At 42.5% G+C, this 71,633-nt stretch overlaps 5 protein-coding genes across 6 annotated transcripts; 4 read left to right on the top strand and 1 right to left on the bottom strand.

Annotated features, from left to right (window-relative positions):
• The first annotated feature begins 6,489 nt into the window (after window positions 1–6,489).
• Window positions 6,490–12,836, top strand: LOC127595760 (msx2-interacting protein). The gene is made up of 2 exons (XM_052057513.1): window positions 6,490–6,795; window positions 7,083–12,836. The coding sequence occupies exons 1-2, from the start codon at window positions 6,490–6,492 to the stop codon at window positions 10,257–10,259; spliced, it is 3,483 nt and encodes a 1,160-aa protein (XP_051913473.1). The 3' UTR covers window positions 10,260–12,836.
• A 9,325-nt stretch (window positions 12,837–22,161) lies between these two features.
• Window positions 22,162–25,435, bottom strand: LOC127596239 (non-histone chromosomal protein HMG-14A-like). 2 transcript variants are annotated; one of them, XM_052058497.1, is made up of 6 exons: window positions 25,335–25,435; window positions 24,355–24,381; window positions 24,183–24,212; window positions 23,321–23,368; window positions 23,118–23,237; window positions 22,162–23,039 (listed from the first exon to the last, which is right to left on the bottom strand). In XM_052058497.1, exons 1-6 carry the CDS (start codon window positions 25,347–25,349, stop codon window positions 22,992–22,994), a joined length of 288 nt encoding a protein of 95 aa, XP_051914457.1. In that variant the 5' UTR covers window positions 25,350–25,435; the 3' UTR covers window positions 22,162–22,991. The 2 variants fall into 2 exon arrangements, with proteins under 2 accessions (XP_051914457.1, XP_051914466.1); XM_052058506.1 differs by having other exon boundaries at window positions 23,321–23,365; window positions 25,335–25,429.
• Window positions 25,436–26,271: 836 nt separating this feature from the next.
• Window positions 26,272–37,031, top strand: sh3bgrl (SH3 domain binding glutamate-rich protein like). The gene is made up of 4 exons (XM_052058461.1): window positions 26,272–26,545; window positions 35,567–35,752; window positions 35,897–35,977; window positions 36,281–37,031. Exons 1-4 carry the CDS (start codon window positions 26,501–26,503, stop codon window positions 36,314–36,316), a joined length of 348 nt encoding a protein of 115 aa, XP_051914421.1. The 5' UTR covers window positions 26,272–26,500; the 3' UTR covers window positions 36,317–37,031.
• Window positions 37,032–41,249: 4,218 nt separating this feature from the next.
• Window positions 41,250–42,651, top strand: si:dkey-237j10.2 (uncharacterized protein LOC568721 homolog). The gene is made up of 2 exons (XM_052058275.1): window positions 41,250–41,504; window positions 41,636–42,651. Exons 1-2 carry the CDS (start codon window positions 41,378–41,380, stop codon window positions 42,328–42,330), a joined length of 822 nt encoding a protein of 273 aa, XP_051914235.1. The 5' UTR covers window positions 41,250–41,377; the 3' UTR covers window positions 42,331–42,651.
• A 3,569-nt stretch (window positions 42,652–46,220) lies between these two features.
• Window positions 46,221–52,958, top strand: LOC127596133 (transmembrane protein 182-like). Its single transcript, XM_052058312.1, has 5 exons — window positions 46,221–46,764; window positions 50,493–50,616; window positions 51,536–51,634; window positions 51,798–51,935; window positions 52,483–52,958. Exons 1-5 carry the CDS (start codon window positions 46,594–46,596, stop codon window positions 52,701–52,703), a joined length of 753 nt encoding a protein of 250 aa, XP_051914272.1. The 5' UTR covers window positions 46,221–46,593; the 3' UTR covers window positions 52,704–52,958.
• The last annotated feature ends 18,675 nt before the right edge of the window (window positions 52,959–71,633 follow it).

Below are 71,633 nucleotides of genomic sequence, written 5' to 3' on the forward strand. Positions count from 1 at the left end.
GTCCACTGGGTGTCACTTTTTACCTTGACTTGCTTGGATTGCTTTACTTTTCGAAAATATTTGAACATTACTGAGGTTCTCGAAGGTCAAGTTAACTTCGAGCTCGAATCTACACAGTATTGATCTTACTTTTGCATCAGCATACTGAACGATCGTTATCTGACAAAAGCTACGAGTGAGGCTCACGATACGGTTACTCACTAGTACCATGCTGATTTCTTTATGACTGTTTAAGCAAATGTACCTTGAGTAACAATGATTAAATATGATGATTGTAATGCCGATTTAAAATCTGGATTTAATTTTATTTTTCATCTTCAGTCCTTGAAAATCAGGGAAAAAACCCTCTCAAACATACATACATACATACATACATACATACATACATACATACATACATACATACATACATACATACATACATACATACATACATACATACATACATACATACATACATACATACATACATACATACATACATGTTTAATCTACCCAATAAATGCAAGGTAACAATTTGCATCAGCTTCAATTGTGTTCATTTAGATAATTTATTTTGGTAAATATTTCTAATTAGATTCTATTATTAATTACTCAACGAAAGGGAATAAGTAAGTTTATTCTCTTCAAACTACTACGGCTACAAAAAAAAGGATGTTTGTAATTAACTTTTACGTTTTTGGGGAAAGTAATACTGTAGTTCATCCAAATCCAAAAACACAACTTGAAACAAGCAGTTCAGGATGTTAGTTGTTTTATTCAATCAAATTTTCCAACACAAATCAAAGAGAACCCCCTTCATGCAGTAAACAGAAAATATACACAGATTTTAGACCGAAACCACTGATGGACAGATTTGCTCACATGTGCATTTTTTAAAACAAATCTCTTTGACAATGCAATGTTCAGAGCACAACAAACATGAAAAGTAGTTTTGGAGATGGGAAGTTTCTTCACAGCGCCAGTGAAATGCAACATTTTGCATGAGGTTTACAGGGTACTCCCAATAATCATTAAGAGTGGTAATGCCATCATTAGTTTCAAATTTGCTTTCGTTTTCTTTTTTGTGTTTTTGTTTAAGGACCACAGGAATGATGCAAACATGGGCACATATTTTATAGTCCTGTAATCAAAATTGATGTCAGAAATAAGAATGACATTGTGGTGATTTTAGGCTTGTCTTGTGACATAATGTGCATCTGATGACAGCGAGCAGGGACATGGCGAGCCTAATGCTATTGTTGACTTATTTGCTAGGTGTAATTTTCTCAAGAAACTCGAACAATTAAGCAAAACAATACAATACATGCTGATTTATATATAGCACTTTCACAACAGCGGCAACTGTAACAGCGCGCTTAACAAAACAGTTAACATAAAGTAAAATAATAAACACAACACATAACATAAAACAAAAGAAATGGGAAGGACCACACAAAGGAGTTTACTGGTTATTTCCAATGATCACTTCAATGATTGACTTAGAAAATGAAGAGATCTTCCGGCCGAGATGCTCAATTGTCCACTATTTAGTTCAATGTATGCTTTTTTTTTTATTCGAAGTTTGAAATTAGCTTTCATTTTCAATTTTATCTAATTGTTTTGGTGAAATCAATCAAATAACTAGCTACTCTCAAAACGCTCCTTCCTCTAGTCAGCAACCCAGCCATGCCTCCCTCCCTCTTCACATGTTTTGGCAGGAGGTACAGGAGGAACCAGACAATATTTGTCCATTCAAAATCATTGTGCATTCCAAACAATTTCCAAAAACTACACTAAAATTCATGTGGACATCTCAATTTATGCCCACTTCAACCTCTGAGAATATCACAAGCATGAGAGTGTTCATGGCTAAACTATAAGCAAATAAGTAAATGAACATCTTACAAACATTTTCTCAAATGACATACATGGCTTCTTTGATAAATCCCAAGGATATGAACACAATATGTTCTATCTCTGGAATGACCTCCCACTGAATCTTCGTCAAGCCCCCTCGCTGCCCATCTATTAAACCCGCCTCAAAACTCACTTGTATTGTTTGGCATTTGACTCAGCATGACTTATACATGATCTTAGTTCTACTGTTTGGTGCTTTCTACTGATTTTGTTACTGATTTAAGGCTTTATTGTTGTGTATATGGTAGTTGCTCCATGTACAGCACTTTGTATGCAGTGATGGCTGTTTGAAAGTGCTCTATAAATACAGCGGGGTTGAGTTGAGTGTCCGTAAACTTAATATGTATGAAATATTTATGTAAAGTGTACATAAATATTTGATTTGATTTGATTTACATTGTAAACCATCAATTTTAACTAAATGAATCTGTGCCTTACATTTGAACAGTTTCACTTTAATTAGTTTTGAAACTCACAGATTTATGTTGATTTTAAAAAATCTAAACACCTAAATTCGCAGCTAAATATTGTCATACAGTATCTGTTCATTGTTCTTTGTGCGTGTGAGGGCGGGGCCTCTTGAGAGGGGATGAGCCAGGAGGGGGAGATTGGCTCGGAAAGGCAGTCTGAGTATGGACCGTAAACGGGAGTTGTGGCCATCAGCAGCCGTTTTGCTCATGAAAAAGTGCCAACCGATTGCATCAGTGACTGTGTGCATCCTTTGCGACACTGAAGGGCATTACAGACTGATTTAAGCGTGATGAAAATACGGAATGAATTATTCCATGATTTATTTTCTTCTTTTTTTTTGCGAGGTGGGGGGGGGGGGGGGGGTTTCGCTCAATTTTGTTTCGGGGCGTAATCCACCTCTGTGGGAGCCAAGAGCGTGCTGTATGCAAGTCCAAATCGAGGAAAGGCGTTGTATTTCCTCTTGGAATTAGTCAGTCAGTGTACGCTCTTATAACGTGCCACGGCAAAGAACTAACAGTTCCGTGGCGGACATAATGATGATTTATTTAAAATCGAGACTGTTTATAATCCCTATTCAAGGTACCTTGCAAAACGTAAATTCGCCTTGCGACGAGGGAGGAACTATCCTAAGACGGCTTCATCCTTTGAAGACAAGCTGCTCGATGCCTCTGGCTTCTTCTCCTCCCCACCAGAACGGTCACGATTTTGCATCGCGTGACCGCGCCTCCTACGTCACGACTGTTCCCCTCATAGACAGGGGCGTGTGTCCGTAGCAAACAAGTTCAGTCCAGATTAAAAATAGTTTGTACGCGGAATCGCTAGGTTGCGGGGAACGTCTAGTGACGTAATTCACGCGCTCTGCTCTTGTGAAGGAGTAATTTGACATTTTCCACAAAGGTCCGCGCCATTTATCTCAATGTTTTTCCCTTGTGTGTTTTGTCACTTGTTTGTGACGCAACCCCGTGTACAACATCTTCCCCACTGTTTGCCGACACGCTAATTGTTTTTCTATGTACATTTAGACACAAGAAAACGCCGAGATCACACTGCGTCATAAAGCTAACGATTTTAAAAAAGTAAAACAATTTGTGGTTGAGAAAGATCCGTATGCCTTCGTGCTGTGGCCGATTTGGGTGGGATTAACGGATGGGTCAAGGAAGGGAGCAGCACGGATGACTCATAGCTGTGTACTCAGCGTGGACACCGGATATCAATTCTGTCTGTAGGCGAGGGGGTAAATGTTTTCAACTGTTTTAATCACTAGCTCAGCTGCCCTCGCGGTAGCGAAATGGTGAGCCACCTGCTAGGCACGAACTCCCTGACCTTGTACGGTAACGAGTGCTTTTACCATGCAGAAACAATCATATTCTTCTACACTTAATTGCATTTTGAGTCCACCTTTCCGTTCGTTCGAAATAGAATTCCTTTCCGACATGTTTGGTGACGCCTGTCGTGACCTGTGTTCGATACACGAAACTCTTGTCAGCTTCATCGCGCACACACACTCACACACGCACGCAGCGACACACACGCGCAGCCATAAGTGAATGACGGCAGGTCGCCATGGAAACTGCGTTACGCTCCGGGCACCCGGAGAAGAAAACAAGAGTGCGGGGACTGAGTGGAGTATTCATTTCAGCACCCAGCATCTCGTGGACAGCGCCCGGGTGAAGTGGAGCACCCTCCCATGTCTGGTCAGGGACAGAGCCGCATACAGAAGCAGCAGCAGTAGTGAGCCTCACCAACGTGGTTCCAGACTTCCAAATAAAGAAAAACAAGACTCTCAGACCAACTCGACGTGAATCGCGGTGGTTCCACGAGGTTTGATCCCGGTTGCGGGAAGAGGAGCCAGTCGCTCTACCTCAGCAACAGGTAAGACCATGTCAGCGCTTTCAGATCGGTCCATTCACTTCTGCTACATGAATCATTGATGTGAAGTTAATCCGAACCCCCCAGAGCGCCATTTCTCCTTATCCCGACAAGTCTTTAATTACCTTTCCCGAGCATCTCACTTTATAAAGCTGACATGATTGAATCAAAACAAAGAAACCTCTGGCTCATTTGGAGTGTTCGCTCATGACATACTCTGAAACTATCTTATACAATATGGTACAATACATCTTTTTTTAGGTAGCGCTTTTATAACAGCTGTAGGTGCAACAAAGCGCGTTACAGAATATTTCACATAAAATAAGAACACAGTAGACCACATAACATGAAACGTCAAGAATACGACAATCGTAACAAGTATTCCCACGTACTTCTTGTTTAGTGGTGTTAATTCATGAGTTAAGTCAAGTCAAGCACAATAAACAGTAAGACAAATCGGTAATAAAGGCGGTAGAAAACACCAAACAGTTAAACACAATGTACTTTCGCTACAAAAAAAGACAGGGAAAAAAAGAAAAGTAAAAAGAATATTCAACAAAATTGGTCAAGTTTGAGAGAGTAATTATTGTAATCATGTCCTGTTCAGTGCTTTGCACTGACCACGTGAGTTTCAGAAAAGCAGAGTGGAGAGGACACACTTTTATTGTACATCGAGTTCTATGTGGACCAAATCCAAGCATTATATGTGAGCTGAGCTGATACGCCTGGATGAGTCACTCGGGCTGTAAGTTTGCAGAAGAGTGTGACGGAGAGAAAGAGAGAGAGAGAGAGAGAGAGAGAGAAAGAGAGAGAGAGAGAGAGAGAGAGAGAGAGAGAGAGAGAGAGAGAGAGAGAGAGAGAGAGAGAGAGGCCAACTGTATAGGGCTCCTGCAGTGGCTCTTTGATTGTTTTTATGGTCAGTGTCTACATCAAGGGTTGTGAGTGTTGCCTTTGTGCGCATGTGTTTTCCGGACTGAATGTCTTCTTGGTAACCTAATTTTCACTTCCATTGTATTTTGTTTTTGTCACTTTCCAGTAGGAGTACAATGAAGGACTTCTTGTGTACAAAAAAAAATTGGTGGTTCACATTTACTCAAACTACTGTACAAGATGGATTGCAAGCTCGATCAAGTCTGTGAACTGTTGATCGTGGTTGTTACAGACTCTGAAGTCTGACAAATGACGGTCAGAGTCCAACCTATTATTGTTCATTAGTATCCTGTTGTTTGCCTTCGAATATTGACAAATCACAGCAATCAGCCGCAGTGAGCTGGAGCAATGACTGACAACTATTGGTGAAAGCAATCAGTAGATCCCAGTAGGCTGCGATGTATCACTCGTTCCCTGAACATTTTCCCACAGGCACACGCTGCGTCTTGTGACACAGCCGTTGACAAAAGTATTTTTTAATGCTTGATTTAAATATGAGGCAAATTTCCCATGACTGAGTGTTAAGTCCATATGTGCTGCTATCTGTATCACCAAACCAAAATGATCAATCTGATCTCAAACTCTGAACTGATTTGCTCCGTTTCCAAACAGAGAATGGAAAAGCTTGTTGTGGCTCACACGCGTGCAGGAATTATTGTGAGTAAAATATGCAAATGAGCATGCTGTGTGGCGTGCACACAGACATGAAAACAGATGTGTGTGTCCTTAATTTGTGACGTTGGTGTGATTAATGAAGTCTGCCGGCAGTGACTCATCCATCTTAACCCTTACACTGCCTGTGGAAACAACCAAATGATAAATACTTTGGCTGTCACAACTGATGCCCGTTATTAGTTTTAGTGTTGGCTTTCATTATCATGTGTGCCAAGTACAGATATCAAATAAACGTGGCTTGTAGCTTTATTCATATAACGTTTCAGACTGAAAGGGAGTGTTAATAAAGTCCCCGTTTTATAGGATACGGGCGCAGTGCATTATGCATTTCAGATTCAATTATCCCAGTGAAACACTTATTCTTCATTTGCTGCGATCAGGTTGCAGCCGAGGATGTTTCTGCAAGGAAAAGCTTCATGAATGACCACGTGTCAGTTTGTCAACGCCGCAGTTGTATTAGCATTGTGGAAAAGCTGTCAGCCAAGCTGTGACTAGCAGGCATCAGACTGCCAGTGGCAGAGATGCTCTCCCACTCTATCTCTCACCGTGTATGTGCATGTGGGGGGAGAGAGTTTGACATTTGATGGTTTAAATAGAATAAAGTCTAATGCCAATTATTTGTTTTCCCTCTTTTAAGGCATCAGCATGTCTGAAATTAAATCCAGTCAGCGGTTCCACAGCCTGAAGCCTGAGCAAGTGGCAGTTCTCCATCAGGTTTTGTCAGACATTGTTCCCATCCACGGCCGCGGGAACTTTCCAACCCTGGAACTCCGCCCTCGAGACATCATCATCGCTGTACGGGCTAGTCTGCGGAAGCAAGGCATCACTGTAAGAGACGTGCGCCTCAATGGCTCCACAGCAAGCCATGTTCTGGTCCAAGACAACAAAATGAGCTATAAAGACCTGGATATTATTTTTGGAGTGGAGCTGCCCAGTCAGGAGGAGTTCCAGGTAAGTTTTAACAGAAAAGAAACAGACAGTTCAATAACGTGTAATAAGTTATATCCGTTTAGTCCAGCGACTCTCGCTACGAATACTGCAGCATCGATTTTTGTGCTTTTCATTCTGACAGAAATAATTTGGATCTAAACTAATTCCGTTACAATTTATTCCAAAGGCAGACTGAATTGGTTTTAAGATTGATAACTGGATTACACCTGAAGCCAAAGTCTAATATTGCGAGCAATATTGCAGCCATTATTTATAGTCCTTGTCACATTTGTTCCCTTCTCCCACAGGTGATCAAAGAGTCAGTACTTGGTTGCTTGCTGGACTGCCTGCCAGCAGGGGTCAACAGAGAGAGGATCAGCAGTGCAACAATGAAAGAGGCCTATGTCCAAAAGATGGTCAAAGTCTTTAATGAGCAGGACCGCTGGAGCCTCATCTCCTTGTCCAACAACAGTGGCAAAAACCTGGAGCTCAAATTTGTAAGCATGCTGAGGAGGCAGTTTGAGTTCAGCGTTGATTCCTTCCAAATCATTTTGGATCGTCTTCTTGAATCCTATCTCCAGGAGTCACTGCACAAGCATAATGTTACACAGAAGGAAGAGAATAAAAATGCTTCTTCTGTGCTTAAGCAGTGTAGCGCTGCAGGAACTGAAAAATCGAAATGTAAAAATGCATCTCTTTCAGAAGAAGGGCCTCATATTACCAACACTGAACAGAAGGATGACACGCATGGAAAAGAAGACACAATAAAATCAACAAAACACTCCACACAGGAGGAAAATAACAAAGAAAAAAACCCCACAGAGCTAAATGACCACCAAGAAAACTTGAATGAACCCAAACTCCCTGGGCATGCGTCTTTAAAAATGATCGGAGGAGAGAAACCAACCACTGAGACCGATGTGGCGGAATATCAACTCGACGATGCACTGCAGCCCTCAGACTCACCTGAATGCTCAGAGCACTTGGAACCAGTATTTTCAAATCACGATGCACCTTGTGATAAACATGAAGTACTCACAGAGAAAACAACTGGACTGACAAAGACCACACAGCCAACGCCGACAGAGTCCGTAAGACTGACAAATAACTGCGACAGCAGAGAAGCATCCGAGAACACCGAGACCTCAAAAAGTTTAGATGAGCGTGAGAAAGATGAAACACGATGGTTGTGTAACCCAAATGTTGACACATCTTCTCAACTAAGGGCAGACAACACTTTAGAGAGCGGAAAAAAAGATCAAATGAATGTACTGATGAATGCAGAGCTTCAAGGGGACATAGAAAATAGTCAGCCATCAAAAAAGAAATTCACACCGGAAGAAAAGACGGAGTGCACGCAGGCTGATGGGTGTGTTTCTTCCATCTCCGCCACGCCGCTCTCACCCAACAGCGCTGTAGAAACACACAGCGCACAGATTGAAAAATCACATGACAGACTTGACAGCATGGCAGACACTCAGGACACACTTGCACCACCCAGCCTTGTTACTGACGAAAAGGCATTCTGTCCACCTTCTTGTAAAGTCTCAGAAAGACTCTCTCATATGGTGGTGCTTAAGCATTCATCTCCTAAACCGCCGCGTAGGATGTGCAGGAAGGTTGCTCCCATGCCTGACCCTGGGTCAGCCTTTGAGAGTGACTCCATGTCAGATTCCAGTTTAGATCCAAACTGTTCCTCAAGCCCTGAACCCGATCTTCATGGTAAACTAAGACTCGGGCCCAGTCTTGTTACCGCTCCTGGTTCAGACCCCACAAGAGTAACACTCTCGATAATGACAGTCCCTGGGCTCGAAAACAGTCCAAACAGCAACCTTTCATCAAATCTGGACTTCCGTTTCACTCCTGATCCTGCCCCAGATTCCATTTCCGTTGAACCTCTGGATCCAAAACCTTCCGAGTTAATCACAGAGTGTTTGTGCGGAACGGACATTCAAACCCGTGAGGACAGACTAGCTGATCAGAGGCAGTCTTCCACTGAAAATACTACTTTGCAACTGAAACAAAGTGAATCTCCCGATAGCCTGAACTCGCTCGTTTCACTTAGTGATAAATGTCAGTCAAATACCAAAGAATCTGAAACCAATGAGGATGAGGAGAACAAATTGGATAAGCCAAGTGGCAGCAGCGAAAAATCCTCACCACGACAAGAGACCCCTCCGCCCCAATCACCTTCCTCTTCGCACAGTGTCACCCCGCTAGTTTCATGCCTGCCGCCTCCTGTACTCAGTCTCTCACCTCCCTGCCTCACCCCTTCACTCCCAAGCCTCAGCCCACCCCCATGCTTGACACCCCCCTCTCACTGCCTCTCGTCTTCGACGCTGCACACTGCCGGCTCCGCCACCAGTTACAGCTCTCCGTCCCTCGGCTTCAGCCCGACATCGTCCTGCATCAGCTCCCCTCCTTATCTCACCCCTCCTATGCTTAGCCTCAGCCCTCCCCCTGTCTGTCTAACTCCTCCTTCTCCGTGCCTCAGCCCTCCGCTCCTCTGCTTCACTCCTCCAGTGGAATCAGAGGATCCCGCATTTCGGATATCCTCAGATGCTGGGTCTCTGATTGACAACTCAGACAGTGAAGAACAGATTCTCGAGCCTTCTACCCTGCACCCAGTTCCTGTCTTGCAACTGGAGGATAAAAGAGAGCAGACTTATGGTTCTTTGTTGACTCAGGTTCCAGAGCCTGTCTCTTTTCCGATCACACTACCAAGTGCGACCTCACATGCGCTGCCCCAGTGTGCAGACCCAAGCGGAGCTGCCCCTCCAAACACAAATGATGCATTTAGCTCAGCGGCTGAGAGCAAAGAGGCCCCAAAAACAAATGCTGATGTGTCTGAGCAGATGGCAGCTCCTCAAGCAGCGGGCTGTGTCCCTGCGGTAGAGGTCCTGGCCGAGAGCATGTATGGTGACTTTGAGGCCGCCATGGATCACCTGCGCTACCGCTTAATCGCTACAAGGAATCCTGAAGAGATTCGAGGTGGCGGCTTGTTGAAATACAGCAACCTACTGGTCAGGGACTATCGACCGGCCAGTGAAACTCAAATAAAGACACTGGAACGTTACATGTGCTCACGCTTTTTCATTGATTTCCCCGACGTGCAAGAGCAGCAGAGGAAGATCCTGTCCTACTTGAAGAATCACTTCATTGGAGAGGAGAGAAGCAAGTATCAGTACCTAATGACACTACGCCGCGTGGTGGACGACAGCACGGTGTGTCTGATGGGCCACGAGAGGCGCCAGACTCTCAACATGATCACGGTACTGGCACTGAAAGTTCTCGGGGAGCAGAACATTATCCCCAACACAGATCATGTCACATGCTTCTATCAGCCTGCTCCATACCTTGCTGAGCACAACAGCCCCTACCTGACGGAACCCAGTTACTGCAGCTACTACATCCCCCAAGGGGCATCAACTCTCCTTTACCAACCATACCCTTTGCACATGCACACACAAACGGGACTGGTTTAACTGTGAAAAAAATGTGCCTGAATAGGTACACAATACTGTGTACCTATTCAGGCACATTTGGAATGGCAAAACACGCAGCAAAGGAAAAAAACCCTACCTGTTATCAGCTAAGAGCTGGAGAATGGAAATAGCTTTGGCCTCTCACAGACTTTCCAGTGAGTACCTCGGGGCTGTAATTCCATTGGTCCTCTAAAGCAAGGGTCCCCAACCTTTTTTTCCCCACGGACCGGTTTATTTCAGACAATATTTCCAGGGACCGGCATTCAAGATGTGGCGGATTAATACAACAAAGTAATACAGTATGAGCTGCATGAAAACTGTGGTGTTTTCAAAATATAATAGTAAACACAAGGAGCGTCTAATCTGGCCGCAACACCGATCGCTCTGGTAATGTTTAATGCCTTCAAAATACGATACAACGCAAATTCAAAGTGCATGAAAATGATGATTCACCACGGCCCCGAGCTTGATTTTCTGCAACTAGATGGTCCCATCTCGGGGTAAAAGGGGGCAATGACACCTCAGGCGTGTGGTTTATGTCCAGTATAGTTCGTAATTTTGTTTTAGTCGCTGTTGCTGCAGAAACGCCCCACCTCACACAGGTAGGATGTCGGAAATAGCAATAGTGCTATTGTGGCGATCTCAGAGTATTCAGCCATAACTTTAATCCAGTTGTCTCTACTTTTAAAGCTGCCGTCATTTGCGATCTCCAGCAGTTCTTTAACTCATTTTGCGACCTCCAACGTTTTGTTTTTAGCGTAATCGGTCACGTGACAGAGAAGCGTGGTTTGACGTGAGTGGTTTGACGTGACACAGACGGATGTAACGGAGAATCTGGTAATTTTTCAAAATAAAACATCTTTCGTTTTCCGAAATAAATGAAACGGATTTAAGGCAAAATTTTTCTGAGGGGCCAAATGCCCTGCGGACCAGTACCGGTCCGCGGACCGGCGGTTGGGGACCCCTGCTTTAAAGTTAAAACAAGATTATTAGTCATGACTTTGGGTGAGGGAGGAGGGGATATATTTGGTATAATTCCTAAAAATACTGTGCGCCCTTGAGTGATAACCGTTTGGGATACCTGGGACCAAAGATGAGTTTCTGACCTTCTCAGACATGCAAACGTACTTCCAGATTCTATTATTCCGACATGTCCTTTTCCTGTTCCTACTGTGTTGTTCTGATTGGGTTTGTTTAGAATTTGGACCTTGCCTGTGATATATACAGTATTGTGCATGGACTACATCGGACTGTTCTCTCACTGCCAAATGCTGTGTGACTATGTTCCCAAGACGGTTTAATGTAAATGTTGTTTTCATGTACTGAAGAGTTAATTTTGAAGACGTGTACAATGATGGGTTTTTCAATTTGTGAAGTGATAGGTCCTTTCATGCATGCATACATATGAACACCACACTTATTGTAAAATTGATGGGAAACCGGATAATGCATGAGCAACTCGACATCCCATACATATATGACACAATGCAAAGGCGTTTAAGTCAATTGAAATTTCTCTATTTTTGCAAGACTTTCCAAGATTACACTCAACGGTCATCCTGCTGTTTGTTCACAATGCCTTTGTAACAGACTTTACAGCATACAAGTTAGGTTGTGTGTGAATTAACAATCCGCCATTTTCAGGTAAACTGTGAGAAAATGTGCCGGATTCCTTTTCTTTTTTTCCTTTTTGTGGAGTGCTTTGTGTAGACATGTGACGTACTTGACGATTTAGTTTACATGACACAGGTGGTCAAATTATAACCATCTTTGGGCCATATCCAAGAATGGATGAGGTAGAAGCAATTGCCTTCGAATGACTGACTCGTCTCACAATGAATCAGCATTCACCATCTACATCAACGGTGTCAAACTCATTTCACATTGTGGGCCACATACGGACTCGGTAGAGGTCAAGTGGGCCGAACCATTAACATTATACCATACTGTGGCTATGAATCACCAAAATATCATCTCTTTCCTTTGTTTTGGTCTCAAAAAGCATTGATTGGCGCTTTCATATCATTTGCTGCGTTGGATCTCGGTGACAGACCGAGACTGCTGTTTTGTTCCCAGATCAAAACAATGATGTCTTCAACTGTGATCAAAACAGTGTGCCCCCTAGTTTACAATCCACAAACTGTATTTTATTTAAAATATTCATTCTGTGTCTTTAATGCATTTCTTTCACTTTTAAATGATCCCGCGGGCCGGATCGAACCTCCTTGGGGGCCGGTTCCGGCCCGCGGGCCGTATGTTTGATACTGGTGATCCACATGAAGTACTGTAATTCCATAAAAATTTCAAAGCAGTTTGGATCTAATTTAAAGTGACAGGAACCATGACCAAAGATGGTTGGGCAGGGAAATCAAGTGCCTAATTGAAAGAAATAAGAGTCTTTATCTTACCGCAGCACTGGGGGTGTTAACGGGGTGGGTCTGGACCTGGGTTGTACTTTTTGTGTTTCAATGTTGACCCCGTCACTCCTGCCTGTTTTGAAGTCTTCTTTAATGTACTTGTTTGTTGTAGTTTATTCATGTACCTTTTAATAAATAAAGGGGAACTTTAAAAAAATAACAGTCAAATCTGGTGAGAAATTATTTTATATGTAGCTCAGCCAAATTGAAAAAAGTCACTTTTCTATTCTTGTACTTTTGACACTGACCCTTTTTTCCATAACAAGGCATTGCGTAACTCATTGTTAGCCATGATTTGATGCTACAATGTTCCATTTCACCACAACAGTCACATCAAGATGGTGCAATGGAGAACAAACTAAAAGTGGGAAACTGTGCCTGTTTGAGGCCTTTAAAAAATACATCATAAATCAACTGTTCCTCAGAATTGATGGGATCTGCTCACTCACATTAATGCAATAGAGCCGAGTCAACAATGTGTATATGCTAGGAAGAGGCAATGGTTTCAGATCAGGATGTGCTCTTTTACAGCTTGTACTCAAAGAGACTTAACAGTGTGATGGAACAAGTCAACTCCCTCCCAGTGGAATGGCTCCCTTCGATGTCACGCCACTTATTACATTGTGGACACATGGCGAGAATGCCTTCGGGGTCCTCGAGTGTGATCGCAGGTTTCACACGCCAACTATTTACTCCCAACGTAGGCTTGCACAAGGCTGTGTGGCTTTCTGGGAGAGAGGAAACGTGTGTGATCTTTGAGGCTCTATACCAACATCTCACAGACCCCTGAGCCGCTCTTGTCCACTCGGGGTTTCCATAGAGACAGGGACAGACAGCCTGTTGGGTGTAGGAGAGCATGACGTAGGACAGGGAGGGCGGTGGCTGATGCGGATGTTTAAAGAAACAAAAGAAAAAGGCTGGTGAAATAAATAGTTCAAGATAGTGGACGGGTGGCCACAAGAGAAAATAGAGTTGAGGAGGGAACAATAAAACAAGGAAAGTGAGTGGGGAAGGGGAGATAAAGCAAGAGGTGGGCGTAACAGAGGAGTTGATGAGGCAAGCGTGGGAGGCTGTCAGGCCTTCAGTCACAAGGGAGTCACCGTGAAGTGGCTGCGGTGACGTCAGCATTGATGTCAGAGCAGTACACGCACACACACACAGACACACACACACACACACACAAACACACACACACAGACACACAGACACACAAATGCAGGTGCATCAATTTTCCTAATGGACAGTACTATTGTTTGCAATAAACAGACATTTTCTAAAATTACAGAGACACCTCATCCGCACATCTCCATAACTCATTATGGCTTGGTGGCAGGGTGTGTTACTCAGACGTCAAAGTCCCTTTACATCTCAGACTTCAATTTGGCATCGTAGGGTGTGAACATGCAAGTTTGACAGTATAAATGGTTATCTCCATCCATTAAAAGTACAAGTACTTATTTCATCTGCTTGCCCTCTATAGTTTCATGTTAGTGCAATATTTTTAAATTTCATTCTAAAATTAACTTGCCATTCACAATCACCTCAAATTTTTTGAGGCGATGGATTATGGTCATAGAGCCCAATAAAGGGTTGATTTTCTTTTGAGGGCACAATTCATATTTAATATTCACCATTTATGTATACAACATTTTTTGGTTATTTACAAAAATGACTACAGCCTCACCCTGCTTAACCTGTGCCACTCACACCCTCTACATTTTGCCTCCCACTCCACTCCCCCACTGTGTGCCTCCCACACATTATTCTCCTGGACTGCGATGATTCAGGGCTCAGTCAGCATGAATAGAAGAAGGTAAAAATATTGAATAACAGCAAGGGGAAGCATTCTTCTGATTGAGATGGAGAAATTGGTCAGGCAAGTGTTCGCAGAATAATTTGTTTTCACACAAGCCATATCACACATCCAGGAGATACGCATACACTGAAAAAAAGTGGTGTGTTGACTTCGCTCAATTTTATTTCATCAACTTGTTGCATGAAATCAAATCACTAAATCTATACATGTCTAAATACTGTATGTTTACTTTAAAAATGTATCTGTTGTGGGTGCAGCCACTTGACACAATCAAATGAAACTAATTCCACATATCATTTGTTCAGTGTAGGCCAAGGTACATTCCTCGTACAGAAATTTACATTCATTCATTCATTCATCTTCCGAACTGCTGTATCCTCACAAGGGTCGCAGGGGGTGCTGGAGCCCATCCCAGCTGTCTTCGGGCAGTAGGCAGGGGACAACGCGAATCAGTTGCCAGCCAATCGCAGGGCACAGAAAGACGAACAACCATGGACACCGACACTCACACCCAGGGACAATTTAGAGTGTTCAATTAGCCTGCCATGCATGTTTTTGGAATGTGGGAGCAAACCGGAGTAGCCGGAGAAAACCCACACATGCGAACTCCAACTAGGGAGGCCAGAGCTGGAATTGAAACCGGTACCACTGCAGTGTGAAGTCGACATGCTAACCACTCAACTACCGGGCCGCCAGAAATTGACATAATACTGAAAATTCATCTCACAAACTGCCAAGAGAACGTAAAGTATTGAGTATCGCAACACAGCTCCTTAGAAATGAATGAATGACATCTTCAAGGTAAACTTGTTTTAGACGATGTCTATGCCCCAATGCAGTCCAGAGCACCTTGCAATGTACCAGTGTCTTCTTACAGTTCATGTACTAATTCTTATTCTTCATTCATTTTCTTATTCAGGTTACATAAAAGTACATATCCGAATTGGCTTTGGGTGTGAGATCCACCTGGAGACCTCTCCTGAGTCCCCACATATTCTGGTATTATACCCGCTTCCGTGAAAATGCAAATACCGTATGCCTAATTTGTAGATAATCTTTGTTCAACTCTGTTATTAAAGTTTTGAACACTGACTTAAAATGATGTCCTGGCTCTCTCAGCATTATGAGAAATTTAAACAACTGGCTCAACTTTAGTTCATTTGTGATATGAACTTCACCCTTGAGAATCAAAGCAATGAAAGGGAAATGGTGATTCTTTGGGGGAACCTATTGCACAGTGTTTGAAATACATGTTGGACCACCAACAAATGTTAATGCCACAGGTGACCTGATTTTTTTTATTCATGAACTCTTGTTTGTGTGTTTCTGTAATGGTTACTACATTATTTCAATGCCAGCATACAACCGGTCTGTCTTCCATGAATGAATTACTGTATACTGAAATGATGAGCAAATAATCATCCTCTCACATTCAACTGCTGCTCACCAAAGAACTACCGATACATAAACAAATTATAAACAAACTGATTGAGGTAAAACACAATTACAGCAACGCATAAGTAGCCAGACATTGAAATGTTCAATGGCAACACTGAATACACACACACACACACACACACACACACACACGTACACACATAGTCTCATGTACATGTACATGTTTGATTTATGACATTGTTATTGCACTGTGTTGTCTTTGAATCCTAATATAGAGTTTTCAAACTTCGTAAGAGAATTCCTCCGTTTGTGTCTCCTTCAGTCTATGCAGATCATATGACAGAAGCTTGCTAAGTGGAACGTTACAGAACTCTCCTGTGGGTGTGGGTGTCCAAAACACAGGTGATGTCAGCGACGTTTTAACAACAACAAAAGGAAAAACACGACACAAATGGTGGGGGCATTGTGGCAGCTGGTTGAGGTTTCTCCCAGGAGTATACACTATATTTTAATATAAAAGTTACACACTGACAAGTGCTGGTACATGTAAACAACAACCGGCAGACAACAGTAAAAAACAAAAAACAAACCCAACAAACTGTATGTAAGTATATTACATTATTGTTTGTTGCTCCTCAACCTGCCTGAGCAGACTTATTTTTTTCCTGCACTGACAGATATACAAAGCTATATAATATTAATATTATTCAATATGTTAGCCATAACTTTCTAAATTAGTGCTGGGTCAGGGCCTGTCACTGACAAACCTGTCAGTTTGGGCCTCTGAAATGTCAATCCTCACTTACTGTCAGTTATATTTACATGGATATAGCCAGGAATTTTTCATTGGGTTTGGCCAGGCTGACACAACATCGGCATGTCATGCAATTTGGTGACAAAAGGTAGACTAGAATTGAGACTGGCAAACAGAACAGCAGGTCGAAGCGTTGGCCCAGGTAGTGCAATGGGATTTGGATGCATTTGATTGAGGACAGACAGATTCGGCGCTTACTGCATGTGTGTGATGGATTTCACCATATTGCATTCATAAATATACTGACTCCGTGGACAATACATCTGAATCAATGAAGAAATCAATTCGGTGAAGAAATAACAATCATTATCATCTTAAAATATTTTAATAGCACCCCGCTAACAGTGTGTCACAACTAAGGAGAAACAGGGTTGCTATTGGTTGCCTTGATCATGGGAGCAAGGCGGTCTCCAATTGACCACGTCACATGCATTGCACACTACATCATCTGCAAGGGGAGATCTTGCGGTTTACCAGTATAAATGCAGTTTGTATGCATCAATCTCATGTACGGTCAATTTCTTCTTTTGCAATGTAGCACCGTGTGCGCTCACATTGCCCTGGTTTTAAAGGGAATGAGGGGAGCCACCTTGATTGACCGGGAGTCAGCTGCATTCCACCCCACAATGGCACACGACAGTCAAAAAAATCCTACCTGTGCAAAATCAACTCTAACAGCCTTTCTACAACATGCAACACAACATATAAGATTCTGCATTTTAAAAAAAGGGTAAAACTGTTGTTTGTAATATTAACTATGTCCATATGACACTCAAAATTAAAAATGACCTCCTGTATAATGTATATATGTATATAATGTATAATATACATGTGATTTACACTTCTGTGAATGAGAGCTTGAGAGCATAAAACTGAAAACTGAAGCCGGTACATCAGTTTTCGTGTCGCACTGATGTTGTGTCTCTTTGGGATGATGTTCCAATAGTCCTGTGATGTGGAGCACTTCTGCTGTTTGGACTGAAGAGTCATTTAGCATTGGGACTCAATGACAAGGGGAGTTTCTGTTTGTGTGTGCGTGTTTATGCCTACTCTGATTGACGTCACAGCCTCCCACTCATTTCCATCTTGCCTGCATACGCAGAGAATAGACTCCCATTTGCATCCAGCTTTTCTTTTTTTCTTTTTTTTTTTGCTCCCACCCTTAATGCTCACCTCCTGTTCGTTTCTATCATCCCTTCCTCCTCTTGCCTTCCTATATTCACTTACACATTTGCATCAATTGGAATTGCTTTGGTGGATAAACAAGACAGTTTACCTAAGCATAAACAATTAGATCACATCCTCTTCGAAAAGCACATTTAAAACAAATGTCCGTTCATATCAAGCATCACTACCGTTGTGTATGTTGGGAGGGCACTTTGACTCCAGCACGTGAAGGCTCCTTGTATGTGTGTGTGTGTGTGTGCGTGTGTGTGTGTGTGTGTGTGTGTGCTAAATTGTGACGTTTTTTTTCCACAGGATTTGTTCATCCACACTCACTCGTTGGTATCCCTGGTGATGACAGGCCATCATTTAAATCGCTTCCTCATGAAAGGTCATCCTCATGTTTTACGCAGAAGAAGGTGTGTGCAAACTCACTCACCCACTCTCACCCTCCCCTCCTCCTGTGTGCAAAACCATGACCATAATGAAGTGCACAATGGGGGTGGGGAGGACAGAGGCTGGGAATGCGTGGGATGACAGAGTTGGACATTTACGTGTTTGAAAAAAGAATACGAAGGCTATTTTAGTCACCATTGCAAGAGTTAGATGGGACATGGGTGTATATGCAAGGCTTGGTGAGCAAATATCCCATGTGATTCTCCTGTATTTGGCAAACGAGGTCCGACTGTCAAGATTCGGTTTAGGGACCAACAGGTGGCACTGTAGGGCTCCCCCGGCAGCTGCACACCTGTTGGTCATTTGGTAATTAGTTTTATAAAAGGACTCCTGCCCAAACACTCGGTGTTGGGTCATTGTTGCTTCTCGCTACTGTCAACTGGGTTGCTGTTGTTTGCTCTTGTTTTCTGTCATGTTCAGTGCATTATGTTTTAGAGTTAGTCATGGTTTTTGTTTGATACTTTGTGTGTTTTGGATTTAGTTTTCTTTGTTTTAAATACAATTCTTCAAATACACCACACTTCTCCCTTCTGCCTGCTTTTTGGGGTCCACCACCACCACCTTGCTACATGACACCGACAAACCTAAGCAGGTGGAATAGGGTAGTGTGTGCGTGGTCTTTTCGTAAATCTATTAACAAGTCAGAGTAAATGGACTGATTGATGCACGTGTTGGAACTGTGAAATATCTCAAAGGTTTCACAGATGAAGCAAAGCATGCAGGTGCTAACAAAAACAGTGTTAGCACTCCACCTCTGTTTGATCAATTCACATTTTTCTCCCCTGAGATGAAAGATAATGGAGAATACACGACACGGACACCCTGTGCATGAGTAGCTCTCACTCGAACTGTCTGAGTTAATATGAGGTTAATGGAAAAGTATACAGTATCATCAAATAGATATTGCTATAAGACGGTGTAACACCTACAGCAGGTATTTACCAGTATGCAGTATATCATAAAACTGTGTCAGTAATTCTTAAACATGCTCCTGGGTACAAAAGGTACCCATCCATTTCTTTCATACTGCATGTTGTCAGGAGAGTCACGGGAGAGCTGGAGCCTGTCCTGGCTGCCTTTGGTAGAGAGGCTGAGCAAACCAAGGACTGGTCACCATGCTAATCACAGGGCATATATAGTAAAGACAAACAACCATTCACACTTAGATTAACATTCATTCATTCATTCATCTTCCTAACCGCTTGATCCTCACTAGGGTCGCGGGGGGTGCTGGAGCCTATCCCAGCTGTCTCCGGGCAGTAGGCGGGGGACACCCTGAATCGGTTGCCAGCCAATCGCAGGGCACACAGAGACGAACAACCATTCGCACACACACTCACACCTAGGGACAATTTAGAGTGTTCAATCAGCCTGCCATGCATATTTTTGGAATGTGGGAGGAAACCGGAGCACCCGGAGAAAACCCACGCAGGCCCGGGGAGAACATGCAAACTCCACACAGGGAGGCCGGAGCTGGAATCGAACCCGGTACCTCTGCACTGTGAAGCCGATGTGCTAACCACTGGACTACCGGGCCGCCTTAGATTAACACCTTTTGCAATATTACAAGAAACCGAACCACCACTGGAAAACACATGTGAGCACGGGGAAGTATGCAAACTCCTTAAAGGCCAAACTCTAATTGCCCCACGGGGTAAATAAAGTTTTCTGAATCAGAATCTGAAAGGTAGGTTGTGGATGTGTTGGAGGCTATTCCGTCTGATTTCAGGCAGATCAGTCAGAGTTCAGGCAAACACTCAGCTACAAACCTCTCAAGTGATAGTTGAAGATCGTGGCTTGATGAAACCAACAGAACCACATCATCTGCAAAAAGTGAAACACTTTTCTGAGAACAGCATGCTGGACTCATTCAATGCCTCGGCTGCACTTTGTAATCCTGCCCTTTACTCTGTAGTTATAAAATTTATGAACAGAATCGGTGGGAAAGGGCAACCTTGGTGGAGTCCAACCATCACTGAAAAGAAAATCCATTTATCGTCAGCGATGTGATATAAGTTGTACAGGGGAGCCGGTACCTCATGGAATATACCCTCCTCTCTGCGATCTTAAAAATGCCACCCCCCACCCTGGTCTACAAGTCCAGAAACACTCTTATTGATGTCCATGCAATGTTGCAGCGACATGTCAACCAGAACAACCCCACAAAATCCAGAGCCAATAGGAACTCCGGGCAAATCTCAAAGTCTCAAAAATCCACCACCACGATAAGGTAATCGCTCTGGGAGGAGTCTGATCAATATAAAAGCAATTTGAAGAAAAAAAAAACCCCAACAACAATTTTTTGAAGCCCGTATTCGGCTTGTTTGTTGAGTGAGGCAAAGATGCCATCTAGTGGCAGATAGTTGGAAATAACACCCCGCCTCCCCCGCCCCGTCCTCGAGAGACATGTGGACAAAATGGAGTCCGTGGCTCGGCCATGTCTGGCTGGCTCAGAGAAGCTGAATCTGCTTCACAAAATAGACGACAAGCTGGAAGATAAAACGATTATTACATGCCTGTCAACTTTTCAGAGCGCCAACCTGTATAAACTACCAAAAAAAATCCTTATAAAGAGCAAAAAAATCCTTATAACATACCAATGCATTTTATATGTCATAATAACGGCACAGAAAAAAAAAACACGAAATGTTCAATGATATTTATTGTAGATCTCCATAATACAATGTCTAATCATCATTCTACTTAGTGGCAGTACTGTGCTCAGAGTTGTATTCCGGAAATGAAAGCATTCGAGTAGACAAGCACCATTCTGGGCAAAAGCAAACGGAACTACCTGTTTGCGGGTGCAAAAAACGGAAATTTTCAGAATCCGTATGATTTGTGCGATACGGCCATATACGTAAGATTCACCACAAAATCCGTATGAACTATGGCTAAACCGTATGAGTTGAGAGGTATGTTATTACGCAGTTGGTGTGGATGAAGGCCGGGTTAGGGTTAGGGTTAGGGTTAGGGTTAGGGTTAGGGTTAGGGTTAGGCCGGGAATCGTGCTTGGATTTGCATCAAGTGCGACCTGCCACAGAGAGAGAGAGAGAGAGAGAGAGAGAGAGAGAGATTGCTACATCCAATTTTAAAATATTCTGTTTAGATGTGAGCATTATCAAATGTGCACCAAATAATTAAAACACTCTACTCTGAAAATGTTTGCGAACAACAAATACGCATGACAGACTACGGTTTTGGTTGAAAAGCAAAGCAACAAAACTCAAGACTGAACTTAGCTTTACAACATCATGCATCTTTCATGATTCTGCTTGCATGAAAATCTTCGTGGAGGCTGAGATAAATGTGGTGCCATATTGTATAGAAATAAAATAATCGTGAATATGGGTCATGGTACTCGCACAGGCATTCGTGCAGTTGGATGTGAACATGTAAAGGCCAGAGGGGAGTTAAGATTCAGTCATCCAGGGTGAGTATGTCAACACAAAGTTCATGAAAGGGTTCTACTAATGGAGATTCTGACATTGAGCTGTCAATGTCAGAATCAGGCCTTGATCAGGCCAAAATCATCGTTAATCAGGCATCATTATGGATGCCATTATTTGTGTGTGGTTGTTCATCTCTGTATGTGCCCTGTGACTGACTGGCAACCAGTTCTGGGGTTATTCCGCCTTTTGCCCTAAAACAACTTGGATTAGGCTCCAGCAACCTAAACAGGATAAGCAGGGTTGAAAGTGGATGGATGGATTATTTGTAAAATCATCTAAACATTTTCATTTGTTTACCTTAAAGAATGTCAGACACATTCAATTTTTTCATTTGCATAATTTTGTTTTCAATATGCAATCAAAAAACAGTCTCTAGACACAATGCTTCGAGGAAAATTCCCAGGACTGTTTTTATTAAGAGAATTTCAGAACATAAGAGAAGGACCAGACACCTGCGTTTGTAAGTGATTTCCAAATTCAAATTATAAAAAAATAAAAGAAAACGACCGTTTTAAAAGAAACAAGCTGACATGACAGTGTGGATGACGCAAGAGCTGTTTTTTCATCTTTCTCATAACGCAGGGTCGTCTCGGACACAGGTCGTAGGCATCAGTGTTCCAGGAATGTTTTACATGTTCGTCTTCCTCTTCCTTATGGGCAATGCGCTTAATTATTTTTAAAAACACATTTTCAATGGAAGGGTGGTGGTGGGGTACGGGGATCATGAGACACAAGTAAAAGGGAAGTCACTGCATATTAAGAGATCTAAAAGAAACAGCCACAACAACATGGCCGAACCGTTAATAAAACATGGATAGGAAGCTGAACTTCGGGAGGAGGGGAGAGGGGGGTCTACTCTGCAGAGAAGGTGGAGGGAGGAAAAACACAGGAATACACAAGTCACGATAGAGCCAATCAGGCAGGGGACACTTTCTACACCAAACGAGGCTTTAACAATCACAAAATGCCATTTAAAAAAGATTGTAGTGTGTTGTTTGTCTTGCTTGCAGACACTTGATATGACCACTGCAAATCTGCAAGGTGCTCCATGATCAGCTTCGCTTTTTGTGCTAAAAATCTGTACGGATACTTATAAAATCATTGATAAAAATATTCCTCTGTTAACAATACGCCTTGGAGGGAAACCATGTGAGAGACTTGAGAGGGGAGATTCAAGGGGAAGGGCTGTAGAGGGGGAACGCTGGGGCAGTGGTGCTACTCTGTCTTGGCCTCCTCCTTGGCCTCCTCTGGGGCTTCTTCCACCTGTGGTACAGAAGACATGAAGTAAAGTCACCACCATCATTTTGACTTTCCAAGTTTACAGCCCAAATATCAGCTCACCTCATTGGTCTTGGCCTCTCCGTTCTCAGAGTGGTTTTCTTCATTGGCCTCTGCCTCGGCGTTCTCCTTTGTCTTCTTGGTCTTCTTGTCTTCCTTCTTATCGTTCACAACCTTCTCTTTCTGGAAAAGGTAACAAAATTAAGCACTTTGCTGGAATCACGTTCAAATGCCAGATGGCTGTGTGCACGGCTGGCCTCTCGTACCTTTGCTGGCTTCTTAACCTTTGGTTCCACCTTAGATGTGGCCGGCTTCTGCAAGCAGGGATGAGATTAAAAATGGCTCAAATAAGTTTTCTTTGTTACTTTTCAAGACTTTCTTTCCATAGGCACTCTGAATCCCGGGATACATTTTAAAAGCAATTGTTACATCAGTTGCTCATTCAATTATCACACTGGATCATTAAGTGGTGGCTTTAGAATTGGTTGCAATATGAAAAAGTAAACTATTACAATACTGGATAACTTTAAGTAAAGTCGCCTTATTTAACTGCTTTTGGGATAGGGCTCCCAACATTTGTTACCCTTGAGTTTGTAAAACATATATTGTTATCCCTTTGGTCACAATTTCAAAATTTACCAAAATCTAAAAAGAGCAAGAGTATCACATTGGGTTTTTTCTAGGTGTCGGACCTATCTCTGAATGTAAAAGGCGATCATGTTTGATTTAAATTATTTTTATTTTAAAAAGGGGAAAGCTTTGTTCTTACAAGCGTATGAATGTCGTTTAAGTACAATGTTGTACCTTTTGAACTCTTTTCAACTTTTTAAGCTTAAAGTAAGTTACTACTTAAACTCCTGGGTTAAAAATAAAGTTATAACTCACACTGGATTGTTTTAAGCCAAACTGGGTTATTTTAAACCCAGCAATTTCAAGGCTGATCATTTAGAATGCAATCGTATTTGTGAAAAAAACAAAACCTCAAATTAATGGAAAAAAAGGTTTATCTGGAGAACTGTGTGATACTCAAATGACTATATGCCTGTATATATTGAAGTGCTGTTGATCTCATGTTAATTAGCCATATTATTTAATTCAAACATGTTATTTATATTTGTGTTTTCTTACCTCTAATAACCGGGCTGATCTCCTCTTGGGCTGAAACAGAACACATTATTTTAATCATTTTGCTTTGTAATACCGAGACAATGTGCAGGTAACAACTATAAAATTACATTTAAAGAGTATTTCTTTGGATAAATTGCTGTGTAAAGTGTTGTTTTACATTGTCAACGCTTACCTCCTCCTTGTCTTCTGTTATTTCTCTCTGCAACCCCAAAAAATAACAGTCAAACACGGAAACAGAAAAATGACATTATTAAATCCTGAATTTGTGTTTATAAGTCAATTTAAGTGTCACCGAGCGACTTGTGCACTTCATATGATTGACAATAGAGGTGTTGAAAAAACTTTTTCAAATCACCCCAAAACATGAAAGTGTGACAAATACAGCTGCTTTAAACATTTTAGGGCTACGAAATGTCATGGCAACGCATAGGTGGCGAGAGGGGCTCAGAGAAATCGAGCATGTGAGCCTCTGGGGACAGATTTGGAGGTCCTGGACCACGCTTGTCCCTTTCACTCCCCGAGTTTGCCTCCCATTCAATGCATGCAGCTCAGATTTGAAAGCTGGCGCGGGAGTCTCAGTGAGGGAGGGGGGAGGAACCTCGCTCACTCTCATGGGCGCCACCCTCAGGCATAGCGGCGCCACCGCAGCCATTTGGGACTACGAACAAAGAGAGAAAATATATCATTTTATCCAAACGCGATGGCCAATGTTGGATTTTGCGGCCAAAACGCAAAGTAAAGTCACCGTAGTATTTTATGGCGCTACTTTGGAGCGGTTTGGCGAGCAAACGACGATAAGCGAGCCGTTTGTTCTTGGCTGACTCGCCGACGAAGGTGGACAAGCGCTGCAAAGCATGGCTGCTGCTGCTTGTGCTTTAACTGCATAGAGCCACAGACTTGGGAGCTGCATAACGGACAGCGGCGGCTTGCACCGTTCGATAGCCATATTCGCGCGGGAAAATGTTCATTCCAACACGAAAAAATTCAAATTATTTTTTGAAAAAAGAGGTTATTTACAGAGGACATCCGAACACCGTACATTGCGTTATAATTCAGTAATGGCTCAGAGGAATGTCTTCATAAGCGTTTGCATTGCAGTCGTGCTCTCTCCAGCCGTCTAATTATTTTATATATCTTTTTTGACTTACTCACCTTTCTCCTAGGCATGTTGATCTCTTGGAGGTTTGAACGCAAGCACAACTAAAAACAGTTGTTCTCAGTGCATGTGAAGACGAGTGTCTCTCCTATGGTCGCCAGTGTAGTAAACACACAGAAACAGAGAGGCGAGTGGTTGAATGGGGGGAGGGGTGCGGCTAAGCGGCGGATTGACGGTGGCGTCATCCAATCGCTTGGCGCCATTCAAGGCTGCGGAACACTTGGAAATTTGGAGCCGGTGATGGTTAGCGGGTCTGCACGAATGGCTTCTTCTTACAGGGGGAGATGGGAGGACGCCTATGAGAATGAAAGGATTCGAGGACATGTTGGCTACATGTGTAGGGATTGTACACGGGGAGAGGTCTCACGGAAAACGCGTCGCATTCGAGACCCCACGGGTGGAAACACGCAGCGCAAAGGCTGTGCCTTTCCCCTGATTTTTTTAGATAAAACAAATTCGAGCAACATCGGCCAACAAAGGGCGACTTTGTCGTGAACCCTATTCTCGTTGAGTCCAATATGGCGCCCAATCCTCTCCTCCCTGAGACATTTTTGTTTGTTTGTTTGTTTCGGTTTTCCTAAATTCGTTTGACTGGAAAGGAGTGCGTCGCCTGCACCAGACGCCTGCAGGGGGCCCACTGAGCCCGTCTCTTGAACATGGATGCCCTCGCCTCCCACTGCTGCCTGCTGCACACAAAAAAATCATTCGCGGCGTGTACCATGCATTGCAACTCATCCATTCGCCATTTTCCGTGGCTGTTATTGTTGTTGCTCGGACACATACAAGTGTCGCGTGCATGTGTTGTAGCGCGAAGAGAACAATAAGGTGGCGCCGACATAAATTGTCCAGCCAGACACCCGAAGCATAGTCTCGCCACCTTTTATTTGCCTTTCTGCGGTTACGTGTCTCCCTGCGACTCGAGCTCGTGCACTTCTCATTGCCCAGAATCTCTCGAGAGCAACTGAAAGGGGCGGGGAGGCCAAGAGAGGCGGTGGAGCAATGCAAAGCTCCATCCACATCCAGTGCAGAAGAGTAAGAGTGTTTGTGCACACAGTCAGTCTGCAACGGTGGATCAAATCTGAGAATTAAGTCGTCCCCCCCAACACCGGCAACAATACCCAAAAGAGCCAGTGCAGCAAACGAACTGCATCCGGGATTGACCATGGTGATCAAAGTGTACATCGCGTCCTCCTCTGGCTCCACTTCGGTAAGTGATGAGAGAATGTTACTTCTTTATTGTGTGGGTATTTGCAGCATCCCTGCCCTCAAAACGCCAGTCGGAGGGCAGCTGAACTTTGAGTGAACTCAGAATATATATCTGTATAGAAACGTCTGACTCCTGCGACGCGGGCCGTCCTCTTGTATTGGATATTTTAGCTGTGTTACAAAAGAGTTGTCGTAGGAGTCCGACTTACAACACACAACTGTGGTGCTATTGGTTATTGTGTTTACTGAGTGATGGCTGCTTAAACCAGGCTTGAACACAGGAAATGCTCGGGTTGCCAAACATTTGCTGCACATTCTCTGCTTGGAATGGTTTAAATTTGCTGTAGGGGTGTTTAGTTTCAGTCGTGCCAATTTCATCTCGAGTGGAAAGGAATGACGGTGATGCAATTCTCCAGAAGTAGAAGTGCAGCTGCAGAATGCAGTTTAAGACATTTTGGATGTCTGGTTTCAGAGTGAAACATATTTTTTTGCATTAAGCAATCTTGGGTCGAGCCTCTGAATAAAACTAGCACACGCCCACATGGGCAATTTAAAATAAGAGCTGTATCAAACCCTGCATTTCCCAAATGCTTATGTTTGATTAACACTACCACAGAGGTCTTACGTAGACTATATGTGTTGTAATTGCAGTCATAGAAGTGCTCTGCATCATACTGAGACATGTTGCAATTGTTTTGGCTAGCTAATTTAGGAACACCACAGGCTAACATATGAGAATTAACTACCTGTCACTGTGATGCCTTGCACTTTATTGCCATCAGAAACTTCAAGCAGAACAATCGCAATGTTGTTCAATTAGTAGTACCTTTCAGACAGTGTCATAAAACAGGACATTCCTGTATTATCTTTATAAAAGGATCAAATACGATGATTAGGTGTACCTAATGTGACCAGCGAGTGCATGCTTTAGCTTTTGTCTTCGCACCTGTCAGTGTCATTCAATGTTCTAATCTTTTCAGTTTACCGCACTAACATGCCCTTGTCATGATGCTTACATCACCTCAAGATGATGTACTTTCACTCAGCACTCAATTCAGTTACACAGACCCTCTTTTCAGCTGGCAGCGCTGAAATGGCTTTATTGCACTTCCAGTAAATGATTCGTAAAGACTCTGCGGTGGTTTAAAAGAACAGAACCAGTCAACAACTCAGAGACACAGGCTAAATCAGCCTTGATTCTGATCTCCTTTAGGAATCTGGAGCAACCTCGCCCGATAAATGTGTCATTACAAGCTTGGTCTGGTATATCAGTTCACATTACAGCCTCATAGTCTTTTCCTAGTCATTACTGAATATTTGATGGGAAATCAGCCCTGTTTAGAGGATACAATAAAAGAAAAATATTTGAAACAGCCAAATGGCAAGCACCAACTTTCTGTCGTCGCCAAGTCCCAGCTTCATGCAATAAAAACTTTATTTTGTCATGTAGCACGGTTGACGTTTGCTCATCGAGAAAACAGCTTAACCACAAGGACCTCTCTGTTTTTAGTGTGAGCTAAAGAGATAGTTCACATTATTTATCTGCAGAAATCTGAGGAAGGACATTTTCCAAGACCACAAAATTATAGTTTGTCTACTTGTGTTTAATGGTCACCTGTAAAGTTCTACTTATGGCCACTTCATTAGACACGACATGCACAATCTAATACGGTCTAATTATAAAGCTTTAACAGTCTCTTTTTTACAAAGATGTTAATGCTAACACTGTCAGAGAAGCACTGAGCCAAAAGTACACTCTAATACTTTTGTTCAAGTGATTCTGTTTTAGTTTTTTTCAAGTGGCACAACTTGGATATGCATCATGGCAGAGTAAAAACAAGATAGGAAAACAAGAATGTCTTCCTATTGGAATTGGACATTTTCTAAGAAGATATGCGAGTCCAGCGTAAATCCACCTGGTCAATGCAAATTTAATGTCATTTAAAATCACCAATCAGTGGAAAATCCACACCAGTGTCTGCCGAAACAACACAAATACGGTAACGCGTTAAAAACAAAATCACACACACACACAAAACACTTGTGTTATCATTACATAAACACATTACAGTGAATCTCTGATATTTGGCAAGGTCAGGTAAGACAGCTTAATTTAGATCGCATTATATGGTATATTTCACATTTAAAAAACAGAGTAAAATAAGGTGACACTTTTTAGAAAAAAAAAGCACCAGCAGTGGTTATCTCGACCTTTCTCTGCATCATCTTAAGACATTTACCACCCTGCATTCTCTGGTGTCAACCTCACAAGGAGCCTTGCTGCCTGTCGAACCGATACTGCAATCATCCATCACACTGCTGTTTACTGCCAAGCCGTCTGACTCCCTGCTGCTAGTTAAGCTAACGCTAGTTCCTGTTCCACTAATATGGCTCAGAAGGACTTGGGCCTTTGGGCAGCATCTTAGGATGTTACACAAAGTTTCAAAAATATGAATTTCCCAGCAATTTGTCAGCCAAAAAAAGGTTGGGCAATGAATTTTCCAAAGAGGCCATACAGAAAACTACAATGGTTGCCGGGGAAAACAACAATATGCAATTGTTCCATTTATTTAATGTATTTGCATAAAAATTGTATTGGTTCAGTAAAATGTTACTTGGTAGGCTATATGTTTTTATAATCCGGAAATGAAAATGGTCATGAGCATTTATTTAAAAAATAAAACTATGAGCAGTTATTAAAATGACATGAACGGGATATCAATATTTAACATTCACAAAAAATTGTCTACATTGAGCATTATTTTCTCTCTATTTTTTAAGTGCCCTGACATTATGACAACCAACCACAAACTCATATAAGCCTTTCGTTGTAGTTGGACCTCCTAAATGAATGTACAGTAAGTCCAAGTCGACGTCTTCACTTCAACAGGCAATCAATAAGAATGTTGTCAACATGAGGACCACAGTTGGCGTTGCCGCTATTTCCTCTTTTTTTTTCCCTTCAAACAGTTGCAAGAGGGGTAAGAGAAGTCGCTAAGTATGTCCCAAAAAATTTGCAACACCCATGCTCATCATAATTACAGCACTGGAACCAAATAAAAGTGCAGCATGGTTTACTTTTTATGTGTCCCGCTTCAACCCTCGGGGATCCTCCAGGTTTGATGTGCCCGGAACACCTCACCAAGAGAGGCGCCCGAGCCACCTAGTCTGGCCACCCTCAGTGCAACAGAGGCTTGACTCGGAGTCCCTCCTGGATGACTTAGCTTCTCACCCACTGTCTAAGGGAGAGCGCGGGCATTCATGTGGACTAAATTCTTGCTGGGGGGGGGCAATAAGTATAACCACACCTGCTTGGCATCATACATGCTCCAGCTCCAGACTAGAAGACAGTCCAACCACTCTCAAAAAGACTAGTACCAGAGCCCAAGCTTTGTGTGGAGCAGAGCCTGACTATATGTAGTAGGTACTTTGCTGCCTTGCAAAGGAGCTCAGTCTCCTTCCCTACACATCCAGTGGCCTGACTTGAGAGTGACATTCCACGTACCTAGAGCCAGCTTCTGAGTCCCAGGCTTTGGCTACGACCCAACTCACAGTGCACCTGACCCCTGGAGCCCCTTCTTCAGGTGGTACGCCCATGGGAAAGGAGACCAACATCGCCTTTTTGGGCTGTGCCTGGCCAGGCCCAGAGGGGGTAGGCCCAGCCACCTGGCTCCCGTTATCGAGCCCCACCTACAGGCCTGGTTCCAGGGGGGCCCTTGTGGCACTCGTCCGGGCAAAAGAAAATATAATCCAACAATATTGCTTATCAAAAGGCAGTCTGTGAGCCGTCCTTTGTCTGGTCCCTCATGCCATGGGTGACCGTGCCAGGGGCATAAAACTCCAAACAACTTCGCTTGGAGGATCATTGAGACACAAATAATGGTGGGCTTGGTTTTTAAAAAAAGAAACTTGTTTTTTTATTTTTTTATTTGGTGGAGCAGCTCCAGTGCAGTATTGTGAAAATGGAGAAGTTAAAAAAAAAGTAAAAATATTTTTAAAATAATAATTGAAAAAACATTTCCATATGTGCAAATCTGTGATTGCTGAACCGTGAATATGCGGGCATTGACTGTGAATGTAAAATGCAGTTTTAAAAAGGTGATTTTTATTCACAGAGGGGGAAAAAATGTCAAAGCTACCTGGCCCTGTGTGAAAATTGAATTGCCCTCTCGTCCTACTTACTGGTTTAGCCTCCATCAGCAGCAACAATTCAAATCGAGATTTTCCTACAACAGGCAATAAGTCACATGCTTGTGTAGGTTGACTGTTACCTGTACATATGTATTGGTGAACGAATTTGATCATCCCTGATCCATGATAAAGGATGGTCTCCCCGTAAAGTGACATCATCTTCCCACCACAGTGAGTTTGAGTCAACAAGGAGTTGGAACAGTGTTGAAATCACTGAATTTCTCAAAAGACTGATGTGAGCCTTGTCCTTTTAAAGTTTTTTCATTGGATACGGTACACGACTCATGATGCATTATTGTTTGATTGAGATTTTAAATAATCTCCTGCCCCATATCTTTATTGCTTAGTGCCTTAGTACAAACTTGAGCCACACTTATTTTCCTTATTACCACAGAGATAAGGTTGTAACTGTGGATACGATACATATGCCATACATATCCGCAATGTTTGTATGGTTTTATACCAGTTTTCTACGCAGACTTTGTAGGTCAGACATTGTGTAATAGGTCAGCAGTGAGGGAGCCTAGCCAAAGCTATTCTTTTGAAAGTGCGTTGTAATGCTGAGCTCAGGCTTGTGTAGGAAGCTACCGTGGCTGTCACACCAGTAGCAAGTCTCGGTTTTCAGTACAAATCAGATTTCCTTTAATCACAGCAAAACTATAATCACTGTACTACACACAGACCCCTTTGCATACGCAAATCCAGTGGGTTGACTTGAGGGATTCCTGCCTTATGAAAACAAACATCGATATCTTTTTTGTTCCTCTAAGCCAGGGGTGTCCAAACTTTTTGCCAAGGGGGCCAGATTTTATGTGGTAAAATGTCGGGGGGCCGACCTTGGCTGACATTCTTTACATTGAACAACAATATTGTTCAACAAATTTTAGTAAGCCAGTCTGTTTCACATTTCCATTTTTATTTTAATTTCAACAATCTTAAGAATTTCTTTTGGTTCATTTGAAACAGGTATATCACGTGCAACTGCTTATTCACTTGACTTTTTCTTAAACAGAAGTCTCCTGAGTGCAAATTGATTGATTTGAAACATAAAATGGATCACCATACATATCCACAAATGCAAGGATCATTTGAAATATGACATATCAGTCAATATAAACACGGAGTGATGTCTTGTTAACTCGTGGGTGATGCCCTCTAGTGTCTAAATGCTATTACTCATTTAGTGAATGCTATTACTCATTTAGCCACTAGAGGGAAGCAGTACTCTAGGAAACATCACTCACCAGTCTACGAGACCTCAGTCAATGCAACACGTGTTCCATTGCGCCCAACCTGCGGGCCAGACGGCACTGATTTTATGACAGGGGCCGAGGGCCGGATAAAATTCGACCGCGGGCCGGATTTGGCCCGCGGGCCGGACTTTGGACACGCCTGCTCTAAGCATTTGAATTTGTCTGTGAAGAACGGTCGAAAGAAATTTAACCTTTCTGTCTTGTATTTGAGTTAAATATAAGTTGACCCTCAGCCTCATCTGTATTGTGGGCGATCGTTCTGAGCATGTGCTACAGTTACGGTAATCTAATCGATCCCTGCTGTTGCGTTTAGCTGCTGTTAATGACTGACCTTTTTTTAAGGATCGATCGGCCCTGAATCTAATTTCACTTCCTTAACAACACAACCATCACATGTCGGTGAAGATAACGCTGCTGTTAATGATGTCATTTGGAACTCAAAGAATCGTCTCTTGAGGCTTTAAACCAAAACATGGCCTGGAAAACTGTATACTAAATCTTGTATATTGTCATGTTGTTTTGAGTTGGATGTCAGATGTCAGAAAGAAAAAGTACAAGAACTTTACTGCTCTACGCAATTATATTGTATTTGTGTACAAACACGCTGTTCTGTTTTTGCTCACCATCTCCACCCCCAGCTCAGTGCATTAGTGAGTATTAAGTGAAAAGATTTTCTCAACATGAGGAGTTTAACTCATTCAATCCCAGCCATTTTCACTAGAGCAACCCCCTCAATCCCAGCGTTTTACTGGATTTTGACTGATCTTGCAATGCCCACAGAATATTTGGTTCTCATGCTATACAAACATGGAGCCTACCACAGTAAAGTTTGGAATATCTTCAGCAGAAAAAAGATTTTTTTCCATTCCTCAGCAATCGGCATTACAAAATGGTTTCATGAAAATGCCGATTCCTGGGCAAAAAACTGAGAAAAAGAGCGTTTTGTAAAAACATGCATTTCAAGCATATGAGGCACCACTGCCACCTACTGGTCGCTTTTTTACACGATTTACAATGCAAACGGCTTATTCTCTTTTGCAGATTGCATCAGACCCTCCTCCTCTCTATGACGCAAAAAAAAGACTTAGACGTATAAGTGCGTCCTTGGTAGGCGGGGCCTAATTTTAAAAAGACGTACAAGTACGTCTTGTGGAGTAGAAGGGTTAAAGGCAGCCTCAATAATTTTTGAAAGCTACTTTTGGTTTTTCTGTTGTGTTTGTAAATGCTTGAATGTGTTGTGTCTTAGTCTGTGTGAACCACATTAAGTTACCTTGTGAATGAAATCGAGTACTTCTGACGAGAACTGATTTAAGTTGCAGCAGGTGAAGGTCAAGGTCAGATTGGTGAATGTATCCTTGATTGGTAAATGTGGGAGGAAACCGGAGTACCTGGAGAAAATCCACAGTCCCGGGCAGAACATGCAAACTCCACACAGGAAGGCCGGAGCAGAACCCACGACCTCTACACCGTGAGGTCGATGTGTTAACCAGTCAGGCACCGTGCCGTAGATTCTTCTACATTAATGTATTTATAATTCTTCTCTGAATCCAGGCACATTCCCCAAGACTGTTGAAGGCTTTATCGAAAAATGTGGCGGCATGTGCGGAATGACTTGCATCAGCAGTCTTGATTCTGTGGGGATTAGAAACTCATGATACCTTTCTAGACAAACAATACAAGGTGTGTACTACTTTTCCAGAGGACCATTCTCAGTGTTATATGCATAGCTATCTAGCGATATTGTGAATTCCCCCCCAAAAATTTCTTGCTGCTGTATGCCTTTGGTTTTGTCGTTGATGGATTAATATAAGCCAACCCATCAACATTTCATTTTTTTCTTTCATTTGGATCTGATACACATCTTAAATTATACAGAAATATGCAACACAACTTTTTTAGGTGTGCAAAAGTGATAGTGGGCTTATTTGATTAAAAAGAAGTGACTTAATCATCAGTCGCAGTTTTGTGGTTAGCAGGCTACATCAATACAAAAGAATCACTGAATGAAATGTTCCAGCTGTGCATAAAGTTACAGTGGCTTTTTTTTCTGAACATAGTCAGTCCTCGACATGAAACTGATGAGATAAAGTATTTATAACAACTTGCAAGCGGACCTCCATGTAACCTGATGTAAAGTTCACCAGGAGATCACAGATCCTGGGATTCTTCATCCCCAATTATTCATGTCAGTATATGTCAAGATAAACTTGATTTGGGTATTGGTTTGTGCTCCAAGAGCACGCATCAAAAAGTTAAATAATGTATTTGCACTGTGGTTGAGAGAGGAAAGTAATTTCATCTGTGCTGTATGTTGCACCTCGAGCATATTTGACAATAAAGCTTGACTTGACTTGACTGTGACTAAGTAATCTGTCTGGTCTCGTCCACGCCTGTGTCTGTACTCATACTTTGCTATGATATCGGTTAACATTCCACCAGGTGAATGTTCCTATGCAATTGAGGGTGAGAGAAATAATGTGTGTGTTGTGTGTTGTGTGTTGCGTGTGCGTGTTTGCATATGTCGACTTGCAGCAGGCCTTATTTGGCTCGTGTTTGACTAGTTACCTCCTCTCAAGACCCAGAGGAGCTTTTGTTTCCGTCTGGCCTTGTAGGGCCATCCTCCCTCTTGCATGCAGCCACCAAGGCCCTATTGGACAATGCACTCAAACACACATCTATGTACTGTAAGAGGCAGGGCTAAAACACAGTCAAAACACCGACTTTCCAAATCAACAGAATGGCTGAAGGACCTGCTTATTCTCTCAAAATGAGTGCTTAGCATCCAGTGTAAATCTGGTGTAAATAGTGGTGGAAAATATGCCACGTATTGCAATTTTCCTTTCCTTCAAACTTTAAATGCATTGTTGTAAGCAACCAGAATGTATTGTACTTCTTGATTTTCTCGTCTATTTCAATATGCAAGTGCATAAAATAAACACAAGAATGACGCTCAGTAGAGCAAGATCTATTTCCTTTTTTTTTGAGGGGGAGATGATAAAAGTTGTATTTTTTCATATTACAACAATATTCAAACAATACCCTTTGTGCTTTTGTAATTAGTGCAGCGTGTCTTCGCTTATAATAACCTAGTGAGGATTTAAGTATATTACAGTTCAAGCAATCCGCTTACAAAACAAAAAAACAAAGTATTAAAGACGGAGATGAGATTATTTTGTCCATAAAGGCTTCGCCTTGAATCTACTGCTGAATGACTTAATTCTCAAGGAACTGGCATACTTAAATATTTTAAATCCAAATTGAAAGCTACGGACAGCTTCCGTAGAATGTCAAATGTTTCAGTTTGGCTGCTTGAGCAATTTACTGATGGTTTAATCCAAAATGTTGTGCTTTGTCAATTTAGTGTAACCCTTCTTTTTCACACAGTGAAGAGTTTTTCCTGTGTTGTCTGTCTCACAAGTGTGGAAGTGTGAATTGTTGTTGTTTTTTCAGACCCATAAGCATTTGGTGAAACCAAACAATTTCTGTTTCCTCAAATTGCTCTTCGCAGGAGACACATGACCAACCCACCACTTCCCTTCTTCTTTCACACTCTAAAATGTCCCTCCACCCACCCACAGATTAAAAAGCAGCAGCAGGACGTGATGGGCTTTCTGGCAGCCAATAAGATCGGTTTTGAGGAGTGTGACATCGCAGCCAATGAGGTCAACCGGAAGTGGATGCGGGAGAACGTCCCGGAGGACTCTCGTCCAACCACAGGGAACCCTCTACCACCACAGATATTTAATGAAGACAAATATTGCGGGGTGGGATAGAAACAAATGCATTGAATTATTGTCACCCACGTTAAAGTGGACAAATATCTCTGTCTGTCTAACTAGTTAGCTAGACAGAAAAAGCTAGCTCGCTATCGCTAACATCTTTCCTTCTCTTTCATCATTGGTTCTCAGAACTACGAGGCCTTCTTCGATGCCAGAGAGGACAACGCTGTTTATGCATTTCTGGGTCTTACTGCTCCCCCTGGCTCAAAGGTAAAATTACAGTCAGCCATCAAAAATGCTTTGCATTCTTCTCTCTTGTCCTCAGTCGTCAAACAAGACTGTGATTACCATTAAGAAAATAATTTGATTCCACGTTTTCTCACATGTCACCCAAGCATGACTCATGTGCTTCTTTCTCTCTGCTGCACACTGGCACCTACCTCCCTTCCATCTTAACAACAAATGCATGAAAGTGTGCCAGTTAGTTACCATACCCCTTTCATGTAGCGCGTGATATAATGTAACACACAATCGTTATCAATATTTCACAATCTGTCCTTCCTTTCTTTGTAGGAGGCTGAGGCTCAGCTGAAGAAAGCACAACAGTAGCATTCCCCTTTTCTGCTTGAAAACCAGACCCAACCTGACCAGGAATACGTTGAATATATATACATGAAAAACGTTACTCTTAATTTTTCAGGTTTTTATAATTCTTTCATGATTGTGCCTTGTTAGTTATTGTGAAATGAGGTACAGCAAAAGCAAAACCATGTTCTGCTTATCACGACTCTGCAGTGCTTCCTCAAGCGACCTTAAACTCTCAACCCGCAAGCCCATCGGTCATATGTCAAGTGAGTCATCCATTTAGCATGATTAAAAGTTGTGCAATGTAGTATTCTAATCTAGACATCCTTGTGCACAACATAATGTGCAAGTCAGACTCATCATGACAACATTGATTATTAGAAGGTCTTAAATCTCCTTGAAATACGGAAAACATTTCATTTTGTGCTCATGTTTGTTCTGTTATTCCCAAAAATACAGCACCTTCTGTAGGAGCAGCCCAATCCCATGGTTTTATGCTTTTTGTACCTTTCCTTCAAACTGTCTTTAAGATGTTTTAACAGCGAACTTTTTCTAATGTGAGAATATATGTTCAACAATGAGACTTCAGGAAGCGCCAGGTGTGATGTCGTTTGCTTTTTTATTTTTTTTATTTTATTTTTGATGAGTGGAACAGTTATTATGTAAGCCTCCTGTTTTGTATTATGTTAGAGGATGTTAGTTATCTTCCCTAACCTACATTAAAATGCGAAACTACAAACCCGTATCTTCGTCTTCCGAATGGGTTTGATAAAGGACAAGACATACTTCAATGTGTCAATTGTTGATTTTTAATTTTGAAAATTTGTAGACGATCTGCCACTCACTTCTAGGTCATTTCCAAAGTGCTTTATGGGGTTGAGGTCAAGGTTCTCAGGTCAATATTATGATGATGATGATGATTATTATTGGTCCTTAACTGAGCCTCGCGCAACTGTCATGTCATTTTCAGTCGACAGCAAGTAGCGAAATGCCCCCCTCCCTCCCTCCCCGCTCCCCGAGATGGACAAAACCAGTTCGATGTTACTATTTTAACTCATATTCCACAAACACATAAACCATATTCCACAAACATTCGTCAGAATGCCGTGTTTAGTCTACAGTATTTGCATTTTGCCACTTGCTGTCGACTGAAAATGATATTACAGTTGCGCGAGGCTCACGTAAGAACCATCCAACCATCCATCCATCTTCTACCGCTTATCCGGGACCGGGTCGCGGGGGCAACAGCTTTAGCAGGGAAGCCCAGACGTCCCTCTCCCTAGCTACTTCTTCCAGCTCTCCCCGGGGGATCCCGAGACGTTCCCAGGCCAGCTGGGTGACATAGTCTCTCCAGCGTGTCCTGGGTCTTCCTTGGGGTCTCCTCCCGGTGGGACATGCCCGGAACACCTCACCAGGGAGGCGCTCAGGAGGCATCCGAATCAGATGCCCAAGCCACCTCATCTGGCTCCTCTCGATGTGGAGGAGAAGTGGCTCGACTCTGAGCCCCTCCCGGATGACCGAGCTTCTCACCTTATCTCTAAGGGAGAGCCCGGACACCCTGCGGAGAAAACTCATTTCGGCCGCTTGTATCCGGGATCTCGTTCTTTCGGTCACGACCCATAGCTCGTGACCATAGATGAGGGTTGGAACGTAGATCGACCGGTAAATTGAGAGCTTCGCCCTTTGGCTCAGCTCCTTCTTCACCACGACAGACCGATACAACGTCCGCATCACAGCAGACGCTGCACCGATCCGCCTGTCGATCTCTCGCTCCCTCCTGCCCTCACTCGTGAACAAGACCCCAAGATACTTAAACTCCTCCACTTGGGGCAAGATCTCCCCCCCGACCCGGAGGGGGCACTCCACCCTTTTCCGACTGAGGACCATGGTTTCAGATTTGGAGGTGCTGATTTTCATCCCAACCGCTTCACACTCGGCTGCGAAACGCTCCAGTGAGAGTTGGAGAGCCCTGTTTAAAGGAGCCAACAGCACCACATCATCTGCAAAAAGCAGGGATGTAATACTGAGGCCCCCAAAACGGACCCCCTCAACGCTTCGGCTGCGCCTAGAGATTCTGTCCATAAAGGTTATGAACAGAATCGGCGACAAAGGGCAGCCTTGGCGGAGTCCTACCCCCACTGGAAACGATTCCGACTTACTGCCGGCAATGCGAACCAAACTCTGACATCGGTGGTATAGTGACCGAACAGCCCGTATCAGGGGGTTCGGTACACCATACCCACGAAGCACCCCCCACAGAACTCCCCGAGGGACACGGTCAAACGCCTTCTCCAAGTCCACAAAACACATGTAGACTGGTTGGGCGAATTCCCACATACCTTCGAGAACCCTGCTAAGGGTGTAGAGCTGGTCCACTGTTCCACGGCCGGGACGAAAACCACACTGCTCCTCCTCAATCTGAGGCTCGACTTCCTGACGGACCCTCCTCTCCAGCACCCCTGAATAGACCTTACCAGGGAGGCTGAGGAGTGTGATCCCTCGGTAGTTGGAACACACCCTCCGGTCCCCCTTTTTAAAAAGAGGGACTACCACCCCGGTCTGCCAATCCAGAGGCACTCTCCCCGTTGACCACGCGATTTTGCAGAGGCGTGTCAACCAGGACAGCCCCACAACATCCAGAACCTTGAGGAACTCTGGGCGGATCTCATCCACCCCTGGGGCCTTGCCACCGAGGAGCTTTTTAACCACATCGGTGACTTCAACCACAGAGATAGGAGAGCCCACCTCAGAGTCCCCAGGCTCTGCTTCCTCCAAGGAAGGCATGTTGGTGGAGTTGAGGAGGTCTTCGAAGTACTCTGCCCACTGGTTCACAACGTCCCGAGTCGAAGTCAGCAGCGCCCCATCCTCACTGTACACAGTGTTAGTGGTGCACTGCTTCCCCCTCCTGAGACGTCGGATGGTGGACCAGAATTTCCTCGAAGCCGTCCGGAAGTCGGCTTCCATGGCCTCACCGAACTCTTCCCACGCTCAGGTTTTGGCCTCGGCGACCACCGAAGCTGCGTTCCGCTTGGCCAGTCGGTACCCGTCAGCTGCCTCTGGGGTCCCACAGGCCATAAAGGCTCGATAAGACTCCTTCTTCAGCTTGACGGCATCCCTTACTGCTGGTGTCCACCAGCGAGTACGAGGGTTGCCGCCACGACAGGCACCAACCACCTCAACAATAGAGGCACGGAACATGGTCCACTCGGACTCAATGTCCCCCGTCTCCCCCGGAACATGGGAAAAGCTCTGTCGGAGGTGGGAGTTGAAACTCCTTCTGACAGGGGATTCCGCCAGACGCTCCCAACAAACCCTCACAACACGTTTGGGTCTGCCAGGACGGACCGGCATCTTCCCCCACCATCGGAGCCTACTCACCACCAGGTGGTGATCAGTTGACAGCTCCGCCCCTCTCTTCACCCGAGTGTCCAGAACATGCGGCCGCAAATCCGATGACACGACCACAAGGTCGATCATCGAACTACGGCCTAGGGTGTCCTGGTGCCAAGTGCACATGTGGACACCCTTATGTTTGAACAAGGTGTTCGTTATGGACAGTCCGTGACGAGCACAGAAGTCCAATAACAAAACACCACTCGAGTTCTGATCGGGGGGGCCGTTCCTCCCAATCACGCCCCTCCAGGTCTCACTGTCATTGCCCACGTGAGCATTGAAGTCCCCCAGTAGAACAAGGGAGTCCCCAGCAGGAGTACTCTCCAGCACACCCTCCAAGGACTCCAAAAAGGGTGGGTATACTGAGCTGCTGTTTGGTGCATATGCACAAACAACAGTCAGGACCCGTCCCCCCACCCGCAGGCGGAGAGATGCAACCCTCTCGTCCACCGGTGTGAACCCCAATGTACAGGCACTGAGCCGGGGGGCAATAAGTATGCCCACACCTGCTCTGCGCCTCTCACTGTGAGCAACTCCAGAATGAAAGAGAGTCCAACCCCTCTCGAGAGGACTGGTACCAGAACCTAGGCTGTGTGGAGGCAAGTCCGACTATATCCAGTCGGAACTTCTCTGCCTCACACACCAGCTCGGGCTCCTTCCCTGCCAGAGAGGTGACATTCCATGTCCCAAGAGCTAGCTTCTGCAGCCGAGGATCGGACCGCCAGGGTCCCCGCCTTTGGCTGCCGCCCAGCTCGCATTGCACCCGACCCCTTTGACCCCTCCCACGGGTGGTGAGACCATGAGAAGGGGGACCCACGTTGTCTCTTCGGGCTGAGCCCGGCCGGGCCCCATGGGTGTAGGCCCGGCCACCAGGCGCTCGCCAACGAGCCCCACCTCCAGGCCTGGCTCCAGAGGGGGGCCCCGGTGACCCGCGTCCGGGCAAGGGAAACTGAGTACCATCGGTTTTATTTTTCATAAGGGGCTTTTGTGAGTCGTGCTTTGTCTGGTCCCTCACCTCGGACCTGTTTGCCATGGGTGACCCTGCCAGGGGCATAAAGCCCCAGACAACTTAGCTCCTAGGATCATTGGGACACACAAACCCCTCCACCACGGTAAGGTGACGGCTCACGGAGAGGACGTAAGAACCAATCACGGCTCAATTTCAAAAAAATAGGTGAGTCGTGATAGGTTGTTACCTGAAATCGGAGCCATTGTGACTTAATTTATTACCCTTTATTACCTTTATTACCATTTCGTCTTACTGTTTATTCTGTATGTTAAATCGCTCCATGTACAGCACTTTGTATGCAGCAATGGCTGTTTGAAAGTGCTCTATAAATACTGTTGACTTGACTTGACTTGACTTAATTTTCAGTTGACAGCAAGTGGCTGTGAAACAGGTGGATTTTACTACTTAACTCATATTCCACAAAAACAATATTCATCAAAATGCCGTGCTGAGACTAGTGGAGGCACATAGCACATATTCTTGTCAAGAACATTTTGGAGTTGACTTCCCTTTTAATAAAGGAAGTAAGCTGAGTGGGTGGAGGGGCCAATTCTCTGTTGGAGAAGTGACGCAGGCCAATAGATTGCCACATTTGTATCCACAGTCACAGTTTCCCTTTGCCGCTAACGACAAGCAAGCAAAAGGACATTTAAAACATAAAACGACAAGATTAATCGTGAGTCATGCTGGGAGAAGGTTTTTTGAGTTTGTTGCGTTACAAAGAGGACAACAACAACGATGCTTTTGTTTCGATGGGGAGCAAGTTGCAGACGAGCTCGATAACTCCTCAGACAGATCTTCAAAAAAGAGGTGAGCAGCATTTTTATCAATCAACTTGTGACTGCACCGTGAAAGAGGAATTGTGAAGGACTGATTACACGGCATTGCACAAAACTCATGTTTTAAAATTGTATGTCTATCGTGTGTATTTCATTTTTTAGGTCTAGACCGAGAGGATCCTGGCTCCAGAGTGTGTCACGGATTGCGAGTAGTACCTCCAGCTCCCACAGGCCTTTTCATCCCCAGGTGTTCACCTGTTCAGACCGTTGAAACGGAACCCACACTCTGCCTAGGCGCTTGTAGCCTCCTGGAACATTATCCTGATCTCCAGGTGGCTGACTCTGGCCTCATCTCATTCAGCCCTTTTAGAACCAGCGCCACTCAGCAAGAACTTCACACTCAGTCTTACGCTTTGACCCAGTCAGAGTGTGCAGAACAACAGCGTTTACTTCAAGCGCCTCTCTGCTCACTTCCAGATCAGGGCTATCTGGTTATGGGTGACGGGATGAGCACTAGCTTGGGTCTGCCCACCTCACAGTCAGAGCCCATGTCTGACTCATTGCTGAATGGACTTCTGGAGAAAAAGCTCGATGAGGTATATCTGCAGCACCTAACTGATAACCTGGCTCGATGCAACTCCACTCTGGGTAACAGCCTCCTGCATGGCCTGGTGCCTCCGCTGCAACCCAACAAGCTACAGCACGGCCCCGATTCACTGGAGTCCTCTCTGGAAAAGGGACCCGGAGGAGAGAGTGGCAAGAAGATAAGTCACCTGGCCACCCCAAATTTAGCTCCATGTTCCTCCAACTTTAGCACTCCCGTCCTTCGTATTTCTGAGGAAGTGCATCCACAATGAAAGCATTTAACAGGCGAGTCGCAGGCAATGCTTACAAACAGATCAAATGTTTGTTTATTTTCATCCAACGAAAATTCAAGGACTTCAATGTGTTTTGTTTAACTCTCACGGGCAATTTGAGATTTCCACGCAGAGGTTACGGACTCAACTTTAACTGCTTGCATATGACACCTGCTGGTAGATTTTTGTATGGCATCACAATCTCCACATGCCAGTCCTGATATAAACCTGTGATTTGTCTGAGACGTTTGCTATCGTCATGTAACCTGTGATTTTAGTGCAGCTCTCTTTTAATAAGGAAGTAAATATTCTAACAAATGAGCCTAGAAAAACATATTCAGTGTACTCTATAACCCATTTAATAGACGAGCTATCATCTTTTTCTTTTGGCCTGTCCCTTTAGCGGTTGCCACGGCGTGTCATTGTTTTCCATCTAAGCCTATTTTCTGTCCCTATTTCCCTTTCTGACACCAGCTGCCTTCTCACTAGTCTTGGTCTCTGGTCCGGCAGGTCCATCATCTTTCGTCTGCCAAAATAATCCGAACCAGCAAAATCCGGTCTCTATAATCTTTGTATCCAAAACGTATAACCTTGACTATCCCTTTGATGAGCTCACAGTTGGGAGAGCAAAGTGAGACCACCTTCCATTGTAACCGTGAGGAGGAGGTAGAGGCTAAAGATATAGGACATAGATATAGGAGATTGAATTTCATTTTTAGGTGGGGATAAGTTATAAAAAAACATTCAGAAAAACTACATTATTGCAAATTGCAAAGCTTGTCTTGAGTTGGAATCAGACCCGTCGCTACAGGCAAAGCAGGGGAGGCCCTGCCACCTCACCAAGATGCTCACGGCCCCCTGTTTGAGGCACAGATCTCACTCCTCAAAACTCCTCAAAAAATGCAATGTAATTTTGGTGAAACTTTAAATAACTTTCATGTCGGACATATGTAAATTTCATTTGTTACACTAAGGCTTAAAAATGTATGAATCCATTTTCCATCCATCCAGCCATAATCCGAAACGTGTATCGTCACGAGTGTGCTGGAACTGTCTCAAAGCTTGGGGACAATTTAAAGTGCCCAATCAACCTACCATGCATGTTTTTGGAATGTGGGAGGAAATCGGAGTATCCGGAGAAAACCCACACAGCCATGGGGAGAACATACAAACTCCACACAGAAGGCCTGAGTCTGGATTCGAACCCTGGACCTCTGTAGTCTGAGGCAGACGTGCTAACCAGTTCACCATAATGCCACCCTATAAATGTATTTCCTGAATAAATTACCATATTTGTTTTCTCTCCAACTGGATAAAAGAATACTGCAGGAAAAAAATGGGGAGCACCCATTGAGCAAACCTCACGTCCCAGCAAAGTCTTCTCCAAGCTGGACCGACCAAAGGGGTGCTTCCACGTCCCCGTAAATCCATATGACATTGCCAAGACCGCCATCATTACGCCGTTCGGCGTGTTCGTGTCCAACTACCCTACCTCTGTATTGAGCAGCTGCGGCACATAAAACAGATGATGTATCAGATATTCAGTGACCACCTTTCTGTGCTGTCGATGTTGACGACATCCTGATATATTCCTAAAGCAAAAAGGAACACCAAAACCACGTGTTGCAGTCTGCAGCTCCTGAAAGACAACGGCCTGATTATGTATTCATAAAACTGCATTTTCTGTGTGTTCAAGTTTGTATTTCTGGGTCTCGAGTTTTCAGTCCCTGGCTTACATTCAACTTCAGAGCAAAATTGCCGCTGTCAAACACCGACCACCGTGAAAGGCCTACATGAATTCATCAGCATGGTGAATTGCTACCATATCTTCCTACCTTCCCATAGCAACCACACTGGCACACACTATACAAGGTCCAGACCGGTAAGCCTTCAGAGGGACCTCTACCAACAATAATGCACTTGTAATGTCACAAAACAGGCTCTGGCCAATGACACCCTGTTGTCATTCCCACAGGCCGGCGCTCCCATTACACATTCAATAGATGGCAACAACGTCGTCGTCCAGGTGGTCGTTAAATGGACATATAACAGCATTTCCACGTCTCTAGTTTTCTTCAGGTGCAAGTTCAACAGAGAGAGATACAGTATCTTCTTTTTTATTTTTTTTTGGCTTTGTTTATGTTGATGCCCGTAACTTCTAAAAAAAATAAATAAATGAACTGCACTGGCACCCCTTCAGATAGATATTTAGTTTTTTTTAAATGCTCGTTTTTACTGAAAAAACTATTAATATTGTTATTCTATCATGAACAAGATATCTGACAATTTTGTTCATGTTGCACAGCCCTAATATAGACAAACAGTATGTAAAAGTTAAATTAATGTTGTAGTAAAATATCACAGCTGATCATATCAAGCTTTCCTTTAAAGTGGCTTGTGAAATTCGCACTGTTAGTTTATGAGGGGCAAGGGGAAGCGTTTAAAACCAGGGTTTAAATGGTATCAATTGTGGTAAAGAAAACTGGGTTATTTATAATTGGTCAGATTTTTGGAGGAATATTCATTCCTTCTCTGTATTTCTCACAGCACTGTTGTAGAATATTAGCTTGATGAGTGACAATGAATCAATTTTTTTCTCAATTTTCTCTCTCAGACCCTGCAGCTCTTTTTAAAATTTCTTTACTTCTTTGGTTCTCCATCGGCAGGTCGTTTTCATTGGTAAACAAATTCTTGCTCCCTCAACCAGGTCCAAGCATCGCTGAAGTCTGCTCTTTAAATCAAGTCGGACCAGGCAGGTAAAATAGGGGACATTTTTTTAAGACTGCAACTTGAAAGGTTGAAAGTGTTTCGTCACCGTTCAAGGTTTCCTGCTGAAGGCACACCAATGAAATTAAAAAACAGTGGTAGTCAGAGTCAGTGGTCACACACTTGTGGTCTCAATCGGCATTCAGCGAAGGTAATGTTTATTGTCTATTTTCATTTGAGTTGATTTGTGTGTGTACTGTTTAGGGGTGGGTGTGCCTCTCTTGACTTTGTAACTTTCAATAGTAAACATTTTGAAACACAAATAATTCTCCCTCCTCGTCAAATTCATCTATTTAAAGATAGGGAGCTCAGGCCACCAATGTCCTTGATAAGAGAATTTTATGCGGAGACATTTTTCTCCTGTAGATGGCAACAAATGCCACATTTTAAAGTTCTACATCCAGGCTATATAAAGGACTGACACTTGTTCATTTTTGGAGGAACCTGGTGGTTATAGTTATGACTTTCAAATTCCTTGCACCAAGACTGCCATGCAGCCACAGAAGAAAAAGGTCCATGTTGAGACATGGATGCATAAAATATTGTGATAGGTTACCAGAGCAAATTGCGCAAAATACACTGATCTGCATTGCATCTGTCAAAATTTGAAAGGGTTAAAGAGTATTATACTTGTATGTGTGCACGACAGAACCAGTTTATCCATCCATCCATCCATTTTCTGATCCGCTTTATCCTCACAAGGGTCACGGGGGGTGCTGGAGTCTATCCCAGCTGTCTTCAGGCAGTAGGCGGGCTATACCCTGAACTGGATGCCAGCCAATCGCAGGACAAACAACCATCTGCGCTCACACTCACACCTAGGGACAATTTAGAGTGTTCACTCGGCCTGCCATGCATATTTTTGGAATGTGGGAGGAAACCGGAGTACCTGGAGAAAACCCACGCAGGACCGGGGAGAACATGCACACTCCACACAGGAAGGCCGGAGCTGGGATTGAACCCGGTTCCTGTTAGGTCGACACGCTCACCACTGGCCCACTGGGCACCATTTACACTTTTGCTTTGGATCAAAGAAGAACGGGGACAACAAAAAGCGGGACATCAAACAACTGCACATTACACAGAATGTGTACAACTTTCCTTACCCAAGCTCCTAACATGTTGAAGATCCGAGGGTCATTTGCATCGGCTGTCTACTTTATTTTCAAAGTGCTCCTCCAAGAGTAACACCAAACTAAGACATTTCTTGCATTCCTTCAAGCTTGCACACTTGCCATCTTCAGTAGACACAAACAACCAGTCCTCGTTGCTGGGCACACCAGGGGTAATTTGACCAGGACAGACATGCTTCCTAAAATAACTCTGATACCCCCGCCTGGAGTCCGTACTCACTGGAGCTTGTTTTCCTCCTCAACACTCTCTGCGTGTCAGTGAGTGGTCCAGAGGGGTCTGCAGAAGGGACAACGTCAAGGTGTGACTGATCTTTCAAGTCTGGAAAGAAGATACAATTGTTGTCAAGGATTTTTGTTTAGAGCTATGAGGGTGGGAGCTGCAGCCTTAGCTGGGGGGATATTTGGCGTATTGGGGACCATATGTTTCTTTCTGGCCTTTAGTACAGACTACTGGTTGGTGGCCCGGGACAACTGCGGACCTTACTCAAGGCACACCACAGAAACAATAGTAGAAAAATATGCCAATGGGACGGAGGTAAGATATGATATGAACATTGTTTGTTAAAAAAAAGAGTAAAGTGGATTTATAGTCTATATATTGTGGCATCCCCTTCTATTCAAGCTAAGAGCTTTTCCTCCGTTGATTTTTTCAGGACAAGGTTTTCACTATATAAATAATAACATGAATAGAAAGCATGTCAAAAGTTGTTCCACCATTGATGTGACCTGTCATCTGTTCCAAGCCAACTAAAAAAAAAAAACATTTTGAGAGGAAAATAATCAGAATAACTGACAGAATGAGGTTGCATAAGTGTGCAAACTCTCTCCTAACTTGGGATGTGACTCTGTTCAGAATGAACCAATAAAGGTTTGCATAATGGATGGCATTCAAGCTCATGTTGATGAGGAACCATCACACACCTGCGTCTGTGGAAGGTGCCTCTGGCTTCCCCCAAAATAATATTCAGCTGTTTGAGAATTTATTTATTTATTTGGAAAGGAAAAGCAAGGCAATGTTTTTTTTTTAATTTTGCACATTTCATACACAAAGCAACATACAAACACAACATATGTACGACATTTCAGAAGCAAATCAGAAAAAACAAAAGTCGCTTTTGCTTTCCCGTCAGAATTTATTCCAGAACAGTAGAAAGTTGTATCATCAGCAAATAGGACACATTTAAATAGTTTTGAGACCTTGCAGATATCATTTATATATAAGATGAATAGTTTTGGACCAAGCACTGACCCCTGAGGTACTCCGTGAGTGATTTTCAGTTGATTCGTTTTTTTATTGTTGAGTTGCACGTACTGATACAGTATCTGTTTTCTAAATAACTTTTTATCCATTTATAAGCATTAGAGGTGTAGCTTATAAATGGATAAAAAGTAAATAACTGTAAAAACTGTAAAAAACATAATAACTGTGTTGAATGAAGACTGATTTCTTTCTTTTACTTTTTTATCTACCTTATTTTCTGTCAAATTATTACTGTATATGTTTTATGTTCAATAAACAAACAAACCAAACAACCCAAACCAAGAATGGACATTGCGCTAATGCCATGCCAGTGCAGACACACCCATCAAGTTTGACAGCTGAGCGCAGTTTGCACCTGTTTTGCCCCTGATGGCACACATGTATAAATGCTGCTTTGCGCCAACAACACCGTGGCAGAACAATGGCAGTTACAAAGAGACATTTTCCCAAATCACACCTGTTTACAACAGCCTGCTCAATCTAACACCATTTTCTGTTGTTTATAAATGTAATTTATTTTTGACATTTGGACAGCATGTCATTGCATCTGTCTGTAAATTTCATTCGTCGGCCACTCCCGTCTATCCTTGGTCCATCAGTCCCCTACCTCTGTGCTCCCAAAAACACACGTCATAGTCCAACAGATGAACGTATCTACAAAGTACATATACGGTCTGCTTTACACACACATACACTCATACATTTCACATACATTTACTGTATTTTCCAATCTATTGAATTGTAGTGGGAGCATACTACTGACTGCGCTCAGCTATTTTAACTCCTAAAATGTCCAAACGTCCACAAACAAAACGAATTAGAGAGGTGGAGTGTCAGTTATCAGCAAAACGGGCATCCATCAATGACGGACAGATGCAACTTCCGTCAGTACCGAATTGTCTATGGGTGCCCTGCGATTGGCTTGCAAACAGTACAGGGTGTATGCCGCCTACTGCCCGAAGTGAATAAATGGATTAGAAAAGGGATGGATGGATGGATGTCCTGACAAGTCAGATAAATGTCAATAATTGCTTGTTGGGAAATTAACCATAATTACGTTACTGTTTTGTGTCACGTTGTGCTCGAAGCGACAGAGTAATCGCTTCGTGCGCAACAAACTGGAGATAAGTGGATCACCGAAATAGCAGACACAGAAAGGAACTTTGTCACAAAAATTATATTTATTACAACACAAAATCCCCGTCTAAATGGACAACAGAAAACGCTGGTCAAAAAGAGAACCAGGAAATAATTGTAACGAGGCAACAGAAAACGCTTGCGGAAAAAAACGGCAAGGAGAAAGTTTAGGCAAAATACTATGATCACTCACGAGAAGGTATATCTAGGAATGCAACAATTGTCAATAGTCTTTAAGGCAATGTTTTAACCGAGAAGGAATAGGCAATAGCAATGGCACGGCGTGGAATACTCCGGCAGTGACTTCACTGCCAGAGCGCCTAAACATAGCAGGTGCAATCGCCTACAAATGGGTGGCAGGTGTGCAGGCGGCAAGCAAGAACGCCTGCCCCCTGCTGTCAAATACGGAACGTGACATTTTGGAAACCAAATTAAATTAGGGACGTATTTGCTGAGATTTTTTTCGAATTTTTCGGGGGCGCTGTGGTTCCAGTCATTTTAATCCATTCTCTGTGAGTTGTGGGCAAACTACGGCCCGCAGGCCGAATCTGGCCCGTTGGTCTTTTTAATCCGGCCCACTGAAGGTTGGTCCACAATTAAGGTTTGATGTGAATGATTGAATTCATTTCAATTGGACTTGTAATGACAGGTATTTCACCGCCAGGTGGCGCATTGACTTGAAGTTGCAGAACAGGGGGCGGGGGCAATCTTTTCGACCACCTAGTACCTCTGTATCGCTCTACTTCTACTGGTCTGATCATAACCCATCTGCAGCGATGCACAGGCTAAAATAGGTCAACAACACTTTTGTCATTTAAAAAAATGTATATGAAGAACTTTAATGCTTTTGTTCTGTTGATGTTTGATATGGACTGTCAACAAATGCAGTTTTTTTTATGTACCATAGCTTGTGCTGACCTGGCCCTTCTGTCAAATTTTAAAAGTCAATGCGGCCCCCGAGCCAAAAAGTTTGCCCACCCCTGCTCTAGGCGATACTGGAAAGGCAGAGCAATCTGCGTTTGTCACTGATCACAATTGTAAGGGCCTGGTCTCTTCAGTCATGATCAAAAATCCTGTCCGAGACCAGACAAATGCCTTTGATTCCATGAAGAGATCCAGTCCCTTCACAAGTCTCGAGAACGACAACACTCGTGGACAGGGAATGCCAACAACACAAGAATATGGTGAAAAAGAAAGCAAATACAAGAAAACATTTTTCTGAGTGTGGAAATACATTTGAATGCTTTCTGTCTCTTTTACATTATCATTAGTAGACAATTTATAATTTTCAAACTGGATCCAAAATTTAAGTGTAAAATGATGTTGTATCTTCACGGGGCACTGACTTTCTCCAGCCTCAGAAACGTGAAAGTCCGCCCACATTTTAGAGTTGCTCCACCCAGAGCCCATTATCTGAGATGAAGGTACGCCAATAGCAGACTTCAGTCAATGGAGGAATGCGTGCAGCCAGGAAAAGCTTGCAACTTTATTTTCCCTCTTACGCACACGGGAGAACATTCACGTAAGTGCATAGACACACATTAATGAGAGCTACTAGTACTAAAAAGTCCAGCCTACTGTAAGTCTTTCATTTTCCATAAGAGGTTAATTAAAGTCTCCCTGTGTCATCAATCATATTTTTGACAAGGCAGTGTAATTTATGAGCATGCATGTTTCATAAGTTTCCCCATCAAAGCTGCACAAACCTTTCGATCAGAACCACATTGGAGGCCTTGAAATATTTCTGTTCGCAATGTGTGCCCACAAAGCATCAGCACAGCCATATGTTGACTGACTGACAGAAACTTTGGCTGTCGTGTCTTTATTTGACAACTGATGTCAGCTTGTCTCTTTTTATTCCTCAGCTGCAGTTTGTGAAAGCAGTCACCATCTCTCCTGCGTATCTTACCCTCCACCATGAAGGCTTTTTTTGGCGCTGTCTGTTCCACGTGGAATCCACCGCAAATGAAGTCTTGGCGACGTTTTTCAGTATGTGAAACACTTTACAATGGTGGAGCATCATGGTTTGGTGGTTATGATCTGGATAGTGCTGTACTGGACAAGGGGCCAGATTTGCTCACTTCCTGTTTGATGGAAAAAAAGCAATACATTGTCCAACATTTACTGTACATAAATGTTTTTTAAGTTACCATGCCATAGAATCTTCTCTTCAATATCCCCTCAACAATTCTCTCAACCGTTGAAATCATCAGCATTATTCAGCATCCTTCTTTCTCAGCATTATGCATACACATTGCGACTTGTTTCACACAGTGGAACACATCAGAGAGAATAATGACCCAAATAGACATAAGAAACCTGTACAAAAAAATGATTCCTACCTTTGTCCAGTAACATTTTCTCCCTTGTCACATTCATCACACCTGAACAAAGTTTGGTGGGGTTTTGAATGTGCAATTGCGATTACGCAAAACACAATCATGCAAAATCCATCTGTCGCGTCCTACATGGCCATATAATTGCAATGAAAAGGATACCTAAGAAAAACAAAGGTATCAGTGGCATTAGACTCAACAAATTTTCAATTTATTAGACCACTGGCAGGTTTAAGCCACACAGCTGCTCTCCATTAGCAGCATACAAAACTCTGTTGTTCGGCGATGGTTAATACGGCCGTACGTAAAAGCTAGAAAACATAATTATTACTGTTGCCTATGAATCTAACAAAAAAAGAGGCATGTAGTCGAGGACGGAGAGAGAGAGAGAGAGAGAGAGAGAGAGAATTTTTACTTCTAATTCCAGACTCAAGCTGTCTCAAATTTGGGTTTTCAGAAGAGGGATTCAAAATGTCTCATTACTTTACAAATGTGATTATAGTGTTCCAAAAAAAAAAAGAGAGATTTTGTTTGCTCTCCCTACAAACATTGTGTTTTCCTTTTACTTGTAGCAAACCAACCGGGATCCAAGGTGTGTGTCCATGGCTACCTCTTCCCATTACCAGTTGTGATTGGACAAGTACCTCATTCCAGTTATGATACTACAGCAGGTGGTGAACATTTAAATCATGACTTTCTTTTCAGTTGCTGGGAAGATTTGAGACGAGTACTGTGTTACTAACCCCCTGTGGATGAACATAGTTTTTCCAATCAAAAACACAGACCCTACAGATTGGACTACTACTAATGGTGATGTGCTTGTATTTCTTAAAGTGTTTCGAGGTTTCTGGACAGTGTTTATCATCCTCGCACTGGCCTCGGCTCTGACTGGAGGCTTCCTACTGGTCTGTGGCGTCCCCTTTATCAGCCATAAACTCTACAAGCTGGGTGGAGCCTTTCTCATCATTGCTGGTAAAATAGCTGTCAGCTATTCAAAGAGCACTACTGGTTTGTTGTGTTAAATATACAGTGAAGAGACAACAGTATTGTACATTGCCATCCTTTTGCAGCTAAAGCAATTCTTACAATTTGGGCAATCTACAACACGCGGAATATATCGGAGGGACCTTTGCTCATTCATCAAGAAGAACATTTGTGAGGTCAGGTTATGATGTTGGATGAGCAAAGTTCATCATCTTTGTTCTACTCCACCCGAAAGGTGTTTTTATAGAGATCAGAGCCAGGAAATGATTGCTCGCCCACCCATGTGTTTATTTTGTGCTCTGGAACACATCATATACACACATTGTATATAATGTATTTTGCAGAGGAAACAAATTCTTTCAGTCATTGCCGGTGTACGCTATGCGGTACATGACAGTCACACCCTCCACACACTGATGCATCTAACTCACTCACTGTTGAATTACTGTGGGGTGGGTAAACATTGCTACCATGGTAATAGTAAAAACAGGAAGGGTACAATGGCATTTGTCACCCAATTTTTGTTTCTCCACAGCATGCTTGTTCCTGTCTGTGTTGGTGCTCTTCGTATTTTGGATGGAGGTGGTGGATGTGAAGCGTTACGTCCTCCAGGAGAGAGGGGAGACATGTATCGATATCCAGGTCTCGGTGCTCTATGGCCTGTCGTTCATGGTGGCTGCAGCTGGCGTGCCCCTGGAGCTCCTCTCTGGATTGATCTTCATGCTTGTGGGACGAGCGCTGCTTGCCAACAAGTGAGCAAGGCCATCTGGCATAAGAGAGGATACAAGTGACCTTTTTGTGTCCTGCGCGGGAAGAGATTCATTCAAAATCACATTGCTGCAGACATTTTTGGGGGTGTGGAATGTATAAAGAGTCCGTGCCGCCAGATAGCACAAGATAGCCCAATTTTTTTGACAATGCAGTACGTATTTTGTTCAAATATAAAATTGAATTCTTTTGGATTTTTTTAAAGTATCTTTTCATCCTTTAAAATCATTTGGGATTTCTTCACGTTTTTCTCAAGGCTTTTTGTTATGTGTTCATTTGTCACCAGAGTTTCGTGTCAATGCCAGCGAAAACTTAAATGTTTATTTCATGTAAAACAGATAGCCTTAATGAAGAGTTCATAAAAAAAGGTTCTCATCCTCTGATACAATTTAACAAGAACTACTCCCCAACTACAAACATACTCAATAGTCTATTAATTTATTAGCCAGGACGCAAGTCATACGCGAGCTTGCTATCTAGCTATCTATCTAACTCTCTCAATATTTAATTAATAATATGCTCTTTTATGTGACCTCTATGCTCATTGTTAAGGAGTACAGTAAAGGACAAAAAAAGTAGCCTCCAGTCGATCAATTATTTTTTGCATATAACCCAATCTATGGTCTAAATGGATTATTTGCATAATTCTAGCAACAATAAAATACAAGCTCGAGTGATGTATTGTTCCTTGACAGCCAAACCAAAGCAACAGTAAGCTGACACAAGTGATCTCTGCAACAGATTGTCTAAGAATAGAGCACGTACAGGGACTGGAGTGCCAGCTAAATAAAGAAGAAATGTGTCTCAACTGTGCGTTCCAACTGTATGTACTTTTGGTTCTTTACCTGATTTTTGCTGGAAGATTGGGGAACAGAGAAACCCCACAGTATGGTGAAGTATTAAAACTGATTGTATAATGTTTTGGCAGAACTTTTTGACACTGCTCTTGTGTTAGACTTCATGCCGCTTATCACGGTCAGTGCGTTTACGTGTATTAGATGTGCAGTGACATAATTAAGTCTTTGAGACAAACAGAATCGTTGATGCCAAATTCGTATATTGGATGTTTAACTGTTGAAATTACAAAACGTAATATACAATAATGAGTAAGTCAAGTTTATTTATAGAACACATGTATAAACATATCCCGCAAGTGGCCAGCTGAGGTCTCTGTTCCCATGCATGGTTGCACACAAGAAAGAATTATGGTGGGAAAAGCATCGGAAAGGAAGGGGTCATACAAGAAGTATTACGAAACAGATATGTGAACTGTCTGACTTGGTGTTCAACACGCCCCACCCCCAAACCCCCATCTCCCTTATCAATAATAATGTGGAAACATTGTGAATTCCTAACAAAATGTCTTCAATTTCTAAATGAAAGCCATCAGTGGATGCAGGGAACTTAATCCGTTCCTGACCATTTCATGAGGTACACCTGCCATGTGCATCTCACAATATGGGCTAAGCCAATTTTGGCCCTCACATATGATGCATTGATGAATAATTTCGCTTTGTTTGAAAAAATCAAATTTTAAACATTTTATTCAAACTGCGGATACTCGCTATATCATATTTTAAGTAGAAGTTATCCCTTGAGCTTTAAATTAATGAAGGGCAAGATATCGGTAAAATCTCTCAGTACGATGCGTAATGCAGTGTACAAGTGAAAATAATAAACGTAGTACCAGTAGTTTACGGTGTCATTCAAAAATAAAGCATTATTATTGTTATTGTTATTATTATTATTATTGTTATTATTATTTAATAAATGCAGTGTTCAAAATACAGCTCCGATTGTGCAAATATACCCAACATTGTAGCCAGTTAGTCCAAAATTACATTCTATCGTGTGAATTACATCTTTTTGTTTTTCCAAGCATTATTTTTACCACAAAAAAAGCAGGCAACACAGGAACAGGCGCATTTACCATCCCTAAGTCATCTGGACTGAGCACCAGGACCAATGCAAGTGAGCTCTAATCCAGTCAAAAGACAGGATACACTTGGTGAGAACACTTTTCTTCCATGCTCTAACCCCCTAACAGTGGTGAGCCGATTACCTGCTCCGTGTGTCAGCCCTGTGTGTGTGTGTGTGTGCGCGCGCGCGTGTTTGTGTGTGTCCTGGTTATTTCACATGTTGGGAAGACATAAGTCGATTGACATAGGTACATGTTTGAGTGTTACCCTCTATGGAGGCTCTTACCATCGCTTAGCTTTTAAGGGAAGCATTGGGAGTGGGGCAGTAAAAGGTCCTCTAAGATAATGCAAACACAATTTTAAGTGTTATATATGTGTGTGTGTGTGCGTGCACACAAAACAGTCCCTCACAGAGAAAGGCTTTTCTCCTGTCAAAAATAACTGCCTAGATAAGCGCTGATATGAGAGAAAAGCAAGCCTTGTGGCATCACTCTTGGGGTTTTGTTTTATTTATTTATTTTTGTTTCTTTTGTGCATCCAAATCCTCCGGAACGGACCCACCTCCTCCTAGTGCATTTGCACGCGCACATGCGCACACACACAAACACACACACACATACACACGCATCGCTAATCTGTTTTGAGGGTTTAAGGTAGAGAGGCAGCAGGTGGAGGGATAAAGAAGAGTTGCTATGTGCATTTCTTTTTCCAGTTCTGTATAAATAACAAGAGTGGACTTATGAAAGATCCCTCCCTTCAAGACACACACACACACACACACAAAAGTGTAAATGCAGGCAGATTATGTCTGAGACAGTCACAGCTCCTGCCTTCAATTAACCTCACAAAGACAGGATCACTTACACACAGATGATGATAGCAGAAAGCAGTAAAAAGCTTGAACTAATGGAGAAGGGGATCATGTTTTAAGTGTTTTCCCCTTTTCAAACATGATATGCAACTGTGGATCTGTGTAAAAGCAATGTCTTCTTTTTCTGCCAAAACATGGCAAAGAGGACATAATTGTACTCGTTAGGAATGCTAAATAACTCCTGACTGTTTCTTTATTTGTAATTTATGGGAGAGATAAACTGTTTTAGGAAAACTACACATTACTTCACATCCAGAACAATACTATTTTGGCATCATATTAAAATGGTTAGTCCTACGGGGGGAAAAAACAATACCTCGATATAGAATTTCAAGAGTTCACACCACATGTCAGAGCTAAGAAGCCTCAGTGTGACTTTTAGGCGAGGACCATCAAAACAATCTTTCTGCGCACCTTTGGATAGTTTCTCAGTTTTATGGACTTTTTTTTGTTTACGAGAAAATACTTCATGCAGGAAATAAATGGACTCCCGTTCAAAAGGGTGAGACTGCAAAGTAACCATTGCTCATCAATCATTGACTGGGGAGTTGTCTTTTATTTTTACTTTCAGTTGACAAAATTTAAGAAGATGCGATGCATATGCCCATGCAACTCCACTCACCCATTTTAACGAGAACATCCAAGGAAAAAACTCTATGTGCTTTTGTTTCTTTTTTAATTTTTTTTAACTTGCATGAAGTTGGAATTTTTCTACCCAGCCAATATCCAGTCTGCTTGTTTCTTCAGCCGCATAGCTTTTGAGCCAAAATGAATACCACAGCTCATTTTCTCTGTTTTCACTGATCGTGTTATGACCAATATTTGTGCCAGAGACACAGAAAGCCCAATTTATGTAGATCACTCATTTTTGAATATTTTGTTTTAATTGATGATGGAAAGACAGCTGTTCTTAAGTAAATAATATTGTTATTGTGTTAACATCAATGCTAATTTTTGGTAATAATTACGAAGACTCGCAGTTTTCCTGCAAATGCTGCAAAATGCTCACCATGACAATAGACCAAAGAAAAGTTTGAAACACTATAATGCTGCATAATCTCAGCATACCATGCACTTTCCTTGATGTCACGTATCTGAGCAGTCTGATCGGACACTGAATGAACTCAGGTTATTCAGTAATACCATATCTTTGTTTTTGAATCATGATTATCTTAATAATTTTGATTGAATTATTTTTGACTGAATTGTGTTTTGGCCTAGGAAAGCCAAAATCACCTGCTGTCACACACTACACAGCAACAAGATTGCCACATATAACAAGGCATGAATTAATTGACAAAATGGTCATTTGTCATATGCAAGTCATGCCCAGTTGACTGTTTCAATAAAAAAATAGAGGCGGGGTTGCCAACAGGGAGAGACAGAAACAAAAACAGTTCCAACAGATAAAGGGAGATCCAGTCAACTTTGAAGATTGTTTAGCTACATGTGTCACATTAATATGGGATAAATTATTATTCAAGATATTCTTCATGTCATGATGTTGGTGACATCCCACAACAGTGAGTCCAATCACATACAATCGATGTCATAGTCTACACAGCCTTGTTAAAATACCAGATGTGTTATGAAAAAAAAAGACACAAAGGTAAATCATTTCAAACTATCTAAGACCATTAATGTGACCAATAATGTGTACAACTCAAATTAGAAAGAAAAATACCGGGGGAATAACAAACAAATAAACAGCTGAATTTTATTTTGGCAAAATGGTGGCAGGTTTACCATTTAACTTGGGTTCGAATGCGATTGGTTCATTCTCAACTCAGCCATATCCTCATTTAAAAGAGGGTGTGCACACTTATGCAACCACGTTTTCTCAGTTATTTTTACTTGCTCTCTCACATAAATTGTATTTTAATTCCCCAACTGTGTTGTCTGAGTTAGAGATAGAACAAGCTTTAAAAGGATTTAGTCTTGACTCTTTTTTTTTTTTTTTTTTTTTTTAAAGACGACATTTCAAAGGGGTTGTTGTATTGTGTCAATAACTCAACATGCCTCTTTACAGATTTTGGTTGCAGCTGGCTTCATTCACCTGTCTGAAACAAGCAGGCGGCATTGTTTGTCTTTCAGCAACCCACAGCACACAAATCAATATTTATACACTCGCAAAGTTCTCTGACAAACAACACAAATAGTTTAACTGATGCTGTGGAATCCCCTTACATAACACAAATCCAAAATAAAACAAGGAGTCATGCTCATAGACAAACAAGAAAAGGTCTGCATGGACAGGAGACGCGTGTACGCGTGACAGCGATCCGTTTTCTTTTTCTTCTCTATTGTACATTTGTATTTCCCTTTAATATCTCCAGAACGTACAGGAATATTCGTGCTCTCGCAGGATTTGTTTCACCAAATTAATTTCTTCCTCCATAAGGAGGGGGAAAAAGAAGGCATTGCGAATAGTTTCAGGATTCCAGCACCCTTGATTGGCAGATGGCAGCGGATGGAGCTCTGAGGCAGGTTTGCACACACTCACCTCAGAGGAAACAAATATTTGCCTGAGAGCGAGGAAGAGAATAAGGGGAGGAAAAAAATAATTAGTTTGCAAACGCAGCGAGAGATAAAAGGCAGCAAGACACATCCATCAAAAGGCAGCAGAGTTGAAATCTTCTCCAAGCTGACGGATTCAGGGGGGTGGCTTTGTAGAGTTGAACACATGCACGCTGGATAAGAACACAGGAAGCCAACGTGCAGTGTGCATTAACATCTGTGCACACGGAATTAACACTTAGGCATGAATCTTCCACGCTTCAGCATCATGTCTAGAGTCCCTCTAATTATTTCTTAATTACCATCTCCACATTAAAACCCGCGTGTTGACAACACGTATGAGACACGTCGGATATGTTTAAGGTGAAATCACATCTTCTAGGAGACGTGTGCAGTTAAATGGGGGATTCCCTATTTATTATACTGTATACCGTATATATTTTTTAATTTTAGATTCCCCATGAGATTTATGGCTTTACAATTAAGTGGAGATGTCTTCAATTAAAGTCTGGAAGATATATTTCAGACACCACACAGTGCTCATCTAAGCATATTTATGGATTACATTTTACTCATTGGCATCCTCAAATTAGTCAAGATTTAAGTTAAATACAGATGTTTTTTAATCCAAATTTTCCAAACGGTGTTCAGTTGACTCGCCACTGTTCCAGTTTACAACAGAGGGCACGTGTTCAAATCACACTTCATACTTTGCGTCATTAAATGCAACAGGGTCCCCCCCACCCCGCTCCCTATTTGACTACCTTACAGATACATTATTCCATGCCTTGTGGGTATTGTAGTATTCAGTGCAGTTTCAACCTCTGTGTTAAAAAAAAACTCCAAAAATAGCAGATATGCTTACATACTTGATACTGTTACATTTTAACAGAATCAACCAACATGGGCAATGACATATAAGATATGGATAATGTGCTTGTGTCTTCCCCATTATTTAACATAACAAGGTTGTGATTGTATCATGTGTGGACACAATACCTCAAACATTTACACGGCCAATATGCAGAATCTGTCCATCAGGAATGCACCACAGAAGGACTGCATCAAGATGAAGCGAGGTAACTTTCTTCAACACACTTCATACACACGACAACTCAATGTACTTCGCACAGCCAAAAGCACAGCACCTTAAAGTATTTGCAACCGAACAGCTGGATACATTCATAAAGCAAAGAGAACTAAAGTAGCTCATTAAAATGACATTTAAACACGTTTACAAACAACAGACATTTAAGAGCAAATGAAAGGAATAAAATGCCATATAATTTAGTTGATTTTAAAAATGTATTTAAAAAAAACGCTCCACAAGCTTTATCCGCAAGTATATCCTTAATGCATTCGGGACCTAACCCATTAAGTGCATTGCAGAATCCATTCATCCATTTTCAACATCCTGAACAGGGTTGTGGGGTGGTTGTGGGAGCCTGTTCCAGCTGACTTCAGGCAGAAAGGCGGACTACACTCTGGACTGGCCTACAGCCGAATGGGAGCCAGTGTAAAGTCTGTCAGAGCAAATTGTGCATGTTGTTGAGACTTTGATGCCGTTAGGAAGATGGCATATTATTAGTTTGCTAAAAAATGCCGCTGTTGTGAAAGCGCTATATAAATCAGCATGTATTGTATTGTATTGTATTGTAAAATAAAAAATAAATTAACAAAAAAAAAAAAACGATAAAAAGAAACAACACCTGTTTGGAACATTCCACAGGTGAAGAGGCAAATTGGAAACAGGTGAGTGTCACGACTCGGGCTGCTCTTTTATTGAACTCCTTCAATATTAAAAAGTGTTTTGTGCTTCACTAGCAATGAATGGAGGACAAGCCATTTTGTTCTTACGCTATGTCTGTGCACACATAATGTGTGTGTATGCGCAGCCGCAGAGTGTGTATGAGGGATTATTTCCCATGGGTTTGTGTCTGTTACCAGCTAAAAATAAATAGGAGTTAAAACCTACAGCAAATGCAGTGAAGTCAAATCATTTTACTTTATTTCTATGGCCTTTAAAAGCGTCTCGAGGGCTTTCACAGTCCAACATTTGACAATGTTTTCTGACATCCTATAAGTGAAAGGCCCAACCGGGCAAGGAAAAACTCAAAATCAAATTTTAGTGAAAAAAAAGAAACCTTGTCCACAAATGAGAGTCTAAACATGCAGGCAAAATCATCAAGTTTTGCACATACATTTATTTTTTACTGGATTTATTTTGCTATTATTATTGCCATTAAAATGTCAAATTCCAATGTGCCCATACCCCAAAGTGGAGGATTATTTTCAGTATTAACACATGTGACCTGCCTGACCTCAATCAATGGATTGCTAACTGAATTCTAAAAAGCTTTGTGGTCCCTTAAGGTTTGTATTTGAGTACTGTCTCCTAGTACAGATGAATACGTTTTGCGGTCGTGCATACGTTTTGCGGTCGTTTTGGTTCATTGTATACCTGGTGAATACACTCAGTTGTTTAAAATGGGAGTGGTGATGCATCTGTGCGAACTGATGCTCCCGATCATCTTGTTTGAGATTGTGTATCATGACAAGCTTCAAACAGCCACACTAATTCAACAAAAAAGATTTATGATCTCACCAAAGGGATGATGTTTTCATTTGTTAGGGAGCAGGATTACTGTACCCCATAAATCCTCCACTGACTCCCTTCATGTGTCATAGGTGATGGAAAAACCTTGAAAAAATGAGAACGTTGGGGAAAATATAAATCCAGGACTAGTTACTTTCCCCAATAATTTTGCATTTTGTACAGTGTGAACCTGAATGACAGCATTCAGGCATAAAAAGGAAGTGCTTGTCCAAATTAGGATTGTTTGGCCGCCGTGGTCAGTTTTAGCGGTGTCTTTCTTTCTTTGTTGCTGGACAAATAACCAATTAATTCCCTTTCTCCAATTGCAAAACAAAACAAAACAAAAACAAAACAAAACAAACAAACAGGACATGAAACAGAGCCGCTCTGCTTTGATACGTTCAAACACTGACCATGGGATTATTCAGCACTGATAAGGTAATTAAGAGAATATTAGTGTAATTAAGCAACATCTGAGAAGAAAGCCTGCTGGAGTGGTCGCATCAAAGCTGGTGGCTCAATTAGAAAAGGGGGGACTGGCGATGCAGGACCATTTTGGATTCACACAGATCCTCTATTGAGTGAGACCACAATGACCAAGAGAAGGCTTTCGGCAAGTGGCAATTTGCCATATAAAATTATTGTGATGGAAATGAAATGACACAATTCAGTCACTTGAAATGGTCACGGATCATAAGGAGGAAAACAGTGGCAACATGAGATATGCTTTTCTCTATCAGTAATGCGTTGCAGCCCAAGGAATGAGAATTGCACGATTTCACTGACATGTCTACCTTGCTTCCTTTTATTTGTTGTCATCAGGCAGTGCGCAATGTTCTCCCACTTCTCCCTTGTGTGCCCTGAATCAGCAGAAATTACATTTTATTCTATTTATTTGCTTATTTACTCTTATCTCTTTTCCATTCCAGAGTTCTCCTATCAGAGACCTGCAAGCCTCAGAAGGCGAATGGCAGGGGGAGCTGCGGGCCTTGTGTGTGCGAGTGCGTGTGTGTGTGTGTGTGTGTGTGTGTGTGTGCGCGCGCGCACACGTGCAGGCGCATATGTGTGTGTAATGGTGCATTAGTGTTTGTGTGTTTCAACAGATTGGCATGAAAATTAAAATAGAAATAAAAAATATATATGTTGGATTCATCACTTTTGTTATCACCAGCTATACCGTTTACAGCTCCCACGGTTACCACACTTCTTTTGAGTGATGAAACTGAAATTATTTTCCACCCTGACCCGCACAATATCTTTTAGCAACACTCGCTTTGTACACCCAAGAACTAAAAATCACAGTTCTCACTGTAAATATGTTGCCAACCATTTTTGACACATACTCAAAAAAAAAAAAAAAACGTTTAACATGAGGAATAAAAAATGGCTATATTCATGAGTGTATATTTGAGACAGCATGTTAAAGGAAAAAAAAACGTTTTCCTTCTTTCTGAACAAACACATTTTACACCAGTTTTCATGTCGTTCTATTTTTCACTCCATTTGTTTAAAAGATGATTATAGTATGCATTGAGAAAGATTTATTTTCTTTCCATCTGTCCATTATGTGAACTGCTTGTCTGCAGCTGTCTCTGGGATGAAACAGTACGTTGTCATGGCCGCTTGTGACATTTGGTAGCATCAGAAAAAAAAAAATCAATTTGCATATAGTTAAATACATACCAAACACCGTCTTACACAAATTCCAAGAAAACAAGGCAATTTGTATTTTTGACAGGTTAGATTATTTTGCCTTCCTTCACATGCCACATTTGGTTTTTAAACACAAAACTCCAACTCCAATGAACTTGGGATGCTGTGTAAAACTGAACTAAAAACAACCTAGATGATAAAATCCAATTATTTGCAAAACATTTTCACCCTACACTCAATTGAATGTACTACCTGGTACAAAGACAATACATTAAATCTTCATCATTTTGAATTTGATGATTTGTCTTCATTCATTCTTTAAATAGTAGGAGTTTAATCTTGGCGACCGATTGGGTTGTCCTTTTTTTTCCACTCCAAAACCACCATTAGTAAGCACACCCATGATGCATGACTTCCTCAATGATGTAGTGTCAGCAAGAACTTGGTAGTTTCCTCAATAAATCAGACAAGAATAACAAATACAAATACTGTACACCACGTGATACTCATTGTGAATTATATAAACTTGCCATTTAGACCCATAAAAAAGTGCCACTATAGTTTATACTGAAGGTGTAAGACACCTTAAGATCCATTCATCACAGCCTCATTAACAACAGCACCTTCACCAGTCCACCAAGTGCTGAAGTGTGTGCTTGGCCGCGCGCTTGTGTATGCCCGTGTCGACTCAGGAGGAGCGAGTGAGTGATCTGGCCAGGATCTGAACCGCCGCTTTGATCTGCCAAAATCCAAACAGAGCGAAAGAAACGCTCGCCCCTCACTGTGAGGATTAAATATCCCTGAGTCGGGACATCATAATGCCCCCCCCACCACTTCTGTACCCACACCTATCCCTTTTTCCTCCGCTCCTTTCCTCCTCCTGTCAGCCCTGGTTATCACTATGTCTCCTGAGGGCCTTGGAGCAAAGGAGATGGTGAGCGGAAGAGGAGAAAATAAATTAAAGGAGCGGTTTTATGGTTCTAAAATGCCAAAAAGGACATTTGGGTCCACCGGGAGTGATTTACCCACACAGGTCAAATTCTGGATGGTTCTTGGTTTTTCATGCATCTGCGGTGAGAGGAGAACCACAAGCTGGATAGGATTTATTCAAGCGTTTGTGGTAGAAGTGTTTAGGAAAGTGGAATGAAAGGTGTGGAGAGATGGAGAGATGTCAAAACATCCAGCGCACAAGTGGAATTGTTGTAATAATCCATCCACTCTGGTTGGCACACCTCTGAGAGAATGCCCCCTCGCCCTGCCCTCTGGCCACCCAAAAAAGCAAATATAGTCAGGAAATAATCATTCAGCGATATTATGAAACCCAGTGTTATCCATTCAATGAAAACATATATGGTAATTACTGGCAATAACAAGAGAGAGCCATTGTCTACCGGTGTTACTTTTTGCAGTGTTGGGTTATTCTTTGTTGACTTATAAGGTTCTGGTCTGCAATGCGCGGCCCGGTAGTTCAGTGGTTAGCGCGTCGACCTCACAGACCTCAATTTCAGCTCTGGCCTCCCTTGTGTGGAGTTTGCATGTTCTACCCGGGCCTGCGTGGGTTTTCTCCGGGTACTCCGGTTTCCTCCCACATTCCAAAAGCATGCATGGCAGGCTGATTGAACAATGCAAATTGTCCCTAGGTGTGACTGTGAGCGTGGATGGTTGATTGTCTGCGTGTGCCCTGCGATTGGCTGGCAACCAGTTCAGGGTGTCCCCCGCCTACTACCCGAAGACGGCTGGGATAGGCTCCAGCACACCCCGTGTGACGATAAGCTCACTCTTGGTCATCTAACCTAAACTGTGAAGTATTAAGACCATCTTAATACACAGATCTTATTTGTTGCATGCAACAATATATCTCCTCATTCCACAACATTTTAAGTTGAAATTAATAAATACAGTAATGATGATTTGAAATTAATATATATTGTGAAAAAAAGACATGTTTTTGTTTGTGTCACTGTCAGGATTAGCATTTGGACACGGACTCCATGCTGGTGCAGTTGTGTTCCAAAATTCAGGTTAAAGGAAAAAAGATTATGATTACTATTATGATAACATGTTGCACAAAGGCTGCCTCAGAAAATCAATTTAAAAAATGAATTTTTGAGCATGTAGTACAGGGGCGGCATGTTAAAGTTCAAAAGGAGTGTATTGGCCAACCGACAAACTCCAATATACACTCTGTGATCTGGATCGTTGATGACACGGCACTCATAACTCCAACCCAAAAAGTGCATATGGACTCAAATGTGCATTCCTGATCTAATTCCTCCAGCGCAACACAAGCAAAGGTCAGTGCTCTCCACAAGGGGTTAATACAATCATCATTACTGCTTCCTGTTGGGGTGCCTGAGGAAACAGGGTGTGGAGGAAGGGGTTGCGGGTGGGGAGAAGGATGAGAGAGGGGAGAGGATGAGGGCAGGCAATAGAAAGGGGCAATTCTGACATGACAGTGACAAATTGCCTTGTATTTATTCAAATTGTGTAAAGCGATCTTTTGGCTGTGTCATAATGTGTGTTTTCATAGTGTTTGACCCCACTGATGAGTTAACATTAATGGGCTCCTAACGACGGGAAAGCAATGGGAGCCGCAGACAATGAACTTATTGGCTTGAATGACCTAAACATGAATATAAAACCATGCATATAAAAATCACAAATGTAACCCTCTTCAATGTACTAGTTGGCCAAACCTTTTGAACTTAAGACCCAAATTAATAATGCGATTCCCCTCCGAGACCCCAAAAAGTGAAAGCATATGAAATAGAGATACATATGGGACCTTACACACCAGTGCTAGTTTTATTTCATTGCAGAAATAATTTTGACAATTGTCAATAATACGACAGATAAAGTATTCAAACATTTTTAAAAAAGGAAAACAATTTGATTGCCACAAAATTTATACAGACATGGAATGGGCCAAAGAAGTAATCATTAGAAATTGGTGTGGTTATGATTTGGCAAATAAAGGTGGCAGATACATGAATTTCTTTTCACCGTTTGAGTCACCATGGTTCCAGGTATGTGGGTGTTATCCAACCAATACCTACCATTATCTGGTGAAAAGACTCAAAACCCAAATAATTCCCGCTGTTACCAGTAATAAACAACAACTTTTTTTTACAAGCAGTCCATAACAAAAAAAATGTTACAATGCACCCACCTCACTTTGGCACAGCTTGTTTGTCAAAAGAAATTGTCAGTCAACCATCATGACATCCCCATCATCTTCCATGCGCCAGAAAACAGTCTCCTCACTGATTAGCAGTCGGACAAACAAACGTAATTTTTATTTTAATTGATGTATTATTGTTTTTTTTTACTTCTTAGGGGAACACACACCAGGAAGTGGTTGCCATCCAATCGCAGTGCACACATAGACAACCAGGCTCACAATCACACTTAGGGACAATTTTTAGAGTGTTCATTTAACCTACCGTGCATGTTTTTAGAATGTGAGCGGAAAATGAAGTATGTGAGAAAACCCACGCAGGCAAGGGAAGAATATGAAAACTTCACACAGGAAGACGCGGCTGGATTCGGAACCACGACAGCTGCACTGTGAGGCGGACATTCGATCACCGTGCCACCCAATAAATTGATTTTCGGAATAAATGCAGCCATCTTGTTACCTCTGCGTCCAGCGTCCTAGATGGATAATTTTCCCGCGGGATGCACAGTTCCAAATAATGTGCGTTTTTGGGACGCATGGAAATTTCCCAGTCAAAACAAAACAAAAAAACTACGGTACATCTTTTGCAAAATGGGACTCATACTTTTCTGTTCAGCTAGTCCCTGGGACTCGCGGGGCTCAAACTGTAAAATTATCACTCCAAATGACCTTTTTTTCTCTCTCCAGTTCAATAAATGCATGTCCACAGTCCGCCTCATAGTGCATTGTATATGTACAAAATGTAAGTGGACATTTTCATACCATGCCTCTTATCTCAGTGGGACTTGGCATTGATTTTTCGTATTCCATTAAATCATCTGTATATGAACTGCTGGAAATGCATCACATCAAGTTCTTGTATTGACACTTGCCTTAAGGAGCTTATAGTTAGGAAAAAAATGGTCAAAGCCCTCCCAAAAGTCAATACATCATTTTAGCAAAACCTGAACATCAGAACAACTGCTGTGATTGTGAGTGATGAAAATCCCGACATGTCCGAATCTAAAACCCAGCATCTTTACAGTGAGGCAGAACAAAGCTTCATGGACTCACAAAATGGCAAATTCCGAAGACTGAGGGTAAGGGTTAGTCCAAGATCCCAACGGTTGTCCACGCGATCTCTTCTGGCTTATTGACATAGTCGCCAGCAGCAATCAGGGAAGTCGACACACTGATGAACGTAGCCAACACACACATAGTCCCACTACACACAGAGCCAGGACACACACAGGACAGAGTCATGGGGAGCTGAGGTCAGTGCGGAGATCTTAAGATATTATTAGTAAGAAGAGAGGGAAAGCACCTGCTTCAACAGGCCTCAAGGACAGAGGTACCAGTGCAGGAGTTCGGAATGTGACAATTTAGGTGAATTGCTTGAAAACCAGATGAACGACCTTTCAATTGTTTCACCAATGTTGAGCTATGGTTATAAATTCTCACTTCACTGAAATCCATTTTACTGCCTGACCAAGTTTTCCTGCGAATTAAATCATATTTGTGTGTGTGTGCAGGGGGTCTACAATTTAAAAAGTCACATATATTCCCCCTTAAATAATATTAATGCTGTAAATTGGGAATTTCTTCATTGTGAGACAAATAAAGGTTTTCTTATCTTATATGTTTAGCCTTACATGAAACAAAAGTAGTTTAATCATGGATGTTGAAATATTTTATAAAATTGCATCAATGTGAGATTATCATACCTTTATGGGAATAATACTCCCTTTGCCTTGTTTTGAAGTGTGGCACAAAGCTTGCACACACACAGGAATTCTCCTGTTGCTACAAGAGAGTAAACGTGTACAATGGTTGGCAGTATTTTATCTGTACGCCAAAGGACTTGAACTTTGGAGCCAGTAGCTCGTCGGTCAAGTCCCACTGCAGACAAAGGGTAAAGATGATAGTTCATCGTCTGCTAGTCTGTTTCGTTGCTACTCCTGAGGTGCCCTTGAGCAAGGTAGCTTAACCCCTCCTCAAAAGCTGCATCACTATTTGCGCCCCATTCACGTTGACATGTCTCTTTGCATAACAGGCAGCTCTCTATTTTTGTGGTGAATGTAAATCCCCCAGACAGACTCAAGAGAAACAGTTTAGAAAACAAGATTTCCAAAATAAAATAGCATGTACAACGTTTACAATAAAAGACGCTTGCACAATGCGAAGGTACCAAAAATAAATGGACAAAAACCGACTTGACAAAAAGTTGATGCAATACAAGAAGAACTCAATCTGTAGGTGGATTACAGTGGGTGGTTGGAGCCATGGGGGGGAAAAAATACAAAAATCAAAGTCATAACACGAAACTATAAAAACACAGTTGTACTCTAGCTAATGTTAATATAAAAAAAATAGAGACACAAACCAGTAAGTACACTGAGTGGAGAAGGAGGGTAAAGATACAAAAGATTATCAAGAAGAAAACAATTTCTGAATTAATGAAGGTGAGCAAGTGAAATCGTTCTTTGCCACAGCTGCACCTAAAATATTAAATAATAATAATAATGCTCTTGCGACGCGGGGGCCCAGTCTCATTCGGCTGGGTCGTCGCAGTGCGTAGAGCCGATCAGCTTCACCAGGGTCCGCCAATGACCTAAAATATTGCTGATTGTAATTTGTGACAGGTGTGCCGCAGAAGGCACCGCCCACCAACATGTCATCACGCACTGAAACACAAACAAAGAGAGCAAGATGCATCACACGAGCGAGTTCTCTTTGTGACACCTTTTGATCAACCTTCTTACAGGGAACAAAATTTGACGACCATTTTACCTCATCTTAAATAGTTCAAACTACCTCGTGAAATTTGCAACACGTCATAAGTTACAAAATGTGCACCACATGTCATACGTTACAAGAATGGGGATATAGACTGCATGAATTGTTTGAGAAAGTTCATGGACTGGCTCTGTGCCGTGACTGTGCCGATGCAAGAAATTTTGTAGGTGCATGCACTGACCACCTGCTTTCCATTCCTTGTCGCTATTGAGGCCTAATGCATACTAAAACAGACAGACCTGTCGCACAGAAAAAAAAGCCATGTTATATTACATGATCTTTTTCAGGAATGATATACAGTACGATTCCGGATATAAGTGACATGCAGCTGGACCAATAAAGTCCACAGAGTACTTTATATCCACAGTGAAGTGTGGAAAGTGTCGCGGGAATGTATGAGTGCAGGCCATGCATGGAATGAGGGCCAATCGCCCAGTATGTGGTGGCTGGTCGCCAAACTATTTTTTTTTCTGTGAGGGTCCAGTTCAGTGGCTTTTTGCCTTCTCACCCAAGACAAGCAGGTGCTTGATTATCAATATCAGGATTGCACACATTAAGTAGTGTTTTTTTTCCACAACCAATAGATCCACATGTACGTCTATGCCTTTCAAAATGTATCATCACCAGACCAAAAGAGACTGTGTGTAAAAGGACTGGATAAATAACACAGAGAGAGCAAGCATGTGACACTCATTGGCAACTGGCAAAATCAATGAGTGACGAGCTTGACAAGTGCATCTACTAAAACCGACTTAAGGCCAAAGAAGCCAAAAAGGCAGGGTACACTTTGGACCAGTTGCCAGTCAACAGTGCAGACACTGTTGGGGTGCACAACCAGGCCTTCACAGTGCCTATATGAAATAAAAATACAAAAACACATATATTAAATTAAATCACTCTCCTCCCCCTCTACGCACACACACACACACACACACACACACACACACACGGTCCAACATTGAATGGCATGCTGCTTGCCCTTCAGCTTCCTTTCTCCCTCGTTGCTCGTCCCGGTGAAGCCTTATCAGTGCTCCAGGAACTAACTGACATTCACGCAGACACTAATAACACCGCAGCATTTGAGAGACTTTGCTCTCTCCTCTCTCTCGCCCTCTGTCTCACAATCTGGCTACTTTTCCCCTTGTTCTCTCTTCCTGGTCAATTAGACAGAGGCAGAAGTCCCCGTTGGCTCTCGGTGGTAATCAAACATCTTTTTCTTGTCCATTTAACACTGGGATTAATTTCCTACAAGGTTAATTAAAGAGGCCCGTCAGACAGAACTGATTATTGTAAAGGTTACTGTTTTGTTGGCTGTGTACACACACACATATAGTCATGCAGTTACACACCGACATTCTTCTTACACGTGCACTCATAGGAATGAAACGGAGACAAGATTATACTGTTGCCCGTGGAGAAATAATAAGTTCAGAAATGCTATCGCTGAGTGTAAGGACAGAGCTTTGAGAGGAATGTTGCACATTAATGAACCGGAAGCGCCTGTGAGCTCTGGTGAAAAGTGAACGTTACATTAAAATCCATCTTGATGTTTGGTGTTGCTATATGCTTCATAATCGAAATTACAATACGGGCTCTATTCAGAACCACGAGATATTAGATACCATATTGTATATCAAGTGACATGATGTCTTGAGTGATAAGGTCACTTTCAAAGTCATGAGAGCTCCTAAATTCTTGCTCTAGTTTGAGTTTGCACATCTCCATCACATTTCTGAATTTCAGAGTTTTCGACTATGGCTTCAGCACTCTAGTGGACATATTAGATTCACTGAAGACTTTTAATTGTCTATAGGTGAGTGGGGATAGTTGTTTGTCTATATCAGGGCTGGGCAACTAGCAACCTCTGAGTGGCACCTTGGTTAAGAGCTCTAAAGCAAGCAGGATATGTCTCTCCAGAGCTCCCTCCCCCCTCAGCTATGTTAACTTTTTCAGTGCCATTGACCGCACAAGACGTTCAATACATTAGAACGAATGTTCATTTGCCGCCAGAGCCCCCCCCCCCCCCCACTACCCCCAGTTCAAATGAATTCAACATCTACTAGTGAAAAACTCATTTAAATTCATAGGCGAAGGATGACAAAATAAATAAACACACAATTGGACGTGAAGCGTCAATGGCACCGAAAGAGTTAAGAGGTTGTGATGGTTCAATAAAAACAGACACTTGATTAGGAAGCGCATGGCCCTATGTGGCCCTACAGTAACACCGATGAAAAATGGTTGTTAATAATAATAATAAAAAGAAGAAGAAGAAGAATAGGATATGATAATATCTTTAAAATTCTTTCAAGGGACCATAGGGAATGTCACAACGAGTGCACCCAAAGAGGAATAAGATGTAATGGAATGTATTTCCCCTTTTTTCCCCTGTTGAGTATGATATTTTTCCATATTATGTCTCCTCTGTTGATGTTCATCAAGATGAGACATTATGTGAATCCCTTTCGAAGCGGCCGACAATGTGCACACGCTGCTGGTGGAGTGACACTTCAAACCTGGCCAGTGTGCATGGCCAATAGCCACCCCAGTCTAGTGGGGGAGAGACTGCCTCGAAAAGAGCAAAATGGAATCATTGTTCTTTCTTACTGCTGCATCTCCTTTGTCATTGCGCACTGGAGTCCTTCCTCTGTGATCCGTGACACATTTCGTCTACATTGGTTTGTTTCCATAATGCACAGTGGTCACAGACTCAGTGATCTAAAGGAGGGAGTGCTGCAGTGCCAATCTACAATTGTGTTTGTGGGCATTCTTTTTTAAATATCCTATCAGTAAGCGCTGCATCTTTTCATGGTCTATTCGTTAATCACGTTCGCGCCCCATGCACACGTCTCATGCGCAGCAATCATATGGCACAAAGGTCACCATGACAGGTCTAATGAGACAGAGAAAAGCGTTCCTATTTAGCTGGTTACCATAACACCAGCGAGTAAACGCCGGGTCACAGTCCACAACACGCAAATACGGACACACTCAATTACCAGAGCAGCGGCCACTTTTCGAAATACCAGCCTGTCTTTGTTTTCTTCTAAAGTGGGATGGAGCCCTCAGGTGACATGCACCCGCACACAGTCGCACATGTGCAGGTTTATTAACATGCTAATTGGTGTTGAAGACAGTGTGGTGTGGAGATGGCACAGAGTGTGATTCACAAGCTTTGGGAAGAACCAGCTGACTCCCCCAACTTGGTCTTTTAGCTCCCTCACACATCCCTTCGCCCCATCTCTCCTCACAAGTCACCCCTGACTCCCTCCGCCCAATCTGGCCATCTCCTCCCCTCCAACTGAAGCCTGCCTCTGTCACTGCAAGCTCAGCTGCTGAGGGGAGCCTCAGCGCACAAAGCAAACTGTGTTCAACACTTCTCATGGGTTATTGAGACCAAACATTGAGG

The sequence above is a fragment of the Hippocampus zosterae genome, chromosome 1, assembly GCF_025434085.1.
Source record: "Hippocampus zosterae strain Florida chromosome 1, ASM2543408v3, whole genome shotgun sequence".
Taxonomy (NCBI): Eukaryota; Metazoa; Chordata; class Actinopteri; order Syngnathiformes; family Syngnathidae; genus Hippocampus; species Hippocampus zosterae.

Bases quoted from the DNA above. Each gene is read 5' to 3' on its own strand.
- LOC127595760 (XM_052057513.1), top strand. From the start codon at position 6,490: ATGTCTGAAATTAAATCCAGTCAGCGGTTCCACAGCCTGAAGCCTGAG. The intron at 6,796-7,082 runs GTAAGTTTTAAC...CTTCTCCCACAG, and splicing joins CCAGTCAGGAGGAGTTCCAG to GTGATCAAAGAGTCAGTACT.
- LOC127596239 (XM_052058497.1), bottom strand. The intron at 23,369-24,182 runs GTAAGAAAACAC...CCCTGCTTGCAG, and splicing joins GATCAGCCCGGTTATTAGAG to AAGCCGGCCACATCTAAGGT. The intron at 23,040-23,117 runs GTGAGCTGATAT...TCTGTACCACAG, and splicing joins GAGAGGCCAAGACCAATGAG to GTGGAAGAAGCCCCAGAGGA.
- sh3bgrl (XM_052058461.1), top strand. From the start codon at position 26,501: ATGGTGATCAAAGTGTACATCGCGTCCTCCTCTGGCTCCACTTCG. The intron at 35,753-35,896 runs GTGGGATAGAAA...ATTGGTTCTCAG, and splicing joins ATGAAGACAAATATTGCGGG to AACTACGAGGCCTTCTTCGA. The intron at 35,978-36,280 runs GTAAAATTACAG...CTTTCTTTGTAG, and splicing joins CTGCTCCCCCTGGCTCAAAG to GAGGCTGAGGCTCAGCTGAA.
- si:dkey-237j10.2 (XM_052058275.1), top strand. From the start codon at position 41,378: ATGCTGGGAGAAGGTTTTTTGAGTTTGTTGCGTTACAAAGAGGACAAC. The intron at 41,505-41,635 runs GTGAGCAGCATT...TTCATTTTTTAG, and splicing joins GACAGATCTTCAAAAAAGAG to GTCTAGACCGAGAGGATCCT.
- LOC127596133 (XM_052058312.1), top strand. From the start codon at position 46,594: ATGAGGGTGGGAGCTGCAGCCTTAGCTGGGGGGATATTTGGCGTATTG. The intron at 50,617-51,535 runs GTATGTGAAACA...TTTTACTTGTAG, and splicing joins AGTCTTGGCGACGTTTTTCA to CAAACCAACCGGGATCCAAG. The intron at 51,936-52,482 runs GTAAAATAGCTG...GTTTCTCCACAG, and splicing joins AGCCTTTCTCATCATTGCTG to CATGCTTGTTCCTGTCTGTG.